Here is a 72,089-nt window from a genome sequence, read left to right on the forward strand (position 1 = left end):
TAATATTTTGATTGTGGAGTGGGCACAAAAGTGTTGTGCCCGCGAATCGAGCTTGGTGCAAACCTGTGCATAGTAATAAATCTTTTAGAGCAAAAAAAAAATTAAACCGGTGGCTATTGTTTCATTAGATATTGTCTCAGGGAAAGTTGGTAAACACTCCTCAGCATAGTACTAAACAATGCTTTCGACACATCCACTTGTCAAATGTTGCAGAAATCTTAAGAAAAGAAGATATGCCTTCTTTCAGCAAAGCCTTTCGACTAACCCTATGCGAGATGTAATTCGATAAGTATAATGTTTTGTGGTGAACAGCTACTGAACAAATACAGTAGTGAAACAACACATCAAAACTTGTTAAAAAAAATTTGTTGAGATATGTCGCATCTGTAAATGGATTCGAGTGAGTTTTCAGCAGCTATATGACCAATTTTGTTCTAAGCAGCCATTTGACCCTTCAGAGATCACTTGAGAAGTTGAAATGCATGGCAACACCAAACTAGAAAGCATTCCTGATTTTTCATATTTATTTTACTGACGCAGGGGGCAAGTACATACTACACGTCATTTTTTTAAAACAAGTAATCCAGCACAAACAACAAAGAAGTGGGAATAACTGCTGCAATAAAGTGGATACTTGGGGCAGTTGGTTCATTGCAAACAAAAAGCGCCGAATAAATGCAGGGACACAGACGAAGGGAAACAGGACAAGGCGCCTTGTCCTGTTTCTCTTTTTCTGTGTCCTTGTATTTTTTCGGCGCTTTTTGTTTTTAACAACTGCTAGCATGCATACAGGGAACGTTACATATTAGGGGTCAAGAGCTTGCATCAGCAAACGTGCGTGCGCACCACACATGCTTGCTCAGGTCCTTCGCGCCAGAAGCTCTGGAGACTTGTTTATTTTCGATAAGCGGGGGAACCCACCTGATAGTTTATGCAGGCAACTGCTTTGAAGTTCTCATAAATGTCCGCATAATCGCCACCGGGGCCCGGGCTCTTGATACACGCGTGCGTGAACCCGGTTACTCGAAGGAGGCGGATGATTTCGGGAGCGCCGGGGAAGTGGACGAGTCCGAGCAACAGATGCCTTACGGTGAAACCCGTCACACTCCCGATTGCGCCGCACGCCTTCTGTTGTGAAATGTTGACAGCTAGAAACATCTTGCCAGCAAAAGTCGCAGCGTGACGAGCAACTGTAGCTTGGGTATCAGCGGCAGCCGCCTGTTGTCGCCGTTCGGATCAGGCCGTCAAGTCGCGGCCGAGCAGCTCCCGCGCCGTCGCCGTTCGTCGTCGCATATCCCGGTGGGATGCATTCAATCGCGGAGGAATGGCCGCTTCTCTCGGCGAAAAATACCCGTCACCGAGGGCAACTCCGCAATTACAGGACACAAATATTGAACGCGGCAATCCCATATGCGACATCACATCAGCAAGCCGCCATGTTGAAATGACTACGAAGTCGCGTTCAAGATAGGTCCAACCCAGTCTTGAAATTCGGGCACTTCAAGTTCGCTTCAAGCTCCGTTCAAGATCGGTTCAAGTTAAGGTGCGTTTATGAAGCGCGCTTGCTCGTCGCAAGACGGACTTGAGCAAGTTGAAGCTCGACTTCAGAGCAAGTCACATCTATGAATTCGGGGGTAAACCAAATAGGAGACGGCTCAGGACGCCGTGAAGGAAGCGCCGCGCCATTTGCGCCAAACTGCGCTGTCTGCTCTTGCGCCAAATGCCATCTTGGCTAAGAATTGCGCCAAACCTGCACCGATATATAACCTGAAAATGTTTTAATATTGGTCGACTCTTACTATTGAGAGGAGTAGGAAGAAGGGAAAATAGTACAATATATATTTCACAGCGTCGGCCCCATTCAGATACCGTATAGTTCGTTTATTCTTACTTAGGCTAGAGCGCAGTCGAAGACTCAAACGCATGGGACTACGAGCAGGTATACTAAAAGCTTGCGAGGCATTCGCTGTACTTGATTGCTTTTGTCTACATCAGGGGTGACCAAACTGCGGCTCGCGAGCCGTATGCGGCTCTTCGCGTGTTAAAGTGCGGCTCGCAGCTCCCTCCCAAGCCCTCCTCTCCTCTCCCCCGCCTCCCTACCGGTCACTCGAGTACTTCCCTAAAAAGAGAAATGAAACGCGTTTTAAATCGAAAGACAGGTTGCAATTTGGTAGTCCTGTGATACTCCTACCTTACGTGCAGTTAGACTGCTTTTGACTCGTATAAATTCAAAGCAGTTTGAGTTTCATTTATTGCCCTCGACAAACATTTGCCCCCTCCCCCCCCCCCCCCCCCCCCCCCTTTCCTGCGGCTCTTGCAAGTTTCATACTTTTGTTTGCGGCTCTTAAGCCTGGTCAGCCTGGCCACGCCTGGTCTACATTAATGATTTCCACCTTGGCATCACTTCTGAAGTACGTTTGTTCGCCGATGACTGTCATGTATAGACCGATTCGTTCACGCCACGACCAACTAATCTTGCAGAACGATCTCCAACTTATAATTCAGTGGTGTCATAAATGGTGAATAGCTTTAAACCATAATAAATGTAAATCGCTATCTTTTCCCGCAGTTCACATGTTTTATCCTCCTTTTACCACCTTTCTAGCATCCCAGTAACTGCTTGTTCATCGTGTAAATATCTAGGAACTCATCTGACATTTGACCTGTCATGGGCCACTCATAACATCTGTAATCGCCGATCCTAACCGCACTCTCGGATTTCTTCGCCGTAACCTCAGACAAGCTACACCCCCAGTAAAACAACTAGCTTATACTACCCTGGTCAGGACTCAGAACTAAACTAGAATTCGCTTCGTCCACATGGTCAACGTGGCAGGCATACCTAACTAACAACCTGGAATCCGTTCCAAGCAGAGCACTCCGTTTTATTCATTCCGACTATTCCTCTTACGCAAGCATATCAGAATTTCGCCAGTCAGCTAACCTTGACACTCTTTCTCACCGCCGCAAGGTGTCTCGTCTTTCTCTTCTTCATCGGATCTTTGATTACAACAATCATCTCAGACAAAATTTGCTATCACCTGCTTACCGCATTTTCCCTCGTCTCGACCATTCTTGTAAACTCCGTTTGATTTCGCCGTCAACCGTCACTCACCAAATCTCTACTTTACCATTGGCCATTGACGGCTGGAACTCACTGCCTGACGTAATTGTTTCCGTATCAATTTTCTGCAGCCATCAGCTTATTGTTTTCTAACCCATAACTAGATTACAGCGTGTTTTTGTCGATGAATAGTTGTGTTATTTGTTCGTTTTTTGAAGTGTTCACTCCCTTGTATAATGCCCCCCTGGGCCTTCAAAAAAATAATAAATGATGATGATGATGATGATAGAGCACGCACAGGAAGATGGAGGAATGCCGTGATATCGCGCTTTGACGCTGGTTCGTGGGTCCCGTGGGCTCGTAGCGTCGGCTGAGCTTTGAATTAAGGTGAAAAAAAGTGGAAGACGTTCAGAATTCTCTGTAATGCCGAATTAGAGCGGAGCTCTTGAGGAGGAGAGGAGTGTACGTCCCTGGTCCTCTCCGTACCCTCCCCTCCTCCTCTCCTGCTCCCCTCCCATTTAGCGGGAAAATGGTGGTAAATTTCCCGCTCAATTAAGCGAAAATTTTCCCGCTAAATGTAACGGGGAAATATTCCCGCTAAATTTAGCGGGAAATTTACCACCATTTTCCCGCTAAATTTAGGGGGGGGGGGGGGGGGATTGAATTAACCTTTATTTTTTAGCTCCGAAGTCATGAAAATTTCCAGTGTTTATGATCATCGTTTGTTATTTGCTTATCCCTTTTCAATATTGGAGTTTATGGCTTTTTTGGCGGGTCTAGCAAACCCGACTAAACGTGAATCAGTCATCAATGTTCGTCACTGAAAATTTGTGAACGTTCCTTATTTCCGTACAAATTATACGCTGCAGTCTCTTGCTCATAACCCTACCTACACTGCTCTACAACATTTGCATGAACCACATCAATATCAGATGTACTCAAAAATAAAAGAAAAGAACGTGCGCACATTTTTTGTTAAGTTAAATAAAATTGTTTTGCAAACAGTTTATTGTTTTCAATTGTTTTGATAGGAATATGTACGACATGTGTTTGACATGGTATAATTCTTTATTTTGCATAATAAATAATTTATATATAGTATATATATATATATGCATATAATTTTGTCTGTTTTGTACCGTCTACATGTTTTGTATAATATTTAGAAATGTTTAATTGGGATTGTTTTTAAATCATGCATATCCTGTACTTGCAAGAGCACCGGACCCAGTCTAGCTACATCTTGGTAGCTTTTTGTCCGGTGTCCTCGGCATAATGTTGCTGAAATGAAGTTCCAATTTCAAAGGTCAATGCAATATAAACCGCCATTTGTGCAAAGCGTACTTTTCACTGGGACGATTGGGCCCGCAATTAGTGTAACACCCTGCATATCTCACATTTATCGGGATTGTACAGCGCGTTTAATTGCTAAACTAACTGGTAACCGAATCAACTAACCGAAGTGCCACCATCGATTGGTCGTGTCGGCGCGCTCCCTCCTCGTGGATGCCGGCGACGAACCGCCATTTTTGGCTCGTGGCGCCTCCCTCATGCGAACGCGCGAGCCCCTATTGGTCTGCCGAGGTGGCCGGAGGCACGGCGCCGTTTGCTTGCTCTTAGCCACCGGTGACGCATTGAATTGGAGGTGAAGCTCCGCCATTTTGAACAGGGATTTTGTGTCCGCGGATGTACCCAGGATGGGACGTTACATTGTGACATCATGACTCTACATGAGGGCATGACGTAACAGGGCACATTGATACCACGTGACATTGTGACGTCGGTGTCAGGTGATGTGACCTGACATTACGTCACTTGGTCAGATGACGCCAGGTGGCATCATGACGTGACATCGTCATGTCAAGTCAGGTGGCTTAATGACGTGAGATGACGTCAATGCGTCACAGTTCAGGCCGCATTGTGAGCTATACTCCGTTTACTCTTAAAAGAACACTGAACCGAAATTCGGAATTAAAAAAATAAGGCTGCAGAAGCGTTGAACGGAACGCTACGAACTCCAAAACCTCACTCATACATCGATATCTCAACCGGATGGGCGCATTTTGGGAAAAGGGCGCGATCAGGCGAGGACTCTGACGTCATGATCCTCTTGGAACAGTTGAGAATGAAGAGAAGTGGTCTCGTTACTCTCCTCCTCGCTTCGGTTCACCAGCTCGACGGGACGAAGCGAAGAGGAGAGGGAATGAGAGTCGTGACGTCACATGTCTCGTCGGTCTCGTCGGCCGTGTTCAATCGCGCATTTCTTCTTTTCCAAAAAAATACGGTCAGCCGTTAGAGATATCGCTGTGTGAGTGATGTTTTGGGCTCTGCAGCGTCCCGCCTATCGGTCCCACCCCGTTTTGTGAGCTCAAAATTGATGAGTCCGCTGAGACCAGAAGCTCCATCTTCAGCGCGAGCTTTTAGTCTTTCGCAATGCTTTGGTTGTGCGTGCCTTTGCGTTCACACCTGTGTCAGCAAAGACAGAGATTTCGCGCTTAAGGCGGAGCTTCTAGTCTTAGCTTAAGGGTAAACGGTGTATAGTACGCTGTATTGAAGAGGTCGAAGCCGGGTTCGCTGACTTTGAGAAATGCTTGAACGACATCTACATTTTACAGTGGCAGCTGTTAGTGGCTGTAACGAACGCCGTCTTGGAGACCGACAGGCGTCCAAGCGACCTTCCAAGAAGCCAGCAGACGTGGGAAAACGTCCAGGCATTTCTACGTTCCAAGAACCCATTGGGCTCCCGAAAGCTCAAGGACAAGCGGCGGCGGCGAGACGAGAGTGCTGGTCAGCGACCTTTCAAGAGGCCCGCCGACGTAAGAAGAAGACCAGCCACTCGGCCTTCCAGGAATCCCACAGTGGCCCACGAGATCAATGCATCCTTTCCCGAACTTCCCAGGTGAACCCCACCCGTCGGGCGCCCCGCACCCAATTACCTTCCCTTCGGAAGAGGAAGCCGCTGCAGCAGCAATCATGGATGCGCGCCGCGCCGACCCCGCCGACCGCTCGGGGGACAAGCGGACACGTCTTTGGGACAGCTAATCTGCATGGTGTTGATGGCGTCTGTGGGCGGAGACGGGGGTGTGTCGCTGTGTGTGGGGGAGGAGCTGACATAGCTAGCTGAAATCCCTACGTGGGGAATGTAGGGAAGAGCGTCTCGTTAAAAGAAGCGGACTTCTTCGGGACTCCTGTCTTCTGATGCTGCTTTTCGACCCTGTACAAATGTAAAGTAAACCCGTTGTCAAAAGCGGCCCTGCTTCCGAGCTCCTTCTGCCTGATGTCCTGGTCGGCGCCTGGCTCCAGCGGAGCCCGACTACAAGGACGACCCCGGAGTTGTTACAACTGGATGGCAGCCGGTGGGATCGAGTTCAACGACCAGTGAGCGGCGGCGCCGAAAGATTTCATGGACCGTGATCCGAGTCTGGTGAGTGACGGCATCCTTTCTCTTTCGCCAGGCCTGTAAAATAGAGTTGAGAATTTTGCAGGGGCGTGGGGACTACCTAAAGTTTGAAAGTTTTAAAGTTGGTACTTCTTGGTAGTGGAGCAGAGTTTGCCGCCCAGATAGGTCGCGGACATGGAGCTGCAGCGCTTGCTGAAATCGGAGTTGCTCGACTTGTGTGAAGAGCTTGGGGCTGAGGCGGGCACATCAGTGAAAAAAATGGAGCTCGTTAAGGCTATCCAGGAAGAGGGTCTTGAAAACGATGAAATTGAGGTAATGTGGAAACGAATCAAAAGCCGAAACGAAGACGATGCAAAATTTAAAGAATTGGAACTTGAAAAACTTCGTCTAGAGGTGGAACTGAGGAAGACGAACGGAGGACCAGAGATGGAGGTAGCAGGCAGCCGAAATCTCTATGACATGTCGAAGCTGATACAACCATTTAAGGTAGGACAGGACATGGGTCTCTACCTTGTAAACTTCGAGAGGGCGTGTGAAAGGGCACGTTTTAACCGGGACTCGTGGCCCAGAAGGTTGCTGGGTGTACTGCCCTGCGAGGCAGCCGGGGTAATCGCCAGGCTAACTGCGGAATAGGCGAACGATTACGAGTGTGTGAAGGGCTGTTTGCTCAAAAAGTACCGCCTGTCGGCGGAAGCGTTCCGACAGAAGTTCCGAAGCGTGAGCAAAAAGCCAGAGGCTAGCTACGCGGAGTTCGCGTACGAACTGAGGTCGTATCTTATCGAATGGATGAAGGTAGCCAAGTCGTATGACGACAAAGAAAGGATTCTGGAGGTGGTCGCGCTGGAACAGTTTTATAAGACACTAAGTGAACCCATGCGGACTTGGATTCAAGACAAAACAGATGTAGACTCTGTCTACAAGGCCGCGGATTTCGCGGACGAGTATAGCTCGCGCAGAAACAACAAAGAAGGAACGGGGAAAACCTTCGAAAAGACAAACTGGGACGAGCGACGCGGCAAGGGATGGAAAGGGCGAGAGCCTACGGGAAGGAACACTGAGGAAAATCGGGGGGATGAGGAAACGAAAGCATCCCAGGGCAGTGACGCGGACGATAGGCAAAAGAAGAAAGCATTCGAGGCAAGGAAGCCTATAACGTGCTTCAATTGCCATGAGACAGGGCACATTGCCGCAAGATGCACTAAACCAAGGGTGGTTTTCGCCTACGCTAGTCAGTGCGCGGAGAATGATGAGCTCCTGAGCCCGTACCTGTTCGACATGACGGTAAACGGGAAGGCATGCCGCGTGTTGCGTGACAGTGGAGCCACCATTGACCTTGTTCACCCTACTTATGTCACCGAAGCCAACTACAATGGAAAGTGTAGCTGGATCAAGTCGGTGTTAGACAAAGGGAGCGTGTGTCTTCCCGTGGCGGATGTCCTCGTTTCTGGTCCGTTCGGAGAGGTTCGCACTGAGGCGGCGGTTTCGGACAAACTGCCGCCGCAGTTCCGTTATTTGTTTTCTAACCGAACGGAAAAGATTCTAAGAGAGCAGGGAAAAAGCCTCGGGGAGGGTCTCGTTCAGGCACTCATAAGAGCTAAAGCTCGCGAGCTGTCCACGCGGTTTGCTTATGACGATGCTAGCCCGGGAAATCTAAAAGACTCTCCAGTAATGGTTTTAGAACAGAGTAGCCCTAAAGAGACGAGGAAAGGGGAAGATAACGAGAGAACCCCCGCGTTAGACAGGGAAACCCCCGACGAGCAGCTGACGCAGACAGATGGCCCTACCTCAAAAGGCTTCGAACAGCTCGTCTCCGAAACAAAGGTAGTGCTCATCGAAGAGCAGAGGGCCGATCCCAGTCTGACCAAGCTTTGGGAGACTTGCAAGGATGGCGTGGCGCGAAAAAACGTCACCTTTCCTGTCCACGAGGACGTACTGTACTTTGACAAGTTAATTTTTGTGATTGCGGGCCTGGTGATTGCGGAGGGGGTGGCGTCGCTTACTGGATTTGTGTGTTGCGGTCCGTGTTTCTTTGGGGTGTTGGCCACCCTCGACGACCTCAAAGCTGATCTCTTCAGGAGAGCAGCGGAAACTCCTCCCCTTCAGAGATCTTCCCGTCCGTGGAGAAGCTGTAACGAACGCCGTCTTGGAGACCGACAGGCGTCCAAGCGACCTTCCAAGAAGCCAGCAGACGTGGGAAAACGTCCAGGCATTTCTACGTTCCAAGAACCCATTGGGCTCCCGAAAGCTCAAGGACAAGCGGCGGCGGCGAGACGAGAGTGCTGGTCAGCGACCTTTCAAGAGGCCCGCCGACGTGGGAAGAAGACCAGCCACTCGGCCTTCCAGGAATCCCACAGTGGCTACGTTTCCATGGATGCGACCATGGCGCATCGAATCGAGATGTGACCAGTCACGCGCCCGCGATCCTCCTTTCCCTTCCTCGTCTACCCAATCATAGGCGGTTAATGTCGATTCGATTCGCTACGATCGCATCCATGGCTGAGTTTACATGGATGCGATCGTAGCGAATCGAATCGAGATTAACCGCCTATGATTGGGTAGACGAGGAAGGGAAAGGAGGATCGCGGGCGCGTGACTGGTCACATCTCGATTCGATGCGCCATGGTCGCATCCATGGAAACGTAGCCCATGTAAACTCAGCCAGTGGCCCACGAGATCAATGCATCCTTTCCCGAACTTCCTAGGTGAACTCCACCCGTCGGGCGCCCCGCACCCAATTACCTTCCCTTCGGAAGAGGAAGCCGCTGCAGCAGCAATCATGGATGCGCGCCGCGCCGACCCCGCCGACCCCTTGGGGGACAAGCGGACACGTCTTTGGGACAGCTAATCTGCATGGTGTTGATGGCGTCTGTGGGCGGAGACGGGGGTGTGTCGCTGTGTGTGGGGGAGGAGCTGACATAGCTAGCTGAAATCCCTACGTGGGGAATGTAGGGAAGAGCGTCCCGTTAAAAGAAGCGGACTTCTTCGGGACTCCTGTCTTCTGATGCTGCTTTTCGACCCTGTACAAATGTAAAGTAAACCCGTTGTCAAAAGCGGCCCTGCTTCCGAGCTCCTTCTGCCTGATGTCCTGGTCGGCGCCTGGCTCCAGCGGAGCCCGACTACAAGGACGACCCCGGAGTTGTTACATGGCCCGTTCCCCGGCTTTTCGACGGCGTGAGTGTAAACGCCGTCAGTTTCCCCGCTAAATTTGACGGGAAAATTGATGTAATGTGACCTGACGTCACGGGACCTACAGAAAATTAAGGTTCCCCCTAAATTTAGCCGAAAATTGACGTCACGTGACCGCTGCATCAATTGATTTTTTTCCCTTTTAATATACGAAATGTCCCAGCCATAGAGTTATTATAATGTACGCTAGAGGTTCAAGTGGCGCTAGTGTGCTGCTGCAAATTGAAGCAGACAGCAACCAGTCGGAAATTGACTTCCGGTTATGCATTTCTATGGGAAAAACCGAGCGCATTTTCTCGCTGCGCTCGATTATAAGAGCAAATATCACGAATATTTGTACGTACTGGCACATTTGAACATTTCTCAGTCACGCAGACAAAATAATTGGTCAGTTACGGCGTTTTTATTTGAAATTCGTGGCATGAAAAACGGTGCTAAAACCGCTTCGTACATGTATTTATGTGCACTGTCGGGCACTGTTAGCGCGAACACGACATCGGCGCTTTCCACCATGGGGGATATACGTGTCAAACGAACGAAGGACATGTGGAAAACCAAGAGAGACGGCAAGAACTACGCAGTAACACTGGATAAGTAACTCGTTGTGTATGCAAGCGATCAAAATAAATTGAAAGCCACGTAATATAGTCCGATTTGCAATAAATAAGTATATACTGCTTTATTCTTTCTGCTCATGAATATGCGCGAAGATGCTTGTTCTGGGTTCAAATCATCACCCACACGCTCCAAATCTTTGCAAATAGGGAGAAGCCGGAGAGCAGGTGCCCCATAAAAACTGCTCGACATAGATAATAATAAAAAGGCACACCTTTCGTAGTCCACGTACTTTATTTCTTACATTCAAATGTTTGTTAACCGTCGTAAAGAAGCACGAAGAAGTCATTTTCATAGAGTGACAGGACGGGCATATTAGCAATACATAAGCGCCACCGCAATGCTAGCGAACCTTGAACACACTCCACATTCTTTTCAATGGTTAGTTTGCTTAGAATCGTCGCTCGTTTTTACATACCTGCCATGAAACACAGGCTTGGGCCTGAAATATAGCGAAGCTTAACATCGTTCAGTGGTAAAGAAAAATGCTGTAATTAAAGCAATTACACTTTTACAATATTGATAAATGTACATGCTATCCGGCACAGCCGAAATAATAAAAGTTATTCATGTTATTTTCCGGCGAAGAGACAAATTTCACACGGGTTTTCCCATAGGAATGCACAGGAACATCGCAAAAGTAGACTGGTTGCTGTCTGCTTCAATTTGCCTCCCGGAAGTCGCATAGACACTAGCGCCAGTTGAACCTCTAGCGTACATTATAATAACTCTAGGGTCCCAGCAGCTTTCATTGCAGTGTTTCTTTTCTGCGCATATATGTGCGGTCATAGCTTTTCAACGAGGACCGTGAAATCAGACCTGTTTTTTTTTTTTGTAAATGACAGATGAACACATCCAAAACGTTTAACGACTCACGGCTAGTATAGCTTTAGTTAATATGTTCGCATCTTGGCAAGCAATATCGGACACCAAAAATCTACTACTGCGAGTAGGATCGGCCAATTTTGCTGTACGTGCGCCTAAATCAAGAAAACATCTTGACACATCACGTCGAACTCGTGACGGTTTTTCTTCCTTTTATGAAAATAGTCTGACCCCCCCTCCGTCCCTCCTTTGCGACGATTCGGCACTTTGCAGGAAAACGTCACTGACCCCGACCGCAGATAGTGCGAAGATAACAAGAAAGAAAAAAGAACACCGCTAGCGCATTGTGATGTCTTCGCGTGTCCTTGTCTGCCAGGCTCTCCATGCACCAACTAGCCTATAATGTTTCTACTTTTGGAGCTTTATTGCTTTCCAATCTTGGCAATCGCCTCTCTCGGACACATGAGTGTTGCTGCACCTCCGGAGGAAACGCCATATGCTTATACCTTCCTCGCCGAATAGAAACGTGCCGTTTGAAAGCTCGGACGTATAGAGTAGAGCGCTAGACGCACGTTCAGTGTCCCAAAGGATTGTTCAGCCACGGAAAGTTTGGCGGGCACGTGTCTGAGCAAATGCGCATGAACCGGAAGTTGCCCAGTGGAGTGGAGGGGTAGAGACACGACTTCGGGTCACGACAGGGTGTCCTACCGTCGTGTGTTTCACATTGATGCTGATTGTAGCGGCTCAGAGACATCGGATTCCTCATGAACTCGAGGGCCTGGGACATGGAGACCAGGTGGACGTCTTCCTTCTGCAGCAGCCATTCCACGAAGGCCATGTAGCCGTCCTGGCGCTTGGGATCCTTCAGCCACTCTTCACTCAAAGAAAGTTGGAACGGTGCCCTGTTCGTGTTGTAGTGCTGATCAAAGTGAGACCTGCATCGGGTGCAATAATGGAAATTCAGTGGGTCGTTATTGTGGCTTCTGGGAGTGGTTGGCACTAGGACTACCAGAAAGGCTATAGACTTAAAGTAGCGATACTGCCTTTCCAGATTTTCCTCTGTACCCACTCTGACTTTGTGCAGACCGGGTGCAGTTGGCGATTCTTTCGATTTGGAAATTCACTTTCGTCTGCTTTAGATGTCGTGTTTGGAAGCATAGGAAAAATCGTTTTCCTTCCTCGCGGACCGTCTTGAACATTTTCTAGAGAACGGAAATCCTTTTTCTGCGATTTCAGATAACGTTTTAGGTAAATAGCTACCATGAATTTAAGCACCAAGAGGGCTCGGGTGTAACTCAAAACGTTCCATTCGCATTTCGTCCTTCCTCGTTTCGCGCCATTCTTTTAGGGACCTCCTCGTTTGAACCCTTCCGAAGCCTCCAAACCGTTTTCTTTTTGCATTTAGTTACGTTCGTACAAGGGCCGAATGGCGCGAGCTACGTTTTCAGCCCTGGATTGGCTCTGACGGCTCGCAGCATACGCTACAGTCTAATTTAAGGAAAAATAGAGTACGGATTGGGGGAGAGCCACTCCGAGTGCACCCACCCACGACCCGGCAAAAGAGCGACATACGAAGCCGTGCTTCGACACAAAAGAGCAGTTCGGTGTTTTATTGCCAGCGCCTGCTACCACTTCCGGTAAACCCAACGAGCGGGTCCTGACCTTCGCTGCATGCTTCAAGAGCGGAAGGGATGTATGCCAAGAGCCATTAGCCAAACGGCGGAACTAAAACGCGTGTGCGTGTGCATGTGAGCGCTTGCTTATATGCGAAATGGGAGGGGGAAGGGGCGAACCTGAAGAAGTTTCTTTGGGGATAGGGCGGTGACCCAGCCATTACACCGACACCTCAAAGTGGCCCCATTTGATTTTTGTAGCGTGAGCTACACTGGCCGAGGTTGAGCAGTTTCGCGTGGCTCGCATAATGAGCGTGCTGCGCATGCGCGAGGAGCAGTGACGTCACACGGCGCACAGCTGGCGCGCCGGAGCAGCCGGAGCCGCGCGCTCCGCCGCCGCCGCGCCGGTCTGCGCATTCCAGAGGAATGACGTCATAGCCGCGGGAGACGCACTGGCGCCGCCGAGTGCCCAGCTGTGCAGCTCCGTTGCGCAGTAGCCAAGTCTGACGCTGCACTGGAGCCGCTTGATAGCGCCTCTCATTTTCTGCGCATAAGCTCACGCTTCGTATATCCTCGCATAGCCGAGCTAAGCCACCGCAATTTTTTCCTCTTGGAGGATGAAACGCGAAGGATGTAACGAGAACGGATAAGATGCGGCGGGCCCAACCGAGAAGGACGTTTTGAGAGTGGCCCGCAGGTGAACGTCTAAACGATAAAGTCGATACGAGAACGGGCCCAAATGATAAGCACCCAAATGGCTCACAGTGTCGTTATTCTGGAGCTAGCTTGCTTAGCTGCTCCAATCGGCACTTGCCCAAATAGTGGCTAGATCATAGATCTGTATGTCACGAATGAGTTTCGATAAACGCACTTTCTTGTAATGAGTGAGATCGGAACATTTTATAAGAAGATAACAGAATTGATGCTGTGGTAAATTTGTGCACATATTTTTGTATAGCCTTGGACAAAGCCAGCTGAACAACATGAAACAGTGACCTCGGACCTTGTGCGCGCGTCATGCCGGCAGCAATATGCATCCTGCTGAAGGTGGGCGGTTTCAACACCACCGAGAATAATCAAAGCTTGTGCACTAACATTCTGACATCATCCTGCAGCGAGTTGGAGCGTGCACGCGGACATACTAAAAACAAAAGCAGCGCGAAGACGAGGGCATAGTGAAAGGAATATGAAAGGGACACAGCGCTGACTCTAAACTTAAATTTATTCATGTTAGCCTTTAGTATTAATACCATACATGTTACCCGAATAAAACATGTAAGAACACAAAACGTGCACGTGACGTGTTAATTCCACCACAGTTACTAGTTTGCCTCCTCGCTCCAAGAAGTTCCGCTCTTTATCGAAAAGTAAAATCGAAGGGGCACTAACGCAATCTGGCCCCAGTCTGGTTATATCGTGGGCTTAAATGAAAAGGGTGAGATAACTTAAGCACGCAATATTGCGAGACTGGGGCTAGGTTCCGTTAGGCCTGTTTGATTTTCCTTTACGTTAGGGAGCGGCAATTCTTGGAGCGAGGAGGGCACGATCGTGGTGTAATGTACATATGATATGAATGTTTTCAGTTTTTCCATGGTTTATTCGAGTGACGTGTGTACTATCACTACTAGATGCTAACATAAATAAACTTCAATTGAGAGCCAGCGCTTTGTCCTGTCGGTTTCCTTTTAGTTTGTCCTCGTCTTTGCAGTGTTTTGTTTTGTTTTTATTATGTGAAAATACCAACCAGCCCAAACCGTAAGGTCGAGTGGAAGAATCGGAGCATCAACCTTGCCTCTTAAGTCGACTCAGCTGTGCTGAAGCAGGAGTCCCACTTCGCCTCCGCACAGAAAACGCAAAATTAAAAAAAAAAAAAAAAAGAAATTGAATCGGCGGAGCAGACGAAAATTACCTCTTTGGGATGTTTGCAAAGTGCCAAAAGACACTGGAATGTCTGGGAATGTCTAAAATTTAACACTCAATGGAAGAGACTTTCCCAGCAAATTCAAGACCTTTATCCACCACTAGAAGAAACGGATGACCTTGTTTTTCCCAGAGGCTCTCAAGCCCACCGAATGCACCTTTAGATACTTTTTCTGCGCTTTTTAAAGGATTCTTGATTAAAGGATCGGAACAGCAAATGAGTACGTGTGTTTGTGTGTATCTGTTATGTGTATGTGTGATCAATACCCGTCATCTTCTCTGCTCTTTTCTTCCTTTCTGCTTTCCTTTCTCTTATTTTCATTTTTTGCTCTCTTTAAATTTCGCTCTATTTTTAAACGGGCTATCGTCGGCGTCTCCCGCATAACAAACTCCGTCCTCTTTGCCTTTTCGGAATACCACCACCAGCATCACCACCACCTTATTTGACGTTAATCGTGCGCACAGATTGGACAGGTATGCTGCGTTTGTGTTCGGCAGCGCCTTGTGTGCACTCACCGCGTCGAAGGACAGTCGGCGTCGAGCTTGGGCCCAATAGACCGATCTCACCGAGTGTTCGGCGCATGCGTGACGCCGCCATAACTTTAGTTCACAGGATGCAAAATGCAGTGCAGGAGAGGGATCATGATGTCTCGTGGCCCACACGCGCAGAGTTCTAGCGAGGTTGTCGCACTTGCAGAAAGACTAAAGTTCCCTCCATGCATTGCGGCAGCGGTGGCGTTGTCAAACTGGCTGGTGAGATCGGTCTATTGCTGAGTTTGCGCCTTCCGAATGTGATGACGTTCCGTAGATGAAGAGAAGGAAGTTCGCGGGCCTTTTTCATTCTAGGTGGTGTTGGTCGATTGTGCTAGGTTAGCGTCTGTCAACGTCCGGTTATCAGCAGCAGTGCTGATCAGCACAGTGCTGTCAAGAACTGGGAGGTCAAGCAGCCAGATGACGAAAGTTGATAATCTTGCAACCGGCCAACGTTCTGTAGGAGTGCTTCATATCACCCCCAGCGCGACGCGCGCGCGTAGTCAAAGACCGCATTTTACTCTGGCTTTGTTGGCTACGTCCATGACTAGAATGCTTCAAGTATCGCCATTGCGTAAATCCTTCAAAAGGAAGTAGCCTGTCACTTACTTCTGACGTTACTCTTAAAATATCTTAACACAATGCCACTCGATTCCAGGAACTGACCACTTCTAAGGTTGTAAATGCGGCTTTCTACAAGAAAGGTTTATGTCAGGATGTAACCCATATTAGAACTAATACCCATTCGCACTCGGTTACCTAAAAAAACGGTTCCCTAAAACTCTCTATTAACCGATAACGACGCCGAAGAACGTATCAGGAATGAATAAGTGGAAAACGAGAAACGCCAAAACCGTGTCTTAAATTGTCATGTGCCTACGGTAGGACGGGGGGTTTAGGCAGGACCATTACCTCAGGTAGCGGAACGTGTCGTCGGCGGTGGTCGGCTGCGGCTCGCACGGGTCTCCGTAGGGACAGGGTACCTCATGATCTTGCCCATCGACGACTTGGCTCTTGAGGTACACGTTGATGGGGAAGACCCAGAATCCGGGATACGGGTCTCGAGGACAGGGCTCAACGACGCACGGCATCTTGAATCCGTGGTCCAGTGTGTAGGGATACAGCGGAAGGTCTTCCCCACGACGCCTCAGGTGGACGAGCGAGTTGTCGTACTTGACGTTGCTGCTCTGGAGCGCTTTAAATCCCTTGTCTCCGCCCGCGTTGAAGAAAGGGCCCCTGAAACCCTTCACGTCGCCTGCCGTGATGTTGCCGAACGTCTCCAGCATCTTCCTCTGGTCGGCGACTTCGCGCGCCCATTGTTCCGGGCTCAAGGACCTCCAGAAGTCAGGGTCGTTTCGAATGCTTGCAGAGAAGAAAAGAGGGGAATTTTGAAACTACAGTTGACTACCGTACTTGGACTAAACTTTTCGTTTTAAAACACGATGCATTCTTTTTAAACTTCGGCTTATTATAGTGGTCAGTGCAAACACTTCGTATTCATACGGAAGAGTGACGTTTATTAACAATGTTGGTGAGAGTAAACTCTTCGCGTTCATGTTAAATAAAGGTGTTTCAAAGGACAGTGAAACGATTTTCAAACTTTGACTATTATAGCAGTCATGGTACACTGTCTTAAATTGGGAATTGTGTGAAGGTGGTACCGGTTCTTGTTTGCAATACGAAATATTCACACAGAAATGCAGCTGAGATTGAGCAAGACGGGTGGTTTTGAGACAAATAAATGCTCGAAATGGTTCATGGTAATAAAACCCGAGGCTCAGGAACACAGACGTTGTGTTGTGTTTGTCCCCTTCTGTGTTCCTGGGTTTCGGGTTTTATTACCATGAATCATCACCAGCTCGCTTGTTTTTTAAGTATTATTGCTCGAAATGGTGCTACCACAATAGGGTTGATTACAAAAAGAACGTCTAATGTTTTACAAATTTTTATTTTTACTATACTTCGCTTTTAAATTAAGTCCTATCGAAGCTAACACCGCGATATGATGAAGCCAATCATGCAGCGCCACAACTGTATGAGGAACGCAAGTTCGTGTGCTTCTTGCACCTGGGTTGGAGTGACGTTAGAACGCAGAGCTCCGATTGGCTCTGTTGGAAGAATAGTGGGTAGACCTCAAAGCAAGCTGCCTCGAGGTCTACCCATTATCCATCCAATCAAAGTTAGGCGTTCTGGTGTCACAACACTCCTGCAAAAAAAGAAGCAGACGGACTTGCGCTCCGAAGTGAACATGGCGCTCGTCGACTTCGTGGGTTTCCTAGCGCTGGCTAAACCATTCACGCGCGGTAGATGCGACATGATCCTGTTTTTTTTTTCTGTATGTGATTGGTTTATAAGACTATAGCAAACGCACAAAGGCCGCGAGTGCCGTGACTACGCAAATTCGGTGCTGTTTGCTTGGCTCCATCAGATGGTAGCGTCCCCCCCCCCCCCCCCCCCCCCCCCTTTCCCTGGCGGCAGACGAGGAAAACATTCATACAATACCCGAACGTGGTCGTCTTAACGTGGCACATGTCTATCCTGTTGAATGTTTCCGTATGTAATAATTCGTTCAGTGGTTTGGACATCACTGTATAAATATTTTGTTTTTTATTCCCTTGATTATGCCGCATCTATCCGGTCATTAGAGAGTTTTAGTAGACCGTTTTCATCTTCCGCTCCGCTCTCAGGGTGCAAAACTGCGCATGCGCGGCCCGCTTCGCCGGAATGGAAAGTGGAGGTCCAAAAACGCGTTTTAGTAGAGCGTTTTTCTTCAGCGTAAGAGCGTTTTGAGCGGGTTCGAAAATTTTGCTTGCGTAGCCCCACAAGTGGACGTTTATAGTACTAGTAAGACAAAAAAACCTAAGCGTTAACTCCAAGAGAGTAAAAGGGAGCGTGAGTGTAGAGGTAGTAAAAACGAAGGCGACAATAATGAACACAAAAGAGTAGGCACACACCTGAAGAAATATTAAGCTATAAAATATAAATATAATCGTTCCACCTTGTGTGCGAGTGAAGCCGAAGGTATAAGGATGAGCATGTTGCTCTAAACGGTACTTGCACTGCACGAGCGCGCGTGCTTATCAAGGACGCTGAAAGGCCGGCACTCACTCTTGTAGCTTCTGCTCCACTCGAATTAAAACTGAAACAGATTTACTTATTCGAAGTAGAAAAAGAAGAGAAAAGGACGAAGTTTGTAACGATTGGTGTAATCTGAGCTAGTTGGTTACTCATTATGAAAAAAAACCAGCTGAACTAAGGAAAAGGTAGAGATAGAAAGAAAGACACCCGATCGCAAACTTCATGACGAAGTTTGCGCATTGCGAGTACATCCTTTTGCGTAGTACGAGTACAGTGTTGCTCAAGGATAGCAAATGAATCCCCGCTGTTCTAAAGGAAGGAGACTTCTACTAACGAGATTAAGCTGGCGAGACATCGAATCTATGATTCGTATCCCTCGTGCCATCAAGCGCCGAAGCTTCCTTTCCGAACGCGGTTTGCTGGATATTTCCAACGTAGAAAAGAAACCCTTTAGGAAGCTATCCTGCTGGCTGTTCTGCATGCGGGCCTCCAAATACCAGCACCCGACAGATCGGCGCAGGGTGTTGCCAATCTGGCGAGACGCTTTGCATGGTTCTTCCTCGACTGGCCTATCCCAACCGTCTGTTCGTACTTGGATGAGCGTTTGGACGGAACTTGTCGGTGTTCTTCAGTTCTGTGAACCTCATCGTGGGTCACATCAACGAGAGGTTCGGCCACCTGCTCGCTGACATGAACAAACATAGGTGGTTGACCCTGGCGAAACTAGAGCTGTGCTCACAGGTGAGACCCTGCATGGTTTGTGTAAATTTCGCGTTTCCATTGTTTCTAGCACAGCTGCTCTGTCTGGTGAAAAGTTACTTTTTTCTATACGCCAAAAGTGTACATGGGCAGTGTCAGGAAAAGTCACGACGAGCGCGTTCGTAATTTATGAGTATTAGTAGGCCACTTTTATGAGCCCTCTTTGCTCTACTTTACGCTCTGCGAGAAGCATCGTCCCCACCGCGCATGCGTGGCCCGCTCTGAGTTGGAGCATATAGTTAGCGGAGTGAGCGTGCGCTCCGCTTCACAAGTTGTAGAGCGGACTGCCCTCAGCGTCCTTAGCGTGATCGCTTAGATCTCAAGATGGCTGCACTTACTCAATACGCGTCGATGTTTTCGACCGTGACCTCAGCTTGAAAGAGGTCGAATCAAGAAGAAAAGCGTACGCCCCGCGCGTAAAAAGTAAACCATTCGATTTGAGTTTCATGTAACACAAAACAGCATAATCAAACGAACTGAACGAGTATCACTTTGCAACCAGCACGGCGTCGGTAAAGTCGTCGCGTTTTGTGGACGTCCTATGGCTATGCAGTCAGATGTACGGGTGCGCGTGCTTGAACGCCGATTATATCTGTGCATGCGCTCTCCTGTCGAAAATGCCACTGAAAGCTGACCACGAGCATAGCGCTCGCAAGCTGCACCAAAGAAACCATTCCTCTCAGCTTTATTTATTCACATTCGCTCGCAACTTTTGAATTGTTTAACTTTCCTCAAGAAATGTTTGCATTGGATTTCCTTGGTAGATTTAGAAAATATTAGAAACTTAAATGCAGCCTTTTTAAAAGTGCAATCCATGGTGCCGCTAGTCTTCGAGGCCGCCTTATTTTGGCCAAGTGTCTAGGGAGCAAGAGAGCTACGTCATTGTTTGTCACGGACGCAAGTCTAAATGTATTAGACACGAATGCTGCGTCAATACTGAATATGAAATGGGTTCTAGTCACAAGTCTCGCACTAAAAGCGATGCCCAAAATATGGCGGCCGAATATGTTACCCGGTGGTGTTTTGAAAAGAGTTACCAATAACGGTCGAAAGAATATTCCACGTCAATTTTTTATCTGGTGACAACCAGACAGGCATAAACAATGCAAACTTTAGCAAACACAACCCTGGACTTCTAAGCGATAGTGGTAGATTAGAACAGTTTTTAGAAGTTTTGTTTTGAATTCCGGCGTAGCGGGCCTCGCATGCACAGTTTGACGGCCTCAAACCTTAGCAGAATTAAGGAACAACTATATATATATATATTAATTTACGATACCCAGTTTTTTCCAACCCTACAATGGAAATACGCTTTATCTTAGAGGAGTAACAAGTCCCATATCACATGTTTTGGTAGTGTTTAAATACTGCCGTGTTGTAAGTGTTTTTCTTTGTCTTTTTTATTAGGCCGTCAAGGACAAGGGAACACCCCTGAACAACTGTTGGGGTTTTGTTGACCGCGCAGCATGCCCATATGCCGTCCATCAAAAAAATGAGAAGAAGACCACAAGAGGGTGCTCGTCGTGAAGCACCAGGCAGTGACGTGCGCAGACGGCATAATTTGACGGTTGGACGAAACCTACAAAGACAATGGGCATTTTTTTTTGTTTGTTTAATATTAGAATGCATAAAATTATTACAGTAAATCATGTTCAAGCTTTTGTACTGAGCGAAATACCTGTCCAACTGGGCTGAAAGGCATCTAGAAATGTTTTAATAAAAAACGTTTACTAACGACTCTTATTTTACTTCTCAGATGTGCGTGTGAATATTGCATCTAACCAAATTACAGTGTTACTGTTGAATTCAGCATTGTAAGAGTAGACTATGTTGCGTGGCCTTCTATTGCAAGAAAAGACCGTAGCACAAGTGAGGCAGAAACTGGGCAGGAGCTTAAGCTGAAAAACGCACTTTCATAAACACACAAAAGAAATAAAAAGAAGTGTATAGTTCAGCAAAATGGTTTCATGTCACCCCCAAGGCAGATACATACACTGCGCTCCACTGTAAATACGAACACGAAAAAAATCGCTTTTATTTGCAGTTTATTTCTATGACAGCTATTGAAAAAGCTGAAAATGTGTCGCTCAGATTAGTGCCCCGAACGAGCGCTTTATTCCACACCAATAGGCAAATGTCAGCCCCTCGAATTTAAGGTGAAAAATGAAAACAGGATATTGAATGCTCCCACTAACAGTGTCGCGCAGTGTACATAAACACCAAGGCACCATATCACCAACCCAAGCATACGAAGAAGAAAAGACTCATTTCATTGGGGGAAAAAAAGTAGAGATATAAATGGAGCACTCGCTTCCGCTAATTTTCACTGTCTTGCTGCCTGAAGTAACCAAACAAAGTATCTGTCCGTTTGCCGACTGCATTAGTCTTTGGTCTTTAACCTTTAACTTTTGGCTCTGGAGAGCCGCGGCACCGCGGAAAGCAGCAGCCTGTACCACCGAGGCCCGCGGTGCCGTGTCTAGGGAACATGGTAATGTGATGAGTATATACGTGCAAGATGACGACGACATGGGTTGTTGGTATTGGGGAGGGTGGCAGTCCGATTCGCAGAAGTCCAGACTTCGTGGAGGCGGGTTGGGCGGGTGAGCAGCGAGCTATGAGGATCTTGCACGCCGTTCGATCAGTGCATGAAGGAGCACCAGGAACATAATAGCGCTATTGCTCACTGGGGTCCACTGGGGTCAAAGAATCATGCTCCAAGGAGGTAGTCCAGCCGAAGTAGAAGCTGCCGCCTCCGACGAACCGAGGCCCAGGGCTCAGATTGAGACACCGCCGTCGCCCGCGGTGTGTCATCCTCTCAACGTCGTCGTCGTCATCTCGCATAGAAAAATCGAGCCCGCTGGCTTAGACAAGGCAGCACTTGCTCCCACCGTTCAGGGGCCGTGAAAGGATTGCGGACAGCGATTTCTCGGAGCAGCCAGGGGTTCTTGACCACCGTGAAACGTTTCCTGGGGGACGCCTTTTCAAACAAAGTCTGCGCAGCTTCTTAGTGCAGCGAGGTTCATAAGGGTCAAGCGCGCTCCCAAGCATGATTTCAAATAGCGAGCACCCACCTTTCCAGAAAAGCACCATCTACTGAACCTTTACTGAGAGTGGAACGTACTTCTTAAATTGGCGACGATAGCGGAGCTCACGCTCCACGCTCAAATCCCAGAGCGGGTCGCGCATGCGCGATGGCGACTCCGCTTTCCATAGAGCGGAGCGGGAAACCGAAAACGGTCTACTAAAACTCTCTATTCTGTTACGAGGCTACGCAGCGGATTTTCGTCGTACTACACGTAAATTAACGATTGGGCGGGAGGTTTATCTAATTTATCAAAATTTACGTGGTGAAATCGGTGTTTTATCATGTAAGACGCTAAACGGCGTCAAAGTTTCATTTTACCGGGAGTAGATTGTCCTGCAACTTTCTACCATACCCAGTAGTACCGTAGCCTCCCATATAAACCTTTTCGCCGTCCTTCGCCTGGTTGCTGCCACCTTGTAATCACGTCACGCGTCCGCCAATAGGTTGCTTCAACTGGTCTCCCCGCTGTCCTCCGTGTCCCTCCTCCGCCAAGCCACATTTATTTTTCCACTCCCTCCCACTTCCCCCCCGTCCCCCCTCTGAGGATCTCCCTCTGACGATCTCTGAGGAGCGCAACTGTATTTCATCCTCATTTTGTCGCGTTTTGTATTTCTTTCTCTTACAGTTTTTGCGGCCTGTTCTGGCGTCGAAGGCAAAGGCTTTCTCCGTATAGAGGCAATAGTAGTACCGTTGTGTGTTGCAAATTACAGCATTTTTTCCCATGAGACTAGGCGTGTGTCATATCAATATTTGACATAAAAATGAGACATTAACGGTCCTCTTTCGCTATACTCCAGCCTTACGATTGCTTATCTATGCATTTTTTAGAGACATTATACAAAACAAAATTCAAACAGCCGTCCGTTCGACGTTTCTCAGTAGATACACAAAAAACTACTGACCCTAAATGACCACCCACTCATGTTTCTGACGTTACGTTAGCAAGATGGCGCTGGATGTAGACAGGAGCACGCGCACTTGCATCGCTCTTGAAAACAAACGTACTTCGAGCATGGGCAGTGTTCACAGCTTCCGTAGACAAACGCGCCTGTTAATGTACTCATAAGAAATGAATGCTCGTGAAAGATTTTTTAGCAGTTAATCTCCTTGTGTATAAAATATATCTGGAAAAACTCAAAGAACTAAGAAAACATTTACAGTTGGGCTCACCTGATAGAATGAAGAGCGATTTCATTGCCAATAAAGTAAAAATCGTTCATGAACACATAATCGATGTCGGCGGAAACGAAGAAGGTGACCGAGATGTCGCAACCCGTCGCCTTGTTCTTCTTGTGGGCCCCACCGAAAAGTTTGTAGAAGAACGGAATGTTGCCTTCGTGAACCGTGTGGTTGAATGTCAGCATCACCAACTGCGGCGTGTCCTTCAACGCGAGTCCTCCTGGTGGCAGTTCGCTGCTGCACGCGCAACTGGGAAGCCTGCATCTTTGGGCGTCGCAACCGCTATTCTCCGGTCTGTAGAGCTTGGTGTCGATCCTAGGTGGAACTGTCGAAGGTGTCGCTTCGGGCACCTGAGTCGTAACGAGCAAAGCGTGATCCTGGACCGATTGATTTCGGCCTCCCAGATATCTCTTGAGCTCGTCCACCACAGATAGCAGCGTTTCCAGCGCTCCTTTCGCGACGCATGTCTGCCCTTCTAAAGAGGCACCATTGGAACATTGTGGATTGTCCGACGAAGTCTCTGATGTGCTATTGGACGTTCTCTCAACGGTGATGACCAGCTTCTCCTTCTGTGATATCTTGATTGATCCGCCGGGACTGTTCGTCGCGCCGGTTTTTCCGTCTACGACTGGATCACTCGGCAGTTGGATTTTGTGTTGGACGGACTGGTCCACGTTTGAGGACAGCAGTGCAAAGCTTACCTTAGCCGGAAGCGAATTGGTTTCCTTCGGGACGCTTGGCACCGAAGAAGAGAACCTCAGACATCCTAGAATGAGCACGGTGAAGAGCCTGCAGAGATTCATCCTTCGATTACAACGCGAAGCTTTCGGCGTCCGGAATGTGACACCAGTGCCTTTTCAGAGCTTGCTAGATTAGATAAATACTTTGCGTATGACCTTCGATCTTCTCTCTCTTATATCTTACCGATTGCAGCAAACATTCAAAGGGGCGGACAGATAAGGCGCATAAAAGCCAAGACGTCGTCAAATGCGTTACCGAGGTGAGACAAATGCCATTGGCGCCATATCAAAATCCACTTACATAGGGAGAAACAAAAAAAGGGAAAGAATTTGATATATATTTATTAATATAAAAAAAAACGGTTTAAAAGAAAAGGAGAACGATGTGTTCTTGTTTAGACTGACGAAGAGCCTACCAGGCTCGAAACGTTTCTGTAGCTCACCTTTTTTGGCGACCTCTCCGACCAACTCCATAAGGGCAAATATTGTGTGATTATATATATATATATATATATATATATATATATATATATATATATATCGATTTCTTTCTCCTAATGTTCTCTATGGCAAATGGATTTTGATATGGCGCCTATGGCATTTGTTTCACCTCAGTGGCGCATTTGACGACGTCTTTGCTTTTACACGCCTTATCTGTCTGACCCTTATATATATATCGATTTCTTTCTCCTTTATGCTCTCTATGGCAAATGGATTTTGATATGGTGCCGATGACAGTTGTTTGACCTCGGTAACACATTTGACGACGTCTTTTCTATTATACGCCTTATCCGTCCGACACTTTGGATGTTTGCTGCAATTGCAACTTTCTGGTCGGAACCGCATTCCCAGCTGTGAGCATTTTTGCTGGCGCCTCTTTGTTGGTGTAGCCCGTAAATGTCAGGTGAAGAATCGCCACTTCAGGAGGGAAGAGGGGACAGGTAACTGAACGGTTCTGAAACAAGAAACATGGCGCGTTTCAGAACCAGTTTGGCAGGGGACGCAACCACCCCTAGTGGGTGCAGCTGTCTTACGGCCCAGGCTGTTTTACGGCCTCTACGGTGAAGCCTAAAAACGTTTATATGATTACAATGCGGCAGTGACAGATAGTTGCCTGAAAGCGCCACTGGATGGCCAGGTGTGCCGTAGCGCGGCAGTGGGGGGTGTCATTGCTATAATCGGGGACAACCGTTTGTGGCTATGCGGTCAAAGCTATGGAAGCGCGTGCTTGAGAGCCGTTTGTTTCAACTTGCTTGATCTGTTCGCAATCCTCTTGGGGAACCAACACATCTGCCTTTGGATTTCTGCTTTTCGGCTTAGATGCTGACAGCTTCAAAGCGAGTTCTTTTCGGGCTTTCATAAATACAGACATTAGGTCCTTTGAAGACACACCGACCACCGTGGACATGGCTTCAGGGACTAGCTTCTTGATGCGGCATCAACTTGCACAATCCTCCTTTTAACGTTCCTTCTGCACAATTCAGGAGATGGAAATTTATCGTTCATAACAAGGTATTTCGTTGGTATCCTTTTCTTTCACGCGTTGCTTAGGGATTCGTCGCTGGGCCGCTGTTGGGACACGCAAAAGTCTCCCTCAATGTTGGCTTGCTATTGACCGATCTCACAAATCGTTCTACGCATGCGTGATGCCGCCGTACTGTAGTTCATAGGAGCTCCTTTAGTGAAAAAGCCATTTGTATAAGAAATTTCGTGTGTCCAATAAACACATGAGTCATAAAAGATATATAAGAACATAGAAGAACAGCTTAAGAACTATATAACAACTATATAAGATATATAAGAACATAAAATAAGAAACTTATAAGAAACTTCTTACAAGTTTCTTATATGATTCTGATATATTCGTATATATCTTATATCGTTGTTATATGGTTCTTATATGTTCTTATATGTTTGTAGCGCAGAAAATGCGTAGACGTCTATGCTACTCAAATAAAAACCTGTTTAATCAACATTTCAAATTCGGAGCTAGCTGGCTGGCCGAGCGCCGAGATCAGTTGGAACTGGAAAATGGCGGTTGGTCAGAGCGCCAGCCTCGGGATGCACGTGTTCATGCCCAGTGGTCTTTCGCACGATGTTTCTGCTTTCTGTTGCATCTGTTGGGCCTTTTGACCGCCACAGGAGCTCCCCCTAGTCACGGAAGGGGGAACAGCTCCTGTGCTACGATGGTGTGGAACAGGTTCAGTAACAAAGTGCACCCTCTTGAGAGTCGTCTTTTTTGTCGATACCTTGATTGCGGTTGTTGTAGGATGTCCTTTTGGAGCGTTGTTCGAATTCCTAGAATAACTATGCTGAGGGCTTCTGTCCATAATGTGGCGTCTGAAGCCTGCAGTGCTGCTTTACCGTTCACGGCGCGGGGAAGTCATAGATTTATTTATTTATTCATTTTATTTTTTCAAAGGCGCCCGTAGGAGGGGGTGGGCATTACACTGCAAAGAAGCGAAAATTCAAGAAAGCTGCGGATAAAATACAAAAGAATACAAAAAGTGCACATCTATATCAAGAAAGACAGGGAGAGCACACAAATGCACGCATGAATTTAATAAATATTAAACTATGATTGATGTAGGGCTATAAGAGCTTCTTCGAATTTATCCAAGTCCCTAAGCTGTACTTTGTCTTCAGAAAGATCTTTCCAATCTTTGGCTGCTTCAATAAAAAAAGGATTTGCAAATCGGTTTGTGTTTGGGTGAGGATATGACACCTGTTGGGGTGTTGTTAAAGTGACTTGAAAAGTGAGAACGGAGCGTAATGTAAGGGTTCGGTGACAACGTGTGATAATATCGGTGAAACAGTGACAATCTGGCAATTCTACGACGGTGATTTAGCAAAGGCAGAGCCGCACGTTTCTTTAGCTGGGTGACGCTTGTAAAAGACGAATAGTCGGAGTATACGAATCGTAGAGCACGATTTTGAATGGCTTCCAAAGTTTTCTATAAGATAATTTTGGTGTGGATCCCATATCGCTGCGGCATATTCTAGTTTGGGGCGGATGAGTGTTATATAAGCGAGCAGTTTCAAGGTGAGGAGGAGCAGATTTTAAGGTACGTTGCAGAAAACCAAAGGATTTACTTGCAGTTGAATTTATAGTGTTTATGTGGATGGACCATGAAAGGACTTTACTGAAGTGCACGCCTAGGTATTTGTAAGTACTAGTTGCTTTTAGGACAGAACTACCGATGGAGTAATTATAAGTAAATGGATTGGTACGTTTATGAAAACATACGAGTTTACATTTTGAAACATTTAAGGACATTTGCCATTTATTACGCCGATTTTCTATAGATGAAAGATCTGCCGGCAATTTCACTTTGTCATCGTAACTGTTAATTTTGGAATATAAGACGCAATCATCGGCAAAAAGGCGGATGTTATTCGATACACAGAGCGGCAAATCATTAATATATATTAAAAAGAGAAAAGGGCCAAGCACTGTGCCTTGAGGTACTCCCGAGAGAACGGGGCTGGTGTTAGAGGGGGTGCTTTTTACAAGAACGAACTGATTTCTATTAGAAAGGAAGTTGTTAATTCGGGATAACACGAACGGGTCTGTTAAGCAAGGCAATTTTAGACATAGTCGGCGATGCGGGACTTTGTCGAACGCTATTTTGAAATCGAGAATAATTGTGTCTGTCTGTGTGTTATTGTCGAAATTAACATGTAGGTCGTGAAGGAATCCGGCTAGTTGTGTTTCACGAGATAAATCCCTATGGAAACCATGTTGTGAAGTGTGTATGAAGTTGTTATGCTCTAGGTGATTTATAATGTTTGTGAAAATTATGTGTTGCAAAATTTTTGATGGCACTCTTGTCAAAGATATGGGCCGGTAATTATATGATGAAAACCTGGAACCGGGTTTGGGGATTGGAATAATCTTACCTAACTTGCACTGAGCTGGGACGTGGTCTGTTTCGAGTGATTGAGAAAACAGTAATGTGAGAATGACGCTGCTTATCACCTTTGTGTTTTTCAGTATTTTGGAGTTGATGTTGTCTGGTCCAGCAGCTGATGAAAGTTTCATATTGTTAATCAGATTGACTATGCCGTTGTAGTTAACTATTATTGGAGACATAGTTTCAGGAATCACTGTGTCGGTAGTAGCTGGGGTGGGGAGTCAGGTTGCGCTCTTGCGTAAAAACGGAGCGGAAAGCGTTGTTCCACGTATTAGCACATTCACTGTTACTTAAGGGCTCATCGGAATTACCATGCAAGGTAATTGAAGTTACGGCTGAAGGGTTTACAGTTTTTCAAAACTTGTTGGGGTTATTCTTAAGCATACTGGGTAGGGTGGTTTCAAAAAAGCACTGCTTAGCTTTGCGAACTGCATTTGAAAAATATTTTTCCGCTACATAATAGAGTTGCCACGTAGAAGGTATGTTTTTTGCTTTGGCTAATTTAAATAAACGCTTTTTTGTTGTTCATTTTTCTAATTGCATTGTTAAACCATGGGCCAATGGTTTGCTTTTAATGGTAATGGTTGGTATAAATTTATCTACTAGCTCGTTCAATTTGTTACAAAATATGTACCAGTTTTCATCGACAGCGGGATAGTGAAAACCTCGCTCGTATGAGAGATAGAAGTTTTCGAGTTCTCTGTTTAGGACTTCGTAATTTCCGCGGTCATAAAGTTTGATTTGCTTGGAAATCGGTTTTGGTTTTGGAGACATTATTTGAAAGTAGCCAGAATTACTTTATGGTCGCTTTGTTCTTTAAGGTAATACAGGGATTGCAATTTGCTTGGGTTTGTCATGGGTATTAAGTCTAGTATGTTCGAAGTATGTGCAGTCTCTCTTGTTGCTTGCCCCCGCAGGGGGCACCTGTGAAAGCAGGTGTTTGGAGAGTGGCGTCTCCACGGACCCCGAGCCATGCGGGTTCGCCCACCCACGTCTGGCTGTGCGTGGCTTTCCCGCGTCCGGGGAAAAGGGCATCCTTGTGGTTGAGCCGAGCCCGGGGTAGGTTTGAATCCTACGGGGCCCCCCGGGTGAGGCAATACACCACTTCGGCCCCCACTTCCCGTAGACGGGTGTCCTGGCTTGGCCCGACCAGGATGATTCAGTCAGTCGCCATATCGTCTACTAACCCCTCTCTTCTTTCTCTTTCCTCCTTTCTCCTATTCTTCGCTTTCACCTTCTTTGGCGGCAAGGGCTAACCTTGGGTGGCGACAGAACTCTTTCTTGACCCACACTTGGTTATAGCATCCTGGTAGCACTGATAGAGTAACATACTCAGACAAGCCAGACCTGTTATGAGTTGTTACCTATCCCCTTGTTGGACTCCGTGGTGGGTAGCGCGCTACAGACGCCGAAATTTTTTGCCCTTCATATGGCGTCTCTTTCTTCCAAACCCCGTTCAGGGCAAGCCTTTAAAAGGCGTTGTTTTGAACCCAAGATCATCGACAAAGATTCTGAAGGAAAAACATTTACGAAGTTTTTTGTTGTTCATTCACTTGATGAACAAAAACCTGTTGCGAAGCTGTCGCCTTTTGTTGTTGCGGAGGTACTAGAAAACCTTGTCGGATTCTCTTACAAGGCTAAAAAGCAGCATTCCGGAGACCTCCTAGTGGAGGTAACCACCAAGAAACAAAGCGAAGCAATCCTGAAGCTGACTAGTTTTCTTGATGTTAAAGTGTCGGTTAGCCCTCACAGCACGCTCAACACCATCCGTGGGGTCCTCTCCGAGGACGACTTCTTACACACTAGTGAGGAAGAACTACTCGAGGGTCTCCAAGGTGTTGGGGTTGTTGCCGTTAAGCGCATCATACTCCGTAAAAATGGTGAGGAAATTCCTTCCAAACACGTAATCCTTACTTTTGAAAGAAACACGCTGCCAGAAACCATCAAGGCAGGTTACCTTAACTGCCGCATCCGCCCTTATGTCCCCAACCCCCAGAGGTGCTTCCGTTGCCAGCGTGTTGGCCACAAATCACGCAGCTGTCGAGAGAAGGACACATGTGCAAAGTGCGGCAGCCACGACTATCTTGCCGATATCTGTGAAGCGGCAGCTTTCTGTGCCAACTGCAAAAGTCCTGACCCTACGTACTTTCGTTCTTGCCCCTTGTGGCGACAAGAAAAAAATCCTCACCTTAAGAGCAAAAGAAAACTTATCTTATCTAGAGGCAAAGCAAAGGTTCTCCTTTCTTTCGAAAGGCACGTACTCCGACGCGGTGCGCAGGGGCCCTCCACCGCGAACGGAATCGAAGGCCACCCAGGTCTCGCCTGAAGCCCTGACAGTGGCCCTTCGGGCCCCATCCCCCCCGCAGGGGCAGCAGCTTCCCCCACCTTCTGGAGGGAGCACATCAGCAGCCTCCAAGTCTCGGGACAGGCAGGCAATGCCAATGCCCGTCCTGACCGCGACGCCTTCCCCCGGTGGAAAGGAGCAACACTCTCGCCCCAACTCACTGGCAGACTTGTACGTAACCCGTAACAAGTAACGAAATTACTTGTAATCCCTTACATTTATCGGTAATTTAGTAACGGAATAATTACATATTTTGTAGAGTAATTTTAAAGTAATTCCCTTACATTTTTTACGTATCGGATTCATTGTAATCTGTTACATTTTTTTTTCAAGACCAGCCTTCCCCCCCCCCCCCCCCCCCTACCCTTCTAAAGAAAAGGTCGTTTTCATTAGGGTAAAGTTGAGCGCAGTGACACTGTCACATGAATTGACCAGCGCAAAGGGAGGCTTGGCACTCTTCAGTTCCGCAAAGCCTATTTTTTGCAACACCAAGCCCCTGAATCTATTTTTTAGACCCTAACAACAAGGACACAAGATCCAAATAAACATTTCTGCAAAGAAAAAAAAAAAAAGGGAAGGGGGCAAGTTATATCCGCTTTTTTTAGTGTCTATGTTTTTTATTTGCGATCGAAGGCGGGGGGGGGGGGGGGGGGGGGGAGGGGAGGGGTTGGAAGACACCAAGTGATTGTATGCCTCGTCGAGAAGCTCAATGCGGTAAGTGCCCGGACAATAATTAACAATGTCCTTCTCTGGACCATTTTCATAATGTCACAACACGAGACAACGCTCCGTCTATCCTTAAATCCACTAAAAGAGATGTGATAATGTGTAAAGGTGTTATTGCCACAAGCATCCTCGTTCGTCGATGGACACTTATCATCTTCTCTTAGAAAACAGGATGCATTTTTTTTTCTGCTTCTTTTACCTTATTTAACCCTGTTTTAGAAGCTACTTCCTTTTTTTGTAGTCCAACTTCAAAGATTGGCCCACTTTATTTGTGAATTCCAGCCAGGTCATCTGCATCTGAGTTACCCTTTTTGTGAGTCAGCTTTTTTGCGAGCACACTGAAAATGGTAATAGTCTTCCTTTTTGTTCTTCCTGTTTTTACCCCAGCAGGACGCATCTTATCTCAAGCTGATATTTTTACAAATAAAACATTATGGTGGCTGACGTAGACTTGATATTCTGGGCTTGAGGAAAGCGTGAATCTCGTGAGTGGGGCCATATCACGGCTTACTTAGTTCTCTGCCCTTGGCTGCCCGTGGCATCAGCGGACGTCTATCTGGAGTAGGGTGCCTCCATGTGCGCTTGAGCGCACATGAAGGCTCCTTAATCTGGAGAACACCGGAGTAAACTGCAGTCGGTCCGTGCTCCGTGCGTTTTTGAACGGCACCAAGAAAGGTGCATATGGCAAACGTGCGTTTACATTTCCTTTTTTTAACCAACGTTCTAATTATTGTTGTTATGCGTGTCCAGTTTTTTTCCTCGATTACTTACATTTAAACACTGGAAACTTTTTCTTATTCACCAACGTCTTAACCGAGGCTCGACCTGTTCCGAACCAAAGGAAGAAGAATATCGAGCCAAACCTTATTTATTATTTAATTTATTACCTTACTGTTACCAACTCTAACAAAAACTCTCGAATATCAGGCAACGGCTGCAACGACGAAACTTTGCTCTATCTTCGAGGTAAATAGTACTTCCATTGCTTCGCTGAGAAAGCTCAATGCAGAGCATGAAGCATTCGTGAGGAACAATATGGCACTCCCATCCAGTGCCTTAGTTTAAATGGTGTCCAGCGTAGCAGTCGACATATTGAGTAAGAAATAACGCAAAATGTCTGACAAGACTTTCGAGAGTCAGCTATTGCTCAAAATACTGAAGATCAATAAATCGAACAGGTGGCAACAATAAGAACTTGAATAACCCTCTTCCCTTTGTTCCTTAATTGAGGAAAATATTGTTGAAAGTAACGCCACGAAAGTAACGGATTACTTTTGGGGGTAACGGTCACTTACTTTTATGGGAGGGTAATTGTAATTGTAATAAATTACATTTTAGCCTTGAGTAATTGTAAATGTAATTCCTTACTATTTTTCAGTAACGTGTACAAGTCTGCTCAGAGCGCCCCCTTCACTAAGGAGCGGCACAACCCTGGTGCTGCTCTCCCGGTACCCAAGGGGAAGGAACGGGTGGACCTGGGTGAGAGCTCACCCAGTTCCTCGTCCGCCTCTTCAGCTGGGTTTGGTCGGGGCCAGGGTTTGCCACCTCGTGCCCCCAGCCTTCCCAAGTCTACAGGGAGCGCCCCACCTTTAGAGGTAGAGGCGATGGAGCAGTGGACAGAGTTGTCCACTCCTGCATCCGATCAGGATGACATGGAGTGGCAGCTTTGGAAGACCAAGCACAAAAGCAAAAAACTTGTAATTGCACCTAAATGATGTGCCTGATGTGGCTGCCTGTTTGAGATCGAATCTACTTGTTTCTTTCTTTACCCTCCTTTTTTATCTAAGATTTTAATATATTTACAAAATGAGAAAATTTGTTTTTATGCAGTTGAATTACCGCGGCCTTCTACGGAATATTGACGATATCAACTTTTTTATGGATGATTTCCGTCCTATAGCCCTGTCTTTACAAGAGACACACCTTAATGATCATGTGTCTGTTTTACGTCGTCACCAAGTTTTTAGAAACGATCGTTCCACATCAAACTCATCTAGTGGAGTAGCGGTGATCGTTCAAAGTGGAGCTGCTTGTTCCCAGAGTCCTCTTTCTACACCCCTTGAGGCCGTAGCATACGGCTCCTCTTGGGCCGCTTTATCACCGTTGTTTCCATATATATTCCACCAAATGTTCCACTGCATATTAATGATCTCCATGATTTAGTTACTCAGCTCCCTCACCCCTTTTTACTTTTAGGAGATTTTAACGCCCACCATCCCTTGTGGGTTGGTACACGCCAGGACTCGCGTGGTGGGGTCATTCAACGTTTTTTACTGTCATCTAATCTCTGTTTTTTGAACAGCAGAGAGCCTACCTTTTTTAGCGCAACTCACAACTCATTTACATCCATTGATCTTTCCATTTCATCCCCATCCTTGGTGTCTTGTTTCACATGGAGCGTTTTAAATAATCCTTTTGGAAGCGGCCACTTTCCGGTTACTCTGGAGAGCATGAAATCTATTCCCAGTCTCATGAAACGGACTCCGCGATGGAAGCTAGAAAGAGCGGACTGGGCTCGTTTTAGCCAAAAATCCAAGCTTGTTCCCTCTATGTTCCCTCATTAACTCATGACGATGCCACAGCCTACATCACAGAGCATATAATTGGTGCTGCTCTTTGCTCCATCCCTCAAACTTCTTCGAACATCCCCAAGAAATGTAAGCCATGGTGGAATGAGGATTGTTCTACCACAAAGAATAACCAAGATAAGGCTTGGGGTATCTTTCGTATAGATACCCGACATCTGTGAACTTGATTGAATTCAAGAGGCGCAGAGCTTGTGCCCGTTGGACCCGGAAGCAGGCTAAAGGAAAGTCTTGGAGAGGTTACTTGTCCTCCATCAGCAGCTATGTTCCAGCAAAGGAAGTGTGGGACCGACTTCACCAGGTCGAGGGTAAGTACCGTTGTTTTACGATCCCCATTTTTCCTTCTTCTGGAGCCTCATTGTTGGACCAGGCTGAAGTGTTGGGCTCTCACTTCGCTGCTGTTTCAAGCTCCGCACATCACTCTCCAGCATTCCTGAAGCGTAAGGCAAGCATGGAAAAAGACGAGGCTCTGCTTCACAGGTCTGCACCTTACAATCAGCCATTTACAATGGTTGAGCTTGAAGTGGCTTTGAACTCCCGCAAGAATTCTGCCCCCGGTCCTGATGGAATTCACTGCGACATGATCCGACACTTATCTAGAGAGTCATTCTGTGCTCTTCTCACGTACTTCAATGGCCTGTGGTGTGATGCCTACTTCCCTGTTGAATGGAAGCGGGCTGAAGTTATACCGCTGTTGAAACCTGGCAAGGACCCTTCCCTCCCTGCAAGTTACAGACCAATAGCATTGTCAAGTTGTCTGGGGAAAACCTTTGAAAGATTAATTAACAGGCGTCTTATTTATTTTCTCGAGCAGCATAATATCTTGGATATCAATCAGTGTGGCTGTCGGCCTGAACGCTCTACAACAGACCAGTTAGTGCGGCTGGAGACCTTTGTGCGCGAGGCAATCGTCAACAGGCAGCATTGTGTATCTGTTTTCTTTGATCTGGACAAGGCCTATGGCATCACTTGGAAGTACGGCATTTTGCACGACCTTTCTATGTACGGAATACGCGGTAGAATGCTTCAGTGTACAAAGAGCTTTTTGTGTAGACGCACTTTTCGAGTTCGGTTGGGAACAACTTTATCAGACTGGTTCATTCAAGAGAATGGTGTTCCTCAGGATGGAGTCCTAAGTTTCACACTCTTTGCAATAAAAATTAACTCTATTAGTAAAGTCATTCCTCCTTCAGTATCTTACTCGCTATATGTCGATGACATTCAGATATCTGTAGCGTCATGTAATATGTCTAGCTGTGAGCGGCAGCTACAACTGGCCATAAATAAAATGACTCCATGGGCTGAAGAGAATGGTTTTAGGTTCTCTCCGGAGAAAACTGTTTGTGTTCCTTTTTCTTTAAGGCGTGGCCTCTGTTTAGATGCTACACTTCTTTTAAATGGAAACAACATTGCTGTCAAAATGGAGAACAAATTTCTAGGAGTTACTCTCGACCGTAAACGTACCTTTGTTTCACATCTCAAGCAGCTCAAGCAAAAAACTCTGCAGGCATCGAACATACTCAAAGTTCTTTCGCACAAGTCGTGGGGCTCAGATAAGAAATGTCTCCTTCGTCTATATTCTTCTCTCATTCGATCCCGCCTTGATATGGCTCAATTGTCTGCGCCTCTGCGAGACCGTCTGCTTTAAAAATGCTCGACCCAGTACATCACCTTGGGCTACGTTTGGCATCTGGTGCTTTTCGCACCTCCCGTGTACTTAGCTTGTATGTTGACTGTCATGAAATGTTGCTTGAAAAAAGGCGACAGTTATGTCGGACCCCAGCTCCCCCACTTATAGTTGTCTTCAAAACTCTAGGTTGTCTCGCCTCTTTAACCATAAGCCAACTGTTGTGCGGCCTTTGAGTCTTCGTGTCGAGAGTCTCCGCTCCTCCCTCAATCTGACTCATGATTTTAACCTCTTGGATAGTTCATAGTGTACTGCCCCATGTCAAACCCATTTTTTGTGACTGGTGCTTCACAAAATTCAGGAAGCAAAGAGTCTCACCTTTAATTTTACAGCAGGAATTCTTTGCATTGGAGGAAAAATACAAAGATTATAATCATTTTTATGCCGATGGCGCAAAGTCGCCAGTGTTTGTTGGTGCAGCTGTATACTGTTCTCGTTTCTCCAAAGTCACTCGTCTAAACACTCTTGCCAGTATTTTTACTGCCGAGCTATACGGGGTCATGATGGCGCTTGACTATATAGTTCAGAGTAAAACAAAGAAAGCCATCATCTTCGTAGATTTGCAGAGTGTCGTTAGGGCTGTATGTTCTATTTTATCAACAAAGAATCGGCTGACCCTAACTTTGCGTGTTAAGGCCCGTTCACACTCTTGCGACCGAGTACGACTGAGAGAGACGAGATCTCTTACAACTTCTTAAATGTTTCTAGAATCAGGGGACACACTGACATTGTGGCGCCATCTATGCGGTGACCCTAGAACTGCATTTCACAAAAGCGAAGGTTTTGCGGGATTTCCGAGGTCAAATGTGCGTAATACCCATAGAAAGGCTCGTTTATAACATTGACAAAAGTTTTTCGAGCCAAAAAAGAAAGGATATTGCGCGAAAAATAAAAAAAAAAATATGCCGGACCGCCGAGTTTACACTGCTTCCCAATAGATGGCGCCAGTGTGTTCTCTGGTTTAAGAAGTTTTAAGGAACCCAGGTTTAAGAGGTCGCAAGCAGTCGCAAGAGTGTGAACGGGCCTTTAAGGTGCAGCAGGGCCTACAGGATGGGCATGATATTAGGTTTTGCTGGATTCCTAGCCACGTGGGCATTGCTGGCAACGAGGCTGCAGATAAACTGACTGTCTCTTTTCAAACTCTTCTGGTGTCACATGTACGTATCCCTCACCAAGACTTAAGAATGCTTACAGGACTTGCAGTCTTGCGATCGTGGCAGTCCGAGTGGGATGCAGAGGTTAGCAATAAGCTTCACACCATCAAGCCAGACCTTGGTATTTGGGAAACACCTTTTGACAAAAATAGATTCCACGAGGTCCTCTTATGCCGCCTGAGAATTGGCCACACCTACCTTACACATAGCTGCCTACTTACTGGTGGAGAACCTCCATCCTGTGAGCGCTGCGGTGAACCATTGACTGTTCTTCATACTTTATTTCTTTGTCCTGGTCTTCGGCAGGAGCACAAATTCTTTTTTCCTGATCTTTTCAAATATCACATTTCATTTCACCCTGCCTTGCTGTTTGGCGGGCGACCACTGATTTCATTCAAATGTCTTTTTGATTTTCTTGAAAATTTTGAAATTTTAAACAAATTATAGAACTATCCCCCCATAGTTTAATTCAACTCGCCCTTGTTATTGATCCACCTTGTTTGGCGCAGTATGGCCACTGTTGCTCTTGCGCCAGTAAAACCGTAAACAACCACAAATCATGTTGCTTGCGTGATCACTTGAAAGAGTTGGTAGTTCTGTATACAATTTAAAAATTCACTACATTTTTCTGGGCTGACACGAGATACATCTGACCAATTTATGCTTGGATAGTTGAAGTCACCACAGATAATAAATTGTGCTCTTGGGTACTTATGCAAGTAGTCTAAAGCGTCATTGAATTGTCTTGCAAATTCGGAATCCTGTTTTGGCGGGCGGTAGCACGCACCTAAAACGATAAGATTACGTGGAACTTCGCATGTTATCCAGACCATCTCTAAAGGGCTGTCAACGTCTACTCTATGATGAGTGATTACATTTTTTATCGCGTTTAAAACGCCCCCACCTCTCGTTGATGTGCGGTCTTGTCGATATACAAGAAACTCGTCTAGGAGCGGGAAAATTTCCAAGCCCGGTGATAGCAGGCGCAAGCCACGTTTCTGTGAGTATAACAATACCACATTAAGATGACTGGATTGGACTACATATATGTTCTTGTTTTGGCGTGACACTCCAAATGTTAGTAAAACGGACTCAAAATGATCTGTCATTTGTGTTGCAGTGCGTTTTATACATGCTGTGACGAGGACGGGATTCAACTGGGGGTGGTGAAATGCATGCGGCTTGTTGCTATATTGGAGATCTTTCTTGCACCCTCATTTCAGTAGTATCGTAGTAGTACGTTTTGTTTCCGATAATCGGCTTTTTGTACCGAAGTTTGAAAGGAGCGTTTTGGTCGCGGGCAGAACGTAATAATTCTCTGCGCGTTATACGAGTCGCTGTAGAATAGTCTTCCTCAAGGCTGAAGCTTGTGCCCTTAAACTTGATGCAGTTCGACAACACCATTTTACTGGTTTTAAAGGAAGTAAATTTGACGACAATTGGGCGATGTTTGTTTGGTTGAATCTTTCCAACTCTGTGCGCTCTTTCAATTTCTTTGGGTTCGATCGACAGGCCAAGATGATCCTTGCAAAGATTAATGATTAGATTTTCATTGTCATTCCACGCTTCGGAGGCACCTTCGGTAATGCCATAAAAAACAAGGTTACAACGGCGTGACCTGTCCTCAGCATCGTTCAGTCTATCGTCGACCTTAGCCAGTACGCTTGATGTTTCGGCGGCCGACGATAACAACCTGTCAACGTTGGAGCGGATTTCAGTGATAGAAAAACATTCAATTTCAGTTTTAGTAATACGTGTGCTTAATTCGGACAGTCTTTTTCGGTTGCCGCCAGTCTGTTGTTTATCGCTTTTAGCTCCGACATAATCAAAGCTTGGTCAGCCTCTAATTTTGTAAGAATTGCATGAATGGTACAGTCTGTCTGGTGGTCCCCGCTACGAGTATGTGGACCTGGGTTCTCTTCGACGTCTCCTGACGGCATTAACAGCTCGCGAATAACATCGACACACATGAAAAAACAAAACACCAAGGCACCGAGGGCTCGGCAGCTGTACTAAGAAGCGGTTTCCGCTTTTTCTTGCAAAGAGAGACTTGTTTGTACGCACCTGCACAATGAATGGGAACGGCGTTAATCGCTGCTGCATGGCGGTACAACTGCCGAGCCCACGAAGCGGCGGGGGAGGGGCGGGCCCTTTTATTGCCTGGACTCTAGACTATAGTGGACGTATTCCTTTTCAGTCGAGGTGGTGGCCAAGAAAGTCATGTTCCGGCACGCCAAACTCGCATTTTTCAAGTTGTATGGTAACGCGCCGTAGTCGTGTAACCTTAAAAATATAGTGTGAAGATGCTCCTCGTGTTCTGTTGCAGTGTGGCTGAAGAAAAGAGTGTCGTCTCGGTACGTAAAGCAGAACGAGAGCCCTCTCAAGATGTGGTTCACAAAACGTTGAAATGTTTGTGCAGCATTACGGAGGCCAAAAGGCATGCGCAAAAATTCAAACAAGACGAAAGGTGTAAAAATGGCTGTCTTGGAAATGTCAGATGGTTCCACCGGGATTTCGTTATAGGTCTTGGTAAGGTCAAACTTGGGGAATATTGTTAATCCTGCGATGGCGCCGGTAAAGTCATAAATATGAGGTATAGGATAGCTGTCAGGAATCGTGACTTTGTTAAGCGCGCCGCACGGTTTCCAGTCACCTGAGGTTTTGAGGACCATATGAAGCGGTGTAGTCCTGTTGCTGGAAGAAGGGCGTACCAGGCTCTGACGGAAAAAGGTTGAAATGAGGACTCGGGGTTCCAGAACGGTGTGTGCAAAAGAATAGATATTATTTACAAAAATATCAAAAAGAACAAGAAGGATGGGAAGCAGAGCGAGCTATATACAGGTCTACATAAAGTCAGTCAGAGAGATTTCGCTTACAAGGCGCCTCTCTTTCTTAGTAGTCACAGCAGCCTTGAGCCTGGATGTTGATTCTTCGTAGCGATGACACTGAGCAGGCGGCAGGTCGACCTGCCGCCTGCTCGGTTGCTGAAACCAGGCCTGGTTTCAGCAACCACAGGCCTTTCGACACCTGTCCGGGGATTAACTTGGTCGTCTGGTTCACCGGTGTCGCGATGCGTTCGTTCTCGGTCACTGCCTTCGGTCCTCTGCCACGAGCGAATCCCTCGCGCGTCCCCACTGCCTCGTCTTCGTTTAAGTCCCGTTCATATCGTCAGAACTACCTCCCTTTAAAGACAAATATTTACATACAAATACTAACCATAGAAACATTTAAAGAAAATCACAGTACCTGAGTGAACAAGAAAACAATTGTTCTAAATACAACGGATGTACATGAGTACGTCATGAACGACACACTAGGACCCCGGAAAGCACCAGAGGCGTGCGCGATGATTACAAGCGGCTCAAATAATCAGCCCCAAAGTTCTGGCTGCCCTTGGTGTACCTTACGTGAAAGTCATTCTCGGCGAGTAGTAAACTCCACCTCAAGACTCGGCTGTTCAGCTGTTTGGCTGAGTGAAGGTACTCCAGTGGTTGATGATCGCTTTGAACGGTAAAGTGCTTGCCGAACAAAAAATATATGAAATTTTTGCACTGCCCACACGAGAGCAAGACACTCGCGCTCAATCATGGAGTAGTTGACTTCCCTTGGCAATAGCTTGCGGCTTGCATATGCTACGGGGTGCAGTACCTGATCGTGCTCTTGCATGAACTCAGCACCCAAATATCGTCCTGAGGCATCGGTTCTCAGAATAAACGCACTGGACAGATGTGGGGGCTACAAGATCGGACTGCTAAAGAGGAGTGCCTTCAATTCCTCAAAAGGCATCTCATGCCTTTGTTTGCAGTTGATTTTGTTGGTCGGCCTTTTCTTTGGTGGCTTCGTCAAGGGGAGTGACAGACGTCTGTCGAGGATGTTTACCTTCAAGGGCAGTGATATGTTCGCGTAATTGCGTATAAATTCCCTATAATATACAGTTAATCCCAAGAAGGATCTGACTTCGGTTTTCGTTTCCGGACGCTTGGTGCCTTGGATTCTCTGCGATCTTTCCGTTAAGCGCTCGAACAATCCTTGCCCAACGTGGCCCAGGAATATAATCTTAAAGAAGCCGATCTTCGTCTTCTTTGGCTTGATCGTAAGCGTAGCGTCTCTCACTTTAGTCAAAAATTGACTCAGGGTTATTAGATGTTCCTCTGTCGGTTGTGGGAAGCCGAGGAGGACGGCAGCGCGCGAGGGGGCAGGAGCGGTGGCCGGTGGCCCGCTGCGCGTGAGAGTGTGCACGAGGAGTTCGGACAAGGCACGGTCAGGACAACGACAGTGACTGCCACGTCCAGAACCAAGACGCCGAACAGTAAAACGTTTTGAATCAATCCTTGCTCGTGTGACTTCTTGGGAGGTCGGACCAGGCAGGAACCGATTGGGCAGCAGTTTAGTAGAGCGACCCACACAACTGGCGCTTCCAACGTGGGGCCCGATTGGTCTGCTGCTTGTTCTGTTCGTCCCGGGGAGTCGCAGGGATCTATTGAGCGTTCAGCGTGGTGTAGAGGGATAAACGCTAACGATGCCCCCTAAGACGAGGTCGACCCCCGATAGGGACGAGGACGACTCGTCTGAGAGCGGAATTCAGGAACCGTCTGACGCTGCGGGGGCCGGACAAGGCTCTAGTACGCGAGCATCTCCAGATGCTGGGATTTTACCACCAGCTTCAGCTGCAGGCGCGGCAGACATCGGCGAGTTTATCCGCGCCATGACGGCGATGATGGAGACGTTCTCGCGACAAATCGCGACGGCTCCAGGAGTCGCGAGTGCCGTGCCTAGGTCTCTGCCCCGACCGCGGTTGTCCCTACCGACGCCGACCTACGCGGGATATTGCGACGGGAAATCGGTCCAAGATTTCTTACAGGACTTGGACGCGTATGTAGCCGCGTTGGGATCATCAGACAAAACGGCCTTGGTGCAGATCGTGCCGATCGCGTTAACGGGTGACGCGTCGCGCTGGAGAGGGTTGCAACGACCGTTTCTATCGATGGCGGACTTCCGGACGCGGTTTAGAGAGGAATTCTTGCCCCCTGATTACGAGATGCGGATTAGAGACGAACTAGCTAATCGCACTCAGCACCCCGACCAGAGCCTCGTGGAGTACGTTCGCGGGCTGCAGGAGCTCTACTCGAGGGCCGGACCATCCGCGTCTGACGCAGAGAAGATATAGCTAGAGCGAAACGGCAATGTCACCCTAGATTCAAAGCCTATTTGCGCGGACGTGATTTTGCGGATCTGGAGGCACTTGCCAGAGAGGCGCGAACTGTCTAAGCGGGTTTGCTCGCTGAGCTGCAGTACCACCCCCTCCAGGGGCCGAGGAGTCCCTAGAGCCAAGATGCGCGGGGGCAGGACGCGCCGCAGACACTCACATCGTGCGTCTGCGGGCAGGACTCACGTGAGTGTCTGCGGCGCGTGGGCAGGACGCGCCGCAGACACTCACGCGGCAGCCATAACACCCCGGGCTTTGGACCCCTTCGCTTACGAGCAAAGGCGCAGGGCAGCCGACGCAAACTCGGCCCGAGTGCAGACCCGTTGTGGTGGCGCAATGGTCAACCACAGCGGAGGCGCGACTGGTCACGACAGTCGCGGGAACCATGACTCATCGCGGTTTGCCACAGAGGAAGTGTCGCGTGAGGGTAACAAAGGACAGGTTGCGCGTAACGACCGGCCACAAGTCAGGTGTTACAACTGTCGCCGTCTTGGACACATCAGGTGGCATTGCACGTGGGTAGCGTCTGGTTCTCAGGGTTCCCAGGGAAACGCCAGAAGCCGGCGCCACTAATCAGGTCCTCTGAGTCGAGGTTGCCGGCCGCTGCCGAGGCCCAGTATCAGTGTGTCGACAGGGCGGAAATTGTGGCCGGCGACCGCGTGGTGATGGCCCCGTTGGCGTGTCGGGCTCAGAGCACGACACCTGAGAAGGGCCCGTACGTGCGGGTAGAGATCGGTGGTAGAGAATATTCGGCACTAATTATGCCGGTTCTACTCTTTCTCTAATTGGCGATAATGTGTACGAGGACTGCCGTAACAGGAACCTTTGCGCGCGGGAACTTGTAACTCCGCTGTGTTTAGCAACAGGATTGGCCGAAGCGCAAGGGGCGATGCGCCTTCACCTTGGCCTTGACGGCAGACGAAGGAGGCAACGTTTCGTTTACTTGCCCGGTATGTCGATTCCTGTTATTTTGGGGCAGGACTTCGTCTGTCGTGAGGGCATAATCCTGGACTTGAGGAACAACGGGTATTGTTATAATGCGTTTTCTCCTTTTATTCCCTTTTGTTGCCCCACGGCCACTCGATTAAAACTCCCCTTAGTAGCGGCCTGCCGTATGCCTCACTCCGCCGGTGAGAGCGATAGTTCTACTTTACCCCGCAGCGCCAGCCGTGGCGCTCGTTATCGGTGAGAGATAGAGTTCCTTTCGGGGGAGCATATCGAGTATGTACACTCTCCGGCAATATGAAAGACCCACAGGGAGCGCGTGGCCGAGGCGGTGGCTGGCGGGGACGCTGCGAGCGCTCCGGGCAATTCGATTCTGCTTCGAGGAAAGGACGCTCACTAGGGCTCAGCTAAAGCGAAACGCGCTTATCAGATTGTGCTGAGCCCCGAGTGAGATTCCTCCCCTCGAAGCAGAATGGAATTGCTCGGAGCGCTCGCAGCGCCCCCGCCAGCCACCGCCTCGGCCACGCGCTCCCAGTGGGTCTTTCATATTGCCGGAGACCGTAGTTGTTAGCCGCGCGTGCTAAAAGCGCGAGATAGTTTCTTCGAAGGAAGCCTCGGCGGCTGCATGAGCGCTCGTACAGCGAGTGCTCCTGTCAAGGCAGTAAAGGCTAGCCGCTCGCGCTAGCACAGCGTTCCCGGTTAGTCCATGCTAAGGTAAGACGAAATATAGTGAGAGAGGACCAGTTCGCCCGGCCCGGCCCGGTGTGGCTATTTAGATTTTTTTTTTTCGTGAAGCCGCAAGTCTCAATTGAAACGAGTGCCAGATTGCATGAATGATGTGACAAATCTGTGTAGAATAAAAGCACATGATTTTTCCTGCGAAAAGCTCACTCAGCTGCAGGCTGCGCGCTAAAGCTGCATTCTGCTGGCAGTACGAGCGAATTGTCGTTTTCTTGTTCCCGTACATGTTGCCCCGTTTCTATTACCCCTGTAATATAGGAGTTATAGTTGGATATAGCTAGGCCGTATGATTTCCGGTTTTAACCGACGCTTGAGCACGCGCGAGCTGTGCCATTTATTCATCTGTCAAGGACAATATAAGATCAGATTCCGCGTGCATGACTTCCGCAGTATAAACTTCATTGTTCACAAAAAACAGACCAAGGTAGTCATATAGTTCACAAGCGGAGTACCTTTCGGGAAAGAGGCTTCCGCGAAAGCCTCAATATATTCTCTAGTGGGCTGTTTAGGTCACCAGCCCAGTTTGCCAAAAAAGGTCTGAGGAGTTTTCTGAGAAAGAGCTCGCACAGCTCTTCGCTGTGGTAGGGGTCTCGGCAGTTAACACACCACATCAGCGGGCAGTCCATAAGGTGTGGAAGCACAGCGCTCGAGAGGACCTTGCAAATCCTTCCACAACCACGAATCTCTGCCGACTGTAGAGCCCTCTCGACAAAGGTGCAGACGAGCTTGCACAGCCAGACAGCTTCAGGTCGTGGATAGCTGAGTCCTCCTTGGTCAAGGCTAAACATGGACTGATATGCTCCGTCATGTGATGCATTTCCCTTAAGTTGCAGCTTGCACTCATGACACGTCACCTGCAAAGTTGAGCGGGTTCTACACATTAGCCTTCCTTGCTTTTACTCAGACATTTCTATTGCTTTGCTAGGCTGAATGTTTCAGCTAATTACTTTGAAATTACGGCAATTTCTACAAATAAAAATGGTCACCTTTTGTTCGCAAACGAAGGCCAAGTAGCCAGCCATGTAAGTCAGCGGTGCGAACTCAAGTTCGGAAGAGACTTCATTGTACTTCATCAACTGCAGGATTTCCTGTTTCACGAGTGGAGTTGGCACATTGTATCGCCGTCTGGCACTCAGCACTAGAACGCGCATTTACATTTCCGGCAGCTTCCAAAATGCCAACACAAACCACACACGCGAGCGCAGAGTGACACTACGATATTTTCGCCGAGCACAGCGGTGCATAGGTAGGGGGAAAGCGAGTTTTGCTGCCTTCTGCAACCGCGGCAGCGCATCGGTATCGGCGAAGCCAATAGGGAGTTTTCGTAGATCGTTTTCGCCGTCGCCGCAAGGCCCTCTGGAACCCGCTACGATAGTGGAAACTACACAGTCAAGGCTATCGGCGCGCAGGCGCAGCAGCAACTTCTTCGTTTCGGAACGCTTAGCGGAGGGGGCAGCGCGGTCTACGAAAACTCCCTAATGACAGGCAGATATTTTATCTGGGTAGCGAAGCAAGAGCGCGTTGGGCGCCTTCTCTATACTCCGTTTCACCTTATGTTGCACCGCAGCGAAGGGCGGAAGCGCGAACTCGTAGCGTTGACAGCTGCCCTTACTGCACGAGAGCTTGTGCCGCGGAGATCTGCCCCAGAGCAAAGAGCTCGCGCTTACAGCCTTTCCTGCGGTACAACATAAGGTGAAAGAGAGTATAGCGGTATAGCTTTCAGCTCACAAGACGGCTCACCGATGTGCAGCGCCCCCACGGAAAATGGGAGAAGTTCTCCTCTCACGCGCGCTCTTTTGTTTTCGGAAAAACATCGGCAGGCCGCACCAACGGGGGGGATCGAGTGGCCGTGGTTGCCCCATCATCTCTGGTGCAGGGAATAGAACGTTCGCTCGCTGCGTCACATCAGGAGCAGGTATTAGCTGCGCGAGTCGTGCCCGGAAACGTCGAAATGATAATGGCGACTTTCGATGGGCCCGCCGACCAACGGCGGATGCTAGCGAACGCCTTGTCCCCACACGCAGCTATGCCGAGAGACCGGAGCTTACGACTGTTTTACAACATAGGATAGATACAGGAGAGGCTGCAGGCCGTAGGGGTGTAATCCTACAGCACTAAGCATACATAAACGGGCCCTCCTAGACGCGGCTCTCGAGGAGATGCTGGACACGGGGGCGGTGCGGCCATCGCAGAGTCCCTGGGCGTTTCCAGTAGTTTTGGCGCCAAAGAAAGACGGCACCGCGCGCCTTTGCGTTGATTACCGAAGACTTAATGAGGTTACCAGAAAGGACGCGTATCCTTTTCCCTCTATTGAGCCCATAATGTATTCGCTTGGAGGCGCGAGGGGTTTTCACCACGCTGGATTGTAGCAGGGGCTTTCTCCAGATCCAGGTGGCGCCAGGCGATGTCCGAAAGACGGCGTTCACCTGTTACAGGGGGTTATTTGAGTTTACGCGTCTTCCGTTTGGGTTGTCGAACTCGCCGTCGAGTTTTCAACGGCTCATGGACATAGTGCTGGGTGATGCGAAATTTAACTTCGCCATGGCCTACAGGGATGACGTTGTGGTATTCTCCAAGTCGTTCAAAGAGCACCTAAATCATCTCGAGATCGTCTTAAGGCGAATGAGTAAGGCCGGTTTAACAATTAATCCAAAAAAGGTGCAACTGGCCGCCTCAAAAGTAAATCTTTTAGGCTTTGTCATAGACAGAGGTACCTTGAAGCCGAGCGATGAGAAATTGAGGGCCATTCTTGATTATCCACCAGCCCCCTCCGTCCCCCTAGACTTCCGACGACGCCATCATGGCCGAGGTGGAGCAACTCTTCGGCCAAAACTAGTGAACACCCGGGGCCCCCCCGAAGACCGGGCCTTGAGGAGGAGGGGGGGGGGGGGGAGTGTGGGAAGCCGAGGAGGACGACGGCGCGCGAGGGGGCTGGAGCGGTGGCCGGCGGCCCGGTGCGCGTGAGAGTGTTCACGAGGTGTTCGGACAAGGCACGGCCAGGACAACGTCAGCGACTGCCAGGCCCAGAACCAAGACGCCGAACAGTAAAACGTTTTGAATCAATCCTTGCTCGTGTGACTTCTTGGGAGGGCGGACCAGGAAGGGTCGATTGGGCAGCAGTTTAGTAGAGCGACCCACACGCTGGAGATAAGGACATCGTCAAAGTAGTGATGCGTGTTTGGCACTCCTTGGAGTATTTTCCTCATAAGTCGCGTGAAGACCGCAGGGGCTGTTTTTATACCGAAGTGCATAAATTTGAATCGGTACAACCCTGACATTGTTGAGAAAGCAGTCGGGTCCTCTGATCTTGCGGCCATTGGCACCTGCCAGTATCCTTTTGCAAAATCGAATTAGCTGAAGTACTTCTTGGTGCTTACATTGGCAAACATCATGTCGGCCCGAGGAATCGGTTCAAAGTCGGGTACCAACACCTTATTCGGTTGGCGAAAATCAATGCATAGTCGTGTCGTCTCGTCTTTCTTTTTGTCGACCACTAAGGTCCATGTGTACAACGAGTCACATTTCTCGATAATCCCCTGTTCCAACATTGCGCCTACCTCCTTTTCTACTATATCTTGTAGCGCAAAAGGAATGGGGTATTGCCTTACTTGGATCGGTACATCAGTCGTCGGTCTTAGTTGACATTGCACCAAGTCCGTTTGACCGGGGAGATCGGAGAACACATCCTGAAATGTGCCTAGCAGTCTGTTCACCTCCCTCACTTGACACTCATTCAGCTCTTTCGATATATGCGCATCCCTGTGGTCTTGCAGCTGGTGAAGAGAAACATGTGGGACCTCCTGCTCTTTGGATTCCTCTTCGACTGCAATCCCAGCCGAGACTTGATCAGGAGCGGTTAGGACTTCTCTTTCCTGGTACTTCTTCAGTACATTTATATAAAATAAAGTCGTCTTTCTCCCGAGGTCAACAACTTAGTCCACGTTGTTTCTTCTCTCGACTATCCGAAATGGTCCTTTCTACTGCAGGATCAATTTGTTCTTCTCTGTTGATAGCATGATCAACACTCTGTCTCCTTCTTGCAGTTGTCGTGCGCGACCCTTCTTGTCGTAATGTCCTTTTTGTGTCGGCTGCACTTTGCTGAGGTTTTCGTGGGCAGCCTTGCATGTTTCTTCCAGTCTGCTCCAGTCCACCATGTAGCCGTACGTAGTTTTTGTCTCAGCGTCGATATTCTCGTCGGTCCAAAACTCTTTCAGAACTGCCATAGGGCCTTGGAAAAACCTTATGTAGAGAAGGTCGAACGGGGAAAACCTTAGACTACTCTGCGGCACTTCGTGGTATGCGAAAAGTAATGCTAAAAGGTACCGGTCCCAGCTTTGTGGCTTTTCCTGGCACATCCTTTTGATCATTTGTTTCAATGTCCCGTTGAAACGCTCTACCAATCTATTGCACATTGGATGGTAGGGAGTCGTCATCAGATGTTTGAATGATAGTAGGCGGCTTATCTCCTTCATCAGGGCTGATGTGAAGCAGGTTTCTCAGTCGCTGTCGATCTCTCGTAGCAGCCCGATTCTTGAGAACACTTGCAGTAAGCCTTCAGCAACTTCTGTGTCGATGCTCTTCAAAGCAATGGCATCTGGATACCTCGTCGCGAAGCCTACTACCATCAGGATATACCGATTTCCCGCCTCAGACCCTGGCTTGATTGGTTTGATGATATCGATGCCGACTGTTTGAAAGCGAGCATTGATTATCGGCATGGCTCCAAGAGGTACTCTCGCAACCATGTGCTTGGGAATGGTCCTCTGGCACACATCACACAATTTTACAAATCGCTTGACGTCCATTGAAAGTCCGGGCCAGTAGAATTCTTCCTGGATGCGATCATTGGTTTTCTTCGTCCCGTGATGGCCCGCCATGATTCCTTCATGTGCCAGCCTCAGCACCATCATTCGATATTCCTTTGAAACAATCAGCTGTTTCTATTGCTTGTGTGATTGGGTCTTGTAGCTCCCGTAGAGAACATCCTTAGTTAACCTTAACTCAGATTCATGAGATTTCACCCAGACGAACATCGTCCCAACGGCCGCAAAGCCGTTAGGAGGAAGTTCCCAACAGCTTTGCGTGTGTATCGTCATTTCTCTGCGCCGCTTCCAGCTTGGTGTGGTCTATCTCTCTCGGTTTCAGTGTTACGTTTAATAGCTCAGAACTCGTCGTCTTGCTGGTTGCTTTTTGCAGCGCCCCCGCACATCCTCCGTTTCTCTTCAAGACTTCACGGTCTTGTCTCAACTTTTCCTCGCTCACGGTGAGTCCTTCGGCAGTCACACTCTCTCTTGCTTTCCCCTTAAAGGTCAGTTCCTCTTTGTTCTCTTTAGTCTTGTAGGCCTTTTTCCATTCCATCCCTCATCGGGATCATTGATCCTTCTCACTCCATCGACGTTTCCGAGTACCAGATCATATAACGAATCCTCCATGCATTTGGCCGTTATGCTCCCCGTATTATACGGTGTTTTCACTTCGATCTCAGGCTCCGGCAGGTATTTAATGGTCCTATCAATAAGAAAACTGGGCTGGTAACGCCGGTTAGCTGCTGATCTTCAACCAGACCCCTCCTCACTACGACCGTGTTTAAACCACCGCCTCTTAATACTGTTACTGTTCGGTTCCCCACTTCACCTCTCACTACTGGCATATTTTGCACCAGAAACCGTGGGGAGTTTCCCATTGCCGCATTTACAATTGGTATCTTGTCCCCATTTTTCAGGAGGACAAATGTCTCTGCTCCTGGTGTTTCTTTGTCAACATTCGCAATCACACAATAAGCCTAAGGCGCCTTGTCATCCTTTCCTTCTGGCTTCCAGGTACACGTGTCTGACTTGCGCCCGGCCTTTCCACACCTCCAGCACACAGGGCTGCGTTTGTTCTAGGAACTAGTCCAGCAATCGTCCGCTCTGTGCAGAGAAAGCAACGGCCCGCTTCCTTGCTTTGAAGCTACGGTCGAACAACTTCTTTACTCCGCGCTCCGCCCTTCTGTCCTACTTCCTCTTTTCTCATTTTAGCCAAGCAAGTTTGTCCCTGAGTTTTTAAGAAATGGTCAGCTGTTGAGGCGAAATTCTCAAGACATTTGCAATTTCTTTCCTTTAAGAATATAGCCAGTTTGGTACTGAATCGCTAAAGAAACTGGTCGCAAACTGTCAAGTCTCGTAGTCCTTCAAAAGTTTTTGGGATCTCGCCCGTCTCAGTCCAGCGGTCGAAGTAGCCGAGGAGCCGAGCCGCAAATTGCTTCCCCGTCTCTGACTCTTCTGGCTTGCTCTACCGGAACTTTTCGCGATATCCTTCGGTGGTGTCGCGAAACTTCTGCAAAAGGCTGAGCTTGACCTTTGCATAGTCAAGGGACCCTTCTGAGCTCATTTTGCCTACAACTATCAGCGCCTCGCCAGTGGGACGCAAACTTAGGGACATCACCCATTTCTGTCGGGGCCAGTTCTGGCTGCTCGCAACTCGTTCGAAACGTTGGATATATGCATCCAGGTCATCTCGTTTTTCATTAAATGTTGGAATCAGTTTATGGGGACTTCGATAGTTACTTTGCGCTCCTGAGCTTTTCCCACCGCCGGTATCCTGCTGATTGGTATCTCCCGAGGTTCCGTTACCCTCTCGCAGCTGAAGACGCATTTGTAGAACTTCTTGTTTTTGGCGAAATCTGTGTAACTCAATTTCTGCTGTTTCTTGCGCCTCTTTCGCTGCCTTACGTGCATGTTCCTTCAACCTGACCCGTTCTTCCGTTTGACGCGTTCTTGATCGACTCTATCGCGCTCTTGCTCTACCCAGTCACGAAGTTCTACACCCGCATATCCCAGTTCTTTACTGAGTCCTATTAATTTTTCGGTATCTATAATCTTATTTCCCTTCAGCACCGTCCCGGAATCCCACCCTCTAGAAGTTGTTAAGAATAGAGTGTCCCGTCGCGGACGCTAGATTGTGATGGAAAAAGGTGGAAATGAAGAATTTGGGATTCCAGAACGGCGTGTGCAAAAGAATAAATATTATTTACAAAAAATATAAAAAAAAGAACAAGAAGCATGGGAAGCAGAGCGAGCTATATACAAATCCACATGAAGTCAGTCAGAGAGGTTCCGCTTACAAGGCGCCGCTCGTTCTTGGTAACCACAGCAGCCTTGAGCTTAGATGTTGATTCTTCGTGGCGATGACACCGAGCAGGCGGCAGGTCCCCAGCAAGCCTAGTTTCAGCCCCCACAGGCCTTTCGACGCCTGTCCGGGGTTTCACTTGGTCGTCTAGTTCACCGGTTGCGCGATGCGTTCGTTCTCGGTCAGTGCCCTCGGTCCTCTGCCACGAGCGCATCCCCTCGAGAGCCCCCACTGCCTCGTCTTCTTCGTTTAAGTCCCGTTCATATCGTCACACAGGCCAAGTTCAAGCATACGGTTGAACTCGTTCTTAACGACTTGGTAACAGTCTGGAGCAAGACGGTGTGGTCGGGGGAACACGGGACGACCAGTTGTTTTAATGCAATGAGTTACGGAACACGGCCTCGACGTGCAAGAACCAGAGCTCATCCGAGGCAGTGCGAGCGCGCCGCATTTGCTTTTGCTTATTTAGTACTTTCTCTCTAGTTCGCTGAGCCGCCACCGCGTTTTCTGGCGCTGTAGCTTAACTCACTCGCAGTCGCTTTCGCGTGCGTATCCGTCTGTGTCCGCTCCACTATCGATGACGTCTTGATGATAATCGGCTGTATTTAAGGACTTTTCTCATTGTTATTGCGATCGTAAGTTCGGGAAAGAGCTACAAGTTGACCTAGATTGCATTCTTCTCTGGTCAAAAGATAACAAACTTCCCCTAAATTTAAACCAAATGCACTACCTTTCGCATCGCTGCCTCGCGCCAACCTTCGACCTCTCGAACTCTTTTCCTGAACCGAGTGGAGATCCCACGAACAACGCATATCCACCTCCTAGGTGTCATCAGCGACCAGCCTTTCGATTTCCATCACTATATCCAAAACGTCGTGTCCGAGGAAAGGTGATTTCTTGGCTTCGTCATTCGGTCCACAAGAAGAGCCAGTCCCGATGTGCTCAGATTTCTGTTCAGAGTAATGGTTTTGCCCATCCTGGAGTTTTGCTGCTCGGTGTGGGATTCGGCGACCAGACAAGTTGTCGCCGCCTTCGAGTCGGTGCAACGTCGCGTTTCCTAGCTTATTATGAGGCGCCAACTTGGCCCCTGAACACCATCCTATTGAGTACTGCACCTCCTCCGTTCAGTCGGCAGGGACCCGCCCGTTTCAACATCGACGTCAAGTAGCGACCACGCGGCTCCTAACTACTTTTCAGCTGCCGGACTCCTCGCTTAACTTTGCCTCTTCGCTGCGGCGTACTCACACTGGTAGACTGCAGCCCCTTTTAACCTGTACGCTTCGTTACAAGAACTTCTTCGCATTCCGTGCAGTGCAACATTGGAGGCACCCCCCCTTCTCGCCAGTCGCCAGCTTACCACCAATCGACAGTGTCTCACTTCGAACATTCACCAAGAGTGTCACGGCCGACCTGCGGAGCACCTAACTCAAATTTGTAACCCGATCACGGGAGTGGGCTCCAGCAGGCGAACTGGATGCACCATCCTGTACACTCGTACATCCTGCTGATCCGTTACACAATACTAACTATTCTGCTCGAGAAAACTATATTATAGTGGCTCATTTTAACCTATTCTATACACGCTATGTGCTAGCATTACCGCCTGCCTATTAAATGCGACAAAAATCAACTGAAACGAACCTTATTTCCACACGCTCCCATTGCCTTTCATAGCGGCCGCCGCGCTTATGGTGTTGAGCTAAAGCGGCGCCTAGCGGAACACTCGGTCCCTCCAAGCCGTTCACGTGATATTTCTTGGCCCGCGCGCACCCATAGGGAAACGCGGAGTGACCTAGTCGCCCCTAATAAAGCCGGTCGTGTTACCATAACCGCTAGAGGTTCAGGTGGCACTATTGTGCTGTTGCATTTTGAAGCAGACAGCGAACAGTCTAAATTTGACTTCCGGTAATGCATTCCTATGGGGAAACGCTAATTCATTTTCTCTTCGCGCTCGATTATAAGAGCAGGTATTGGTTAGTGTTATGACAGAATAAAAGGTTTGGAACGTTTTACAATCGGATGTACAAAAAGATGTGTTAGTTAGAGGGTTTTTCTTTAGAATTCATGGCGTCGAGCACTGCGCTAAAATAGCCCGATAATACGTGTTGACGTTACAGACCGCTATTATAGGGCACGTTTTTACGCATATAATCAATGCTATGAAGCACACAGAGGGAATCTGCTTGACAAAACACTGTAAGGATGCTCTTATATGCCGAATCAAACAATCAAAACAGACGGCAAGAACGAAGCATTGAGTTATGGAACGGAAAACACGTACAGGATTAGTAACCAATTGCGCATGCATAATCAAAATAATGCAGTAACCGAGTGTTGTTGCTGTGAAATATATCCGAATGTCGTTGTTCTTTTTGCTTGAATTGATAGCTTGTATTGGCATATTATGCCGCACAAAATAGACCTGGGGCTCAAGTTTTTCTCACTTAAACATCACTCAGTAATAAAAAAAAACAACACATTAACTAAATAAATAACACTTTTATATTGTGATTAAAGCTACATAGTATCCGCTACGAGAAAAAAATCTACGCTGATTTTTATCATTTCCTGGTGAAGAGTAAAATATTACGTACGTTTTCCCACAGGAATACACAGGAAGACTGCAAAAGTAGACTGGTTGCTGTCTGCTTCAACTTGCAACCGGAAGTCCCGTAGACACTAGCCCCAGCTGAGCCTCTAGCGTTTATTGTAATAATTCTATGCGTGCATGGATTCGAGATTGTTAGTTTTAAGCAAAGGTTACTTAAACACCCACCTTTGAAACTCGTGTCCACTGAGGCCAAACTAAATACAATAACAACGCCACCCTTTAGCGACTAGTCAAAACATGGAATTTCCTACTGTGAAATGGCAATGGGAGATGGCGCCACCGGCCCTTGCGCGACTCAACCTGAACCGATACATGCAAACATGCAGTACCCGGAGTTGCCGCTGCAGGAGAAATGTCGGCGTTGCGATAGCCATTAGTTTGGTTCTCGAGTACGGATCGAAGCCACTTTTTCAAAGCCGGCTTTATGGCAGTTTCCGAACTCAGTTGTTCGAGTAACGTTGGCTTTAACGTTACTCTACTCTTAGACAACTCACGGAGAGTGTTATGCCCGAAACGCAGCGACTGTGCCTCACGGCGAGGCAACAGAAAGCCAGGAAGTGTGGCTCAAATCTAACGCTCAGGAAAAGGGTCTAATAAATCTCTTTCCTGATAAGTACACTATGAACTAGATAACAGAAAGTATAAAACAGAGAGAGGACGAAACACAGACGATATACACTATGAAAAGCGTTGCGCAAGGGCGAAATTCTCCCGATGTTCTCTTTCTTTGGATGGATTAATATTTCATTTTTGAAATAAGGTTAACATCATTAATCAACCAACTTTCACGGTGGTCAGTCTTGGGTAAGTTACTTTTAAAAAAGTACTTCGTTACAATTACAGTTACTTTCAGAAAAAAAGTAGCGAAGTTACCGTTGCAGTTACTGCATCAAAAGAGTAACTCGTTACAGTTACTTCTAAAAAGTAACGACGTTACTTTTTACTTATTTTTCTGTAACACGAACAATTTAGGAAAAACTAGACAACGCCCCTCACCTAGTTTTATTCCATAAAATAAAAAAAATAAGTATGCTTTTTACTTCATATTGTGACCTAGCAGCAGGTGCTCCTCGAAATTAGTGTCTGAAAGTTTCCCTCGTTTGATGGCAAGCACGTTCCTGCCCTTGCTGAACAGACTCCGCGCAACCAGGGCAACGAGCAAACCCCGTGCAAACAGCAGTATATTTTGCCTCGACTGAATTGACATCATGCCGGAGTAGTGGCGCAAATCAAAATACGAAACATGCGCATTGTGGATTGGTGGCGCTAATCAAAATACGAAGCATTCGGAGTGTCCTCTGTGTGTATTATTGTTTCACCGGTAATTCACCCGATTAAAAAGCGTTTGTGCAGAAAGAACAATTGCCACAAGATAGTGCTTCAAGATACTAAGATGTAAGTGTTTAGTCACAAAGTACAAACGCGCGCGTAAAGATAACTAGATTTTTTTAATCACATCTACATGTCGCTATATTCGGGTCGTGACTCGCGAGAAAGAACGTATCCACAAGTTTGTGCAAGGCTAACTTGACACTCGAAATGTCGTAACAGACAATTTGGAAAGCGCAAGGAACATCTAGACTGTACTCGTTCAATGATATGTTAATGATAAAAAATTGGAAAGTAACGACAAAAGTAACGTCGTTACTGTGATCGTTACCTGAGAAAAAGTGAGATAATTACAGTTAGAAGTTACATTTTTAAAAAAAGTAACTCGTTACAGTTACAATTTACCAAAAAAGTAGCGAAGTTGCAGTAACGCGTTACTAGTAGGGCGTTACTACCCGAGACTGGTGTAAGTTTAATAACACAACTTCAAACCTCCACTTTGCGCGTTGCACCCACCGTGACTATAGTCCTTTGTAACTGCGGCACCTTGCAACGCACTCTGTAACAGGCGGTAGCTTGCGCCACCCAGCTTAAGAGGGCGCGGTACCTCTATTTTTTTGTCTGTTTCAGACACCAGATGGCGCGCGCGGCTCGTGAAGTGGTTGACCGCGCGACTTGGAGATGACGCCAGTATCGAAGTTTGAAAAGGCCCGCGTTATCCGCTGCGTGAAATAGATCCTTGAAATGTGCCATTTTCTCCCGGCAAAGGAAGTTCCTCCCTCCCTCGCGCGCGGTACGTCTGTGGTCACTGGTCAGTCAGCTCAGTGTGCATTGCATCGGACGTCAGTGATAATACGCGCGTTGGCTGAGTCCGGCCTCTGCGCTGTGCGAAGCAGTGGGTGGCGCTCGTTTCTGCTAGGTAGGAATAAAAATGTCGGTCCCCTTTTTTACGACGCTCGTTTCCATAGCTTGGGTCTTTACCTCAAGTGACGCACAGTACCGCCTTTTCGAAAGCGTAGTTTGCCGTGAGCGATTGAGAGTCAGGTTAGCATTTCATTTTTGTCAGCACCACACGTTCAATAAAGACCTCGGGCGGCGATGTAAATATGTGTTGCTCCCCAAAGTGTGTTTAAGGCGCGCAGTGACAATTGGAAATGGTATTGAAGGCACGGGACTGTCGGTTGGTAAAATACGTGCGTTAGATTCACTTATTCAATCTAATCATTTTCGCAAACGTCTTTTATTTGTTTCGACAAATGACATGGTCGAGTCTTTTGATAACCTTAGCTAGAATGGACGTACGGAGTGTCCGGGCTTTAAATAAACTTGCATCTTTTATGCGAATGCATAACTGCTTTCTCTTTTCCGTGCTCGGTGCTATGCAAAAATCGCTTAGGTGTTATGGTAGCGTAGTGTGGCGGCGTTTTGCACGCTGACTCGCTATTGCATTCGCTGTGCACATGTGTTCAGATGGAATGTGTCAAATCATATTTCCGATCGATATGATGGATTTACTTTGCTACCCTGTTCATTATATTTCCCTGATTTAAACTGGTTCGTCCCTGATCTGAGCCTAAGCTCAAATTCGAAGGTGCAGACAGACTTAGCGTCGTAGCAGCCGTAATGCGCAGAAAGAAATTAGTACCATGAAAGAAAAACAAAAGGATACGAGGCGGCTCGGTGTTATAGAAGTTATGAGTGTGCGAAGGATGCCATCGTACGTTTTTTTCTTGTTGAACGCTCCGCATCGCTGGAAAACGCTCAAGGTACCAGCAAAAACAACGAGATGGCGTGAAATCTCTATCGAGCAGAAAACGAGCGTCACTTTCATCATGGGCTTTCATTTCAGTATGGCGCAAACTGCGCGCGAAATAGTAACAGGTAAGGCAGGGATGGGCAAAATACATGCAAATATGTATCGAAATAGAAATACGAAATACTTCGTCAAAAATGTATTTAATTACAAATCTAATTACATTTCCAGAAAAGCATTTAAGTACAAGTTACAAATACAACCAAATGTATTTGGTCTCCTCCAAATCCTTTTCCAAATGCATTCCTCAAAATTTGCGTCAGGGACTTCAGGGCGTCTGCAACGGGTTTCTAAATCTCATTTTAATTTTGCATCGCACACTCTGGAGTTAGGGTGCGAGGCTCTAGTAACGTAATAGAAATATAATCACAAAAAAAATGTAATAAGCTTGGACGTATTAAGTGAAAAAAGCACAGAGCTTCAAGCAGCTTTTTTTGTCGATTACCTTTTGGTGTAGACCAACAAAGAACCGAGACGACCAAGACGCGCAGCACTAGGTAGAGAATGTTTTATTGTTGGAACACCAGTCACGGAAATCTGGACGACCCGCGCATTTAGAATGTTCCAGGCAAACGTATGGATGGAAATCAGGCTGAAAAGCATCACAAGCTGTCACAGGCACTTATTTAGCCAGTCTGCCTGTGAACGTCGATTTCGTCTTTATTCTTGCCCTGGACTAGCACCGTAATCACAAAGTCACTAAATGCTTGTGCTTGATTGAGAGACACTGCATTCGGTGCAGAACTTAGGTTTCTTCCTGCTCTGGACAGGTCTTACGATGAGCAAATTGAGTCTTGACAATAAATTTGAGGGATGTATTTTCGCCCACAAAATTGTATTTAATTACAATTGTATTTGAAATACCCACGTTTTAGTATTTAAATACACACGTAAAATACATTACCCAATTTGTAATTAAATACAAATGCAAAATACACAAAGCATTTGAAATACGTATTTCAAATACTTGTATTTGAAATACTGCCCATCCCTGAGGTAAGGCAACAACATTTCTATGTTAGGTTTAGAACACCGCCATACTCAGCCGTGTTGGGGGCATCTCTCGCGAGTTAATACGACAAAGGTATTGCGCATCGAACAGCACGTGTGAGTTATCCATTTCAGCGAAACCTTGATTTCGCAAAGCTATTGTGCGTTAGAGATATGCACCGTGTTAATCAGCTATGATTGTACTCTATCTCGCGAAGTCACGAGCGAGAAATAAGGGACAGTTGATTTTGTAGGACAATCGCGACGTGGAAGCCCATAAAAGAGGGTCCCGATAAGAAGAGAGCTCCCCACATCTCTTCAAGTGCATGGGTTACGCTCTCAATTCTGCGCCTGCACCTGTGGTAACACTGCGGGCTCCTAAAATCGTCTTCCATGAAGAACACAGTCTCCTTCAGAGTGGAGGGGCGCTACGCGAAAGCGAGCGACATGTCACGAGAACGAAGGCGAGGTGCTCCGGGCTTTGAAAACGCTTCTTATCGCCACAACAACTTTTTGTTTCTTTTTTTTTGTCGAGACACAATTTTTTTTGTTTACCTTGATACCCTATTAGCACAAAAATTACCATAAAAAATAAAATAGTGGGCATACAACGACAACGGACCCACTGGGACCCGAGTCAAGGCAAGAAAAACTAACTACTAAAAGGAAAAACAAAATCATGCTCGCATACACAGACAGAACTCCTCCATCGAAAGAAATGAATCATGCGCTTGTTCTGCCAGTCTCGTTGTGCGTTTGTGAAAGGCCACAAAGGAGGAAGACAGTCAGCGCCTACACCACCACCCCTCCCACCCCCCCCCCCCTAAAAAAAAAAAAAAAAAAAAAGAAGAAAAGAAAGGTTTTTTGGGCTCCCGTGGTCGCCCAAGCGATGACCTTGGAAGGATATGCGATTGTGGCACGTTTGTCCCCCGGCTGTTCCCCTGTCTGAAATGCCACTGTCTGTTTCCCCCAGGTACCAAAATCCCCGTCTTATCTTCCCCGAGTATCAACTCCGCAGTTATTCTGAGTCATTCCGATGCTTTCCAACGTTGCAAAACTGTTTCACGAATATAGACTGTTCGCACAACTATCTAGAGGGCTAAAATTCAAAAGCGCTGTGTTGGATTCGGGAACTCGTGTAGGTTTAGCTCATTGTTGGAACATTCCTATTCGCTCGATGAACACCACAAAACTTGTAAATAATAAAATGGACTTTCCAGAGAACGATATTAGTTGTTGGGGTCCCAGGCGACCGGACAGGTCGCAATTATTGATTGATTTAACATTTTATTGCATAATCACAATCGTATTATCAAGGTCACGCCATTTCCTCATCACATCTTCTACGAACGGAGTTGCTGTATTCGTAGCACACGTAGACGGAAACGGTTGAGACTGTGCTGAAATAATACCTTCTCTTGGTAGGTACTGCGCAGCGATTACACACAATGCTTCTAACATAAACATGCTGCTCCACATGTGTATTCACAAGACGCAATACATCGTTCTCCAACTTCGTTGAAATGGGCATGAAAGCGCGTAACTGTCACTTGGTTGAAGTTGTATTTAGGGGTGAAGTGTTTACCGTAAAAAAAATCGTTAATTATTTATTTTTCCATTCCACTACAAAACTCAATTCACCTAATTTTTTTTTTTTTTTTAATGTCGTTTTTACAGCGTTTTTACGTCGGTACTTTCGTGTTAGAGGACAGCGCATAATGTACGAAAGGAAACGGTACGATCGATGAAGCATAACCTCCTTTTTGTGGACATTAAAAAAAAAAAAGTCGTCTTCATTTCGCACTGCATGTTTTAGCACGGAAGTTCCTATTTGGTTATGAAGTCTTTACTTTCTTTACTTTCTTAAAAATTGTATACAGTAATTTAAATTACCGAATTACAAAAACGTCGAAATTGCATAATTGCTTCTCGTTGGGTCGCCATGACGGCAACAACACTCGTGTTCGCTCGTGGTTTTCGCCAGCATTTCTACGATCAATCGCCAGGATCGCGAGATGCGACAGCGTGACACTCCGGCGTCTGTGGCGTCATTTGTTGCCACTTCGGGACCACTTTGGATGTATGGGTGGGATAGGACGCTAAACACACCAGTCGGAAACGCGCTCCAGGTGCCATAAAACTGCTCCTAAAAGTAGCTGTCACGTGTTTTGCTCTGGGACTGTGAATCCCTCACAGCAGCTCTGACTGAGGGTTTCCCAATTACGGTGAAACGGAGTAAAGACAAAACAGACAGGAAACGAGCTGCCAGCAGACGCTAGTCAAACCTCCAACAAAAAGGATTAGTTTCTCCCCTAGCTGGACGACATGTATCGGGCATCTTTAGAGCCGCGAAGCTCAAAATCACGCATACTCATACTCATAAGATTTTTTTTTGTCTCGCGTGTTTACGATTTTTACAATGTCCTTCAAGCAAAAAAAAAAAAAAAAAAAAAAAAAAAAGTATGGTGAAGTCACTTTGAGGGGGTACCGATAACTGCGAGCCACGAACATGAAGGATTCGGTAACATCCGTCAGGAGTGTGAACGGTAGAACGTAACGGAAACATATTCTCACAAGCTGAAAATATTTATTTGGCATAGCAAGTAGATGATACTAACGACATGTGAATATTATATAGAAGATGCCATTTCTCGGTTCTTCGAGACCATTTCTCTAGTCTGAACGGTCGCGCTACGGGCCGCGGCTAGCCGTGCCCTCGATATAGACTACGGAGCCGCGTTGTGTCCTCTGCCTGTACCTCCAACAGGAGAGCGGTATCGCTTTCTGTGTTCCACAGATGCGTGTTGCGGTATGACTGTACGTCTGTCCTGGAGGAAGATAAAAAGATAGGCTCTGTGGCCCCCTCCTAATCTAGCAAAAACAAACAGAAGTATACTCATTTGGGCTGAAAGGTTTCCGAAATAGTGACCAGACATTAGAAAAGCATGTGCCACAGAAGTTGGTTTGTGAAATGACATTATTTTTTCGAGCAAGAAATCACCTGTGACGACGAAATCGTCACTATTTATTGCGTCAGGTGTATTTGCGCTCATGAAGAAAAATCTGAACAGATTCTTCTCCCAATGCCCTATGTCGAATAACAAACACTTTTTTTTAAACATGTACGCACAAATAACTCATTTATTGCTACACTTGTATATACAGGGTGTCACAAAAGAAAATTTACACGGTCTTTTTTACCGCAAAAATAAACTAGGTATCGCCGAACGCCCATTCTCCGTCCAAAGGCAGCGCTAGAGGTCACAACCAGATGCCAAAGTTTCAGCCCGATGCGATTACTTATTCAAAAGTTATAAGTGATTTTCTGAAAATTTCAATGGGAAAATGGCGGCCGACCGAGTTTTCAAACACATGGAGCTCTATGGCACCAGAAACCGAAAACAGGCAAAAATAGGCTCCATTTTCCCATTGAACTTTTCAGAAAATCACTTACACCTTTGATTCAGTTATCGTATCGGGCTGAAACTTTGGCATCTGGTTGTGACCTCTAGCTCTACCTTTGGGCGGAGAATGAGTGTTTGGCGATGCCTAGTTTATTTTTGCGGTAAAAATGACCGTGTAAATTTTCTTTTGTGACACCCTGTACATGTCAATTAAGCGACGTCAATCCGCATTTGGGATTTGGTCTTGATGTCTATACCAACTACATTCGTATTTTTTAGGGCTTTATTAAACGATAGGTTCGACAATAGTTAATAAAACACGATGGCTCGAACCCACCAAAAACCTCAACGTGCGAAGCTTCCACAGACGGTTCCTTGCGAGTATTCTCAATGTGAGACTTCAGAAGCTTTCGCTTGCCACAGGGAGCTTGCTTTCGACTACAGCACTGCACGGGCCTGGGAAGGTTGACTTACAAGATGACCTGTTACGTTATCACGTAAGATGACGCCTCGCGTGATCGCGTAAGATGGCGTGATTCCGTATAACGTGATCACGTAAGATGACGCCATTTCTTGTATCGTGATCAGGTAAGATGACGTCATTTCGTGTAACTAGATCATTTAAGATGACGTGTTTGTGTCACGTGATCACGTAAGATGACGTCAGTTCGTATGAAGTGACACGTAAGATGACGTTTTCGTGTCACGTTATCACGTAGGATTACGTAATTTCGTGTTACGTGACACGAGGGGGGTGAGAAAGAACTAGCGCTCACGTATTTGCATCAGATAAACCCCAGTGATCGCTCCACTCCAATTTTTTTTTTCGCTTTTGGTGTTTTTTTTTATTTCGCTTGCGCGGTTGGGAGCGATTGAAGGTTGGTTCACACATTTTCGTTTGACTGCGACTGCAACCACTTGCACCGGCTTACAACCAGAGGTTGCTATGGCTACAGTTGCGTCGAGCATAGACATGCCTGAGCTTGAAAGGCACGCGTCGTACTCGAGCAGAACCAAACGCAACTGTGTGAACCAGCCTATAGAGTTCGTTTTGCATTTTATTGGGGTGCAGCGCTGAACGCTGATTCAAGATTTCGGGCAGGGACGTGAACATGTCCTTGGTCCCCAAAGTGTGTCCAAGGGGCACAGCGGCGATTTATGGGGAAATCGTATTGAAGGCGCGCGAACGTGGGTTGGAAGATGCCCGCGTTAGACTCACTTTCTATTCTAATCATTTCGGCAATGACTTATTTGTTTCAGCACATGACATGGTGGACTCATGAGCTTAGGTGGACTGAAACCACAGATTGTACGGTCTTTAGATTACTTGCTTCGTGCATGTAATTAAATAGCTATTGCGTCTTTTGTTTATTTGACACCGTAACAACCGTAATGCGAAACAAAACATGAACGAGAAAAGATTAGGATACCGGAGGTGCCACGATGTTATGGAAGTAATGAATATACGACGAATGCCATCGTACATTTTTCACTTGTTGGACGTTTTACAAGTGGAACGTCGCGTTTATATGCGGTTGAATATAATAAAGCATAGACAAGGCTTCTGGATCTATTGAAGGAGCTTTTTCAGAAGAACTGATCGTGCCGCAAAAGCGCGAACGCTCCCAATTTGCCTATGGTGTTTGACGAGCTCGGTGGTTTTACAGAGCCAGGCGGGAGACAAAAGTAGGACTCTGCATTGAGGGCTCTTACGAGCATCGCGATGGTCTACATCGGTCGTACAAATTACATAATAATATCGAGGAAAAGGCCCAGCATCTTCCCATGCTTTGCAGTCGCCTCGAGATGGCAATGCACGGAAGCAGACATCGTCGGTCCCGGTGAGACAAAATAGCAAGTTTTCTCTGTCATAAACGCGAAAGCTGGTAAAACATCATTTGCAATGAGAATATTAAGTGTCCTTTTGCTTTATTTCCGCAGAAACAACCGGCAAACGTCACTGCATCAGAAACAACTCAAACTGACGAACAGTTGAACAAAGGCAAAGCGTAGATGCAAAGCGAGCGCGCTTCGCCTCGTTCTGTATCTCGGGACGTACGATGTCAGCGCCCGCAATTCCCCACTCTCCGCTGCTGTCTTGACCCCGCTGACCTCAAACTAGACGCGGTAACCGAAGTCACAATTTGCCCTCACTGCATGGCAGCCCTCCAAATACATCACGGCTGGAGAACTGCGGTGGGTTGCTAACTCCACAATACAAATCTATTTACTATATAAAAACATAAATATCGGGACGCACTGCAATATCCTGAGTCATTACCCACTCCAATTTCTGGGTTTCTGCTCTCAGCTAACGTTCAAAATCGAGAGTGAAGCCGCACTTGTCTCCATAATAACCATAATGCGTAGAAATAAGTATGAACGAGGAGAGGGTAAAATGCAAAGTACCATGGTGCTTGGAAAGTAACGAATGTACAAATTATATTACGGAATATTTTTGTGTTGCCGCAAGAGAGCGATCCCTTGTGCTTCGCTGGGGTTATTTGACGAGCTCGGCGGTCTTACGAGGTCATATATATAGACCATTCCATTTAGAGCTCTCAGAGTGGCGCCGTTTTGTTAGACCGCAGCGCCTTCTCCACACATCCAAGAAGTTCAGCAGGTTCAGCGGGGTAAAACGAGAGAGAAGGCACGCGCCCGACGAGACGATAAGCCCGGAAATCGCCGTTCTCCTTCTTTGGGCTGTACCGGCGGGCTGAACCGAACATCGAACTCTAGCTCGTGGCTGCCGTTATGAAGTGGTTCGCGTTCTTAGAATATTTCTGGGTGCTCTAAAACTAGCCTTTAGCACTCTTTTGTTCTATTTCAGTAAATGATCAAATAGCGTATCTTTGTTCCGTTACTTTGATAGCAGGGGAGTCAGCCGGCAACTCAACCACTGCGTCTATTGCGCCAGGAGAGCACGTTTTTATTTATTATTCCAGACTTCCACTCATTGTCGCAAAACGCCTACACCAGTACGAACTTCGTATAGTAAAATAGCTAGAGCAACCGGATTTACGTTTCGCCGGAGCGACCGGCCACTCTGACACAGTTTTTTCTTCCTTTTTTTTATTCGCACGCAAGTAACATTGCAGTTAGACTCGGCTAGTCTTTTTATCGAGCATAGCATTACACATTACACATCGAAATCCGCGCATTCGCGCTTGAAATTTCCAGAATGAGCGATTTTAAACCAAGTTTGAACGCCAGCCATATGGTAGGTACAGCCCACTCGGTGGAGCAGACGACATCCGGAGAGGGGGAGGGCATGTTTTCTCTCTCTGCTCTTCCTAAAGAAACGGTAACTCATCTCTGTTACGTCACGGCGCGGTGGTGGCGCGTCGGGCGCACTCCCGGTCTGGGGCTGTGAACTGATGTCCCCATGTCAGACGTGTATTTTTGCGTTTTGAAAAGAACCAGACAGAAACCTGCCTTCTCGTCAAAATTCCCCGACTGGGGCTGTACCAGAAGAGTCGAGAAAAGTTTGAAGGTCAGTTTTTATGTGCTCGGTTCGTCTGAAAACATGGATATGTGCCGTGAAAAGGGAAAACCGGACGCCCTAGGACCACGATTGCTTGGGCGGGAAACACTTTGGGTTAAATTCACGAATACTTGGGGTTATCAGATTTATTTGTTTTGTTCCAACATGAACGCCAGAAAACCGTCAAGTTGTACGGCCCACCTGCCTTCAAGTTCAAACGGCCACCTCATCGTTCGAACTGTCGTCTGCTCTTTCAGACGTTTCTGCTTGTCGTCTTCTCTTCTAGATGACCCGGCCCTTTCATTCTCCCTTCTTTCTTGTCCTAGTTCAGTTTGCCTTACAAAAATACGTTTCAAAGTCGAAGTAAATAAATATTTTTGCAATTCAGGGTTGCCTTTCGCCGCTTTGGTCTTTTAACAACTTCATTATCCGGTGTTCAGCATTTCGATGATTGTTATTTTGATAATGCGAAGTTTTGAACTCATCAAATCACATTTATTCACCAAGAAAAAAAAAACATAATTTTCAGGACAAAATTTAATATTCTGAGTTGATAAACATCCGCCGGTGACCAAAATACTAAATTGGTTACAACCGAAAAACTCCAGTGGTTGGAAATATTCGGCCTGAGTAAAACCAAAACACTCCAGTCGGTGACTGTTCCCGCTCTAACGACGGCTAGTTTCTTCGAAACGCCTCCTCTGTAGAAGTTTGTGAAACATTTTATCTCGTCGATCTTTCATCCTTCAAGTGCCTATTCAGAGGTTGGTGTGGTTCTCGGAAGGCATCGCCAGCAACATTAGTGTCGTCCGGAACCATTGACCTTAGAAGCGCGCCTCTTCGCTTGGGGAACTGAGATGCGTTAATTGTTATTTGTTACTTTTGCCTACTACAGACCAGACTTGCACGTAATCCGTCACAAGTAACGAAATTACTTGTAATCCCTTACATTTATCAGTAATTTAGTAACGGAATGATTACATATTTTCTAGAGTAATTTTAATGTAAATCCCTTACATTTTTGACGTAACGGATTCCATGTACTCCGTTACATTTTTTCTCAGAACCAACCTTTTCTAACTTTTTTTTAAAATTTTTTTTTTTTTTTTGTGAAGTTGAGCGCAGTGACATTGTCACGCGAATTGACCAGCGCAAAGGGAGGCTTGGCACTCTCCAGTTCCGCAAAACCTTTTTCTTTTTTTTGGCAACACCAAGCTTTTGAATTTTTTTTAGACCCTAGCATCAATGTAAAAATATCCAAATGAACATTTCTACAAAAAAAAAAAGTTATATCCGCTTTTTTTAGTCCATTTGTGTTTTCTTTGCGATCGAAGGCGCGGAGAGGAGGACACAAAGTGATTCTGCGCCTCTTCGAGAAGCTCGAGGTGGTAAGTGCATGCACTGAAAATAATTAACAATGTCCTTCTCGGTTATAGTGACTACGACCATTTTCATGATGTCACAACACGAGGCAACGTTTCGTCTACCCTAAAATCTACTAAAAGAGATGTTATAATATGTGATGGTGTTATTGCCACAAGCACCTTCGTTTGTTGCTGCACACATATCATCTTCTCTCAGAAAACAGGATGTTTTTTTTGCATCTTTCACCTTATTTGACCCTGATTTAAAAGCTGCTTACTTTTTTGTAGTCCAAGTTTTATGGTTGGCCCACTTTGTTTGTGAATTCCAGCCAGGTTATCTGCGTCGCAGTCACCCTTTTTGTGAGTCAGCGTTTTGCGAGCACTTGGAAAATGGTAATAGTCTTCCTTTTTTCTTCTTCCTGTTTTGCCCAAGCGGGACGCATCTTATCTCAAGCAGATATTTTTACACATAAAACATAATGGAGGCTGACGTAGACTTGATATTCTGGGTTTGGGGAGAGAGTGAAACTCGTGAGTGGGGCCATAGCGCGGCTTACTTATACTCTACCCTTCGCTGCCCGTGGCATCAGCGGATGTCTATCCGGAGAACACCGGAGTAAACTGCAGTGGTTCGTGCTCCGTGCGTTTTTGAACGGCACCAAGAATGGCACACACGGCAAACGTGCGTTTACATTTCCTTGTTTTAACCGACGTTTGTTATGAGTGTCCTTCTTTTTTTCTTTTATTACTTATATTTATATACTGAAAACTTTTTTTATTCACCAACGTCGGACCGTTCAGAACCAAGGGAAGAAGAATATCAAGCCAGAGATCATTTATTATTTAATTATCACTTTACTGGGTTAAGTATGTTTTGCTATTGTCTGGCAGTATATGTCGGTATAGTAAGATGGACATAAATCAATTCTTATTCTACTCTTGGCTATATCTATGATGACCTCCACAGCTTCGCAATTTAGACAATGGAGAATTTTAGTAGATCGGTCCGATGACTCTGATAACGATATCCGATACTTCGCCGCCGTCTTGGCGCACGCATCACATTGTCATCGGGTACCGTTATCGCGCGTATCGGACGTATCGGAACGATCTACTAAATCTCTCGAATAAAGGGCAACGGCTGCAACGACGAAGATTTGCTCTACATTCGAGGTAAATAGTACTTCCAATGCTTCGCTGAAAAAGCTCAATGCAGAGCATGAAGCATTCGTGAGGAACAACATTGCACTCCCATCCAGTGCCTCAGTTCAAATGGTGTTCAGCGTAGCAGTCGACATATTGAGTAAGAAATAACGCAAAATGTCTGACGAGACTTTCGAGAGCCAGCTGTTGCTCAAAATTCTCAAGGTCATTAAATGGAACAGATTGCAACTATAAGAACTTGAATAACCCTCTTTCCTTTATTTCTTACTTGAGGACAATAATGTTAAAAGTAACGCCACGAAAGTAACGGATTACTTCTTGGGGTAACGGTCAGTTACTTTTATGGGAGGGTAATTGTAATTGTAATAAATTACAATTTAGCCTTGAGTAATTGTAAATGTAATTCCTTACTATTTTTCAGTAACGTGTACAAGTCTGCTACAGACCATTCAAAAACTCGCCTTCTGGGTGCCACCAACTTAGGCTGTGAAGCGCGTTCGAGCGTGCGCTATAGCTCCCTAGGCCAAATGATTGTACACTGATTAATGCGTTCACAGGCATTTTTGGTCGGGATAGATGCTCCCACGAGAAGAGCGTATGAGATATGTGAATAGAATTGGAAATTTGAAATGTTCTTGTCCAATCGCATTTTTCTTCTTCGGTTATCAACGCTTTTAGCGTCATCACGAGACGTTCAACCATAATACACTGGTGTTTAAAAAATAAGCACAGAAAAACATGCACCGAATTTTGCTCAAGAATAAGCACCGGAGAAAAAACATAAACTAATCATTACCTATGTCACCGTTTTGGGCAATATGCGAATTTCCAGAAGAACAGCGAGTTATCACTTTCCCCTAGGAATGCCCTGACTACAGAGCAAGCGACCCGTTTTTCTCCGCGTCAGATTGCGGTGACTACGAACCGTACGGAGGTCACAGGACGTCCGCGAAAAATACAAAGGAGGCAAAGAACGATCTACTCTGTGCACGTTTCATCCCCGATTTCCACGACCCCAAGGCCGAAGAACGTTTGTGTGAAAGATAACAATAAAATAAAACTGCGTAAAAAAAAAAGTTTTTTCAAGGAAAAAAAAAAGTACAAACAAGCACGACGCATTGACGGACCGCGAGGTTGTGGAACACCTCGCGGTCCGCTTGCCACAGGACAGTTGTCTTCGACCCATAGCTCCAAGGTGAATTTCCCACGTGCGAAAACACGGAGACCTATCCACCGAGAACCCTGAAAGCGAGGCACGCACACTGACGCCTCGGCGTGCAAAATGAAACAGGATACGGGCGCGGAAGAACACCTTGCACTGTGCCGATCCCGCCGATCTCCGAACGGACGATTTCGGATATCGTAGACAGCGAGCGCCACCTCACGGGAAAGAGAGGTACTTTAAAAACAATGAAAACAAGCACCGACACCTTGTTTTTTATATTTGCTGTAGTTACGGAACAGATCAACTTACATGAATAATTTCGATATTATTCGATTTCGTAATAAAATTAAAAGGCATTAAACGAAATACGGAACAGATCGACTTACACGAATAATTTCGATATTATTCGATTCCGTAATAAATTTAGATGACATGAAACGAAATACTTTTTTCTGTTTGCATTTAGATAATTTTGTAAATTCTCTCCGAACGCAAGAGTGCCGAGTTAGCCGCTTTTGACCATTTTCATGATTTTTTTAAAGAATATAATTAAATTTATAATAAAACATTTGTTTCGCTTAATGTCTCGATAATGCCTCAATGTCTTTAAAGCCGAAATTTTCAAGAAGATCCGCGCAGCTGTTATTATGTGAGAATTTTTCTAAGTTGGCGAAAAACCTCATGTATGGAATAACGGTTTATGGACACTGTGCTCAATATCTAGTCAAAAATAGAAACTCTTCAAAAAAAGATACTTAGAAAGATTTGTTACCGAACTGGAGAAAGCAACTATACAGAGTATAAGTGGAAAGAATTGGGATTACTATGCTTTAGTGATCAGTTGAAATATGATATAATAACAAGAAATGTTTTCAAAAGTTGTCATAAAAAAGAAATAAGTAAGGAAAGAACGCTGCATCCTAACAAGAAATATTCTGTACCGTTAATAAGCACGAAATGTGGTGAGGTTACAAGAATGTACTATGTACCGAAAATTTTTAACGAAATACCCGATGATCTGATTGGATGTAAAAATCCCTGTGCCATTAAAAAACTAACACGACAATGAATTAATGCATAGTAAAAAAAATTTATATGGGATTGATTAAAAATGACCTCCTCTCCTTCGACCCAGACTACGCATATATTGCAACAAGAGTTTTTTTTTTTTTTTTTGTAGAAATGGACCGGAGGAAAGCTGTAGATTGTACTGCTAAATTGGGTTAGTTCCACCTGCTATTGTTATTTTTTTAAAGTTATGGACTGTGCTAATCAAACTTCCTATGTATATTCATTTAACTCATAGCACGAGTTACAGTGTCTAGGGCGTAATACATTCAAACAGAATGTGTTACGTAATTGAAGGAATCTGTTTTGACCTGTGCGTCCGACGCACAAGCCTCATCGGCTTATCTGGGTGTTGAGCGAAATTCAATTTGAAAAATAAAATTTTATTGTATTGTACTGTATTGTATTCTCTATGGGGCTCTGAGGTGCGCCCCCTCTTAACAGAACTGCTTTCTTATTTTTGCTGAAATTTACTGGATATTTTCTGTTATATTACATACATTTTTTACAGTGTACCACTTTGGCGCCAGTGTTTTCAGGGTTGCTTCCCCGTGGCGCTTGACGCCCATGTTGTTTGACTGTTACATAAATGAGTGCGTTACCAGCAACCATCCGTGTCGGACGCCTCTTTCTTCCGGGGGGCGTTTCCGGCGCCTCCGGGCCCCGCCGGTCACCACCTCGTCATGTAAGGCCCTCGTCTTTTCCGCAGGCCCGCGTAGGCTCTGCTCTCCTTTCACTTTCACGGGTGGCCGTCATTTACTACAGTTGAGCCTCGTGTTTTCGTTGTGTTTCCGGAAGGGGCGTCTTCCCAGACGATGTCGGCGGCATGAAAGCGCTCGTTTAATCCGGACTGGACGAACCCAAATATTTCGGAATGTGCACGTGGGGTTAAGCCCGTGAAAAATGATGCTCACAGTGCTCAATGCTCAATGTCTTGTGTTGTAACGATCTTATAAATTTAACCGCCTCTACAGTGGTCAGGGAATTTCTCCTGAAAATGTCAGGGAAAACCTGGAAAAATCAGCTAATTTCGATATAATAATTGGCTAGACACCCTGAGATAGCTGAGATTGGCTCTTCGAGTGTTTTGCGGGTAAGTAGACGTGCAGGCATTTCTTAGAGTGTACGTGTTCTCTATGTCGCCCTTTGAATTGGCAAGCTCATCCTTGCGTTACAATGCGCGAAAGACGCATTTTTTAACTCTCTCTCGTCGTATACTTTGCACTGAATGGGGGGTAGGGGCCCCGTCAGGGCAGAAATTCATTTTGTCCCTATCTTAATACCTGGGTATGCCGGATAGAATCCAAATAAGTAAATAAAAAATAAATGGAGCAGAGGAAATGCGTTGCATGGCAACCAGCTTTCCGGTGATTAACAATTGCTAAACACGCGCATCCATCCTGCTGCTTTTGGGCGCAGCTGGCGACGAGTGCGCTACGATAACGTCGCTTTTTCGGCCGTTCGAGGGCAGGCTGTTCTGTTTAGCAAGCGCATTTCTGCTTTCGCTCCTTGTCCACACCGAGTCTACTCTTATCACGTGGCCGCACGCGTCGTCATAAACGCCACGGTGACGACATCCTCGCCAGATCTTGCTGAAGCCTCGCACAGCGTCAGTTCACTCTACAGCCGTCTTCATTCAAATGGGAGATAAGCTCGCAATGAAGCCTGAAGCCCTGAGAGAGGTGCACAAGACAACTTTTCTTCCACTAAATTACATCAAAAATACCGAGAACTATGTACTTTACCGATTCCAACAGGAGGAATTGCATCACATCTTTAACTCAGGTCAGTTGTTTTTCAGTTTCGCCGACGCTTTTGCGATCGCTCCACTTCTGCTTCACGGGTCAACGCCTCTTAGACAACGACAAGGCCGCAGCCCTGCATTTTTGACTTCATCCAAAGGAAACCAAAGCGTGTTTTCAGTGATAGAACTCGAGTTTCAGTCGAACTCTGGCGCAGTGCTCGTATTCAATCTCTGCCCCGTTTTGACCCTTCATTAGGCGACGCCGAAACCTCAGCACTGCGCCCTTGTTTTCTGGGAAGCATCGTTCGGTCCAGCTTTGACAGCTCAGCATCGCTTTTTACGCGGCTTGGAAGACGTAACATCGGTGGCCATTGTTATGACCTGAGCAATACACATTTCACGCCACTGATTTTTTTCCTTAGCTTGTTTTAGGAAGTACAAACGGTAATGGGCCCCAGCATGGTGCGAAGACGTTATGCGCAAGCCATGTATGAAACCTATGCCCAAAAGGAATACATCTATATAGTAAATGAAAGGTTAAGAACTGACGCGAAGCTCCACTCAGCTCCCTCCACTTTGGCAGAGCGAACTTAAAGGGCCCCAGGTGCTGTATGGCCTACTTAAGGCACTGTATACAACGGCTGCGTAAGCGCTTATTTTGGTGTGTGGTTCCATGAATCTCCTGGCACACGTTTGGCTCTAAAGTCTTTTGATGGTGGAAATTTAATATTGGCGCTAATATAGGTCGCCGCTTTGTCCTGGTAAGTTCTTACACTCGTAGCATCGAAACTGAAACAAGTCGCGAGACCTTTACGAGGTGATCGAAGCACCAATTTTCATCTGCCACTGACGTGCGAAAATTGCGGTGTCCCACGAAGTATAATTTCATGACCACCATTAGCTTGTCGAAAGTGAAACTGCTTTTTGATCCTCCAGATGTCACTGAATATTGAAGTGGGTCTATTGTCCATAAACTGGGCTTTGAACTGCCAGCCATCCGCTGAGTAATGGCAACTGACTTCTTGTCGAGCCCGGGCAAGTAAAACTTCGTTCATATTTGAAGTTTAAAAGGTATAACTTGGCGAAAATTTGATGTTTGAAAAAGCCCAACTAAAAACTTACGCCGCTCCGACGAGCAGAACGAGACAACATTTACAGCCTGATTAACGGAAACAAATTCGTTATTGCTCGCGTAGTATAGCAAATGTCCGCTAGCTGGTGGGCGATAAAGTAAGTGCCTCTCTTCCCAAGTTAATTTAGTTCCAGCTTGTTAGAAATATTGGGTTCGATATTGAGTTTTAGCAAAATTAGGTTCCAAATTGGATTTAATATGTCAAATTGAGGTTTAGCAAATTGGGTACACTTTTTTTTTTGCTAGTGACGTGTTAAAAACAAACACATTTGGCACGCCTTACGAAATTTGAATTTTAAACGTACATATTTGAGATTTGACGCAGAAACGTCGTGTAGCAAAAAGTAGTGTCTATTTTATTAGAGCACAACTCGGAGATGTGAAGTCTTAAATATAGCGCAAAAAAAGTGGCGACCG

General features: G+C 46.7%; 2 protein-coding genes across 2 annotated transcripts in view; one reads left to right on the forward strand and one right to left on the reverse strand.

The window, feature by feature from the left end:
* Positions 1–10,480: 10,480 nt before the first annotated feature.
* On the reverse strand, positions 10,481–24,158 carry LOC8039502 (chitin deacetylase 8). Its single transcript, XM_029972590.4, has 3 exons — positions 23,247–24,158; positions 16,067–16,516; positions 10,481–12,025 (listed from the first exon to the last, which is right to left on the reverse strand). Exons 1-3 carry the CDS (start codon positions 24,056–24,058, stop codon positions 11,665–11,667), a joined length of 1,623 nt encoding a protein of 540 aa, XP_029828450.2. The 5' UTR covers positions 24,059–24,158; the 3' UTR covers positions 10,481–11,664.
* Positions 24,159–70,373: 46,215 nt separating this feature from the next.
* The window catches only part of LOC8038511 (nicotinamide N-methyltransferase), a 21,388-nt gene continuing 19,672 nt past the window's right edge, over positions 70,374–72,089 (forward strand). Inside the window, exon 1 of the mRNA XM_029972589.4 lies at positions 70,374–70,581. Coding sequence (XP_029828449.2) covers positions 70,437–70,581 — 145 coding nt within the window. The 5' untranslated portion in view covers positions 70,374–70,436. The remainder of the gene's footprint in view (positions 70,582–72,089) is intronic.

Source organism: Ixodes scapularis, unplaced genomic scaffold (genome assembly GCF_016920785.2).
Source record: "Ixodes scapularis isolate PalLabHiFi unplaced genomic scaffold, ASM1692078v2 PGA_scaffold4__175_contigs__length_147842914, whole genome shotgun sequence".
NCBI classification, from domain to species: domain Eukaryota; kingdom Metazoa; phylum Arthropoda; class Arachnida; order Ixodida; family Ixodidae; genus Ixodes; species Ixodes scapularis.

Bases quoted from the DNA above. Each gene is read 5' to 3' on its own strand.
- LOC8039502 (XM_029972590.4), bottom strand. From the start codon at position 24,058: ATGAATCTCTGCAGGCTCTTCACCGTGCTCATTCTAGGATGTCTGAGG. The intron at 16,517-23,246 runs GTGAGCCCAACT...CTTCTCTGCAAG, and splicing joins ATCGCTCTTCATTCTATCAG to CATTCGAAACGACCCTGACT. The intron at 12,026-16,066 runs GTAATGGTCCTG...CACCCGATGCAG, and splicing joins GACACGTTCCGCTACCTGAG to GTCTCACTTTGATCAGCACT.